This window comes from Tetrao urogallus, assembly GCF_951394365.1.
Source record: "Tetrao urogallus genome assembly, chromosome: 5".
Taxonomy (NCBI): domain Eukaryota; kingdom Metazoa; phylum Chordata; class Aves; order Galliformes; family Phasianidae; genus Tetrao; species Tetrao urogallus.
In genome coordinates, this window is record NC_136818.1 from 44,038,728 (window position 1) to 44,103,011 (window position 64,284).

General features: G+C 44.0%; 2 protein-coding genes across 2 annotated transcripts; both read left to right on the plus strand.

Moving 5' to 3' along the window:
- Nucleotides 1–9,582: 9,582 nt before the first annotated feature.
- LOC306946794 (dual specificity protein phosphatase 13B-like) lies at nucleotides 9,583–34,897 on the plus strand (the record flags this gene model as incomplete). The annotated part of the gene is given in 6 exon segments (XM_079535896.1): nucleotides 9,583–9,689; nucleotides 20,327–20,339; nucleotides 20,343–20,355; nucleotides 31,586–31,793; nucleotides 32,930–33,150; nucleotides 34,671–34,897. Coding segments are annotated over 6 exon segments (789 nt in total).
- Nucleotides 34,898–52,160: 17,263 nt separating this feature from the next.
- On the plus strand, nucleotides 52,161–59,713 carry LOC306946593 (dual specificity protein phosphatase 13B-like; the record flags this gene model as incomplete). Its single annotated transcript, XM_079535667.1, has 3 exons — nucleotides 52,161–52,354; nucleotides 53,039–53,259; nucleotides 59,499–59,713. The coding sequence occupies exons 1-3, from the start codon at nucleotides 52,167–52,169 to the stop codon at nucleotides 59,711–59,713; spliced, it is 624 nt and encodes a 207-aa protein (XP_079391793.1). The 5' UTR covers nucleotides 52,161–52,166.
- Nucleotides 59,714–64,284: the final 4,571 nt, after the last annotated feature.

Sequence of the window (64,284 nt, forward strand, 5' to 3'; positions counted from 1 at the left end):
GAATATATGAAAAAAATAATAAGGTTACCAATGATGTAAAAGTATTAAAAAGCTTATTCAATATTTAAGACCCAGAGCAGTACAGAATGGATTGGTGCATAATTTATACTTGGTAGCTTTTGTACAGCCACTGTCTAAGAAACAGATACGGTTTCACAGCTCTTTCCTGTGAGAAAAAGCAATGTAATTAACCAGAATGCTTCAATCACATCAACCAAATCTCAGAAAGCACATAACAGTACAAAACATTTCTATTATTAAGCTCCTGTACACAGTAAATAGGCACTGAACCCAACACAGGCATTCAAGAGTTTTCAGCTCTTACACAGACACAAGCTTTACTTCACCTTTTCTTTTTAAAAATGTACCATGCCTATCATCAGAAGCAGCACCTATAATGACTGAGTGCAACTTCTTTCACTGCAAATCTAACAGCACCATGCACCACTTTCTTCTGTATCAGAAAAGACTCTGTCCATTAACACTTCTCAGTAGAGCAAAAGAAGTAGTTCAGCTGAAAAACGGCAGCACAATTCAACGTTGCCCTTTTAAAGGCCCAAGGGAGTGGTACTTCTTAAAATATTCCCTGTGGAAGTGATAGTATATAAACAGCACGTACATTACACACAGATTTTATTTCTCAGAAGGCCACGTACAGTCAATACATATATAACCTTTAACATCTTGAATTAAACAGTTGCCAGAACATCCACAAACCATTACTCGTCTCCACATCTACTATATTCTTCCTTCTCCATGTAAGAGTAGAGTTGATCATTTGTTACCTTAATACTATTGAAGATCTTGCTCAAAGCAGCTGTATCAATATAGCCATTATAAAACAAGTAACAATCTGTAATTAATGAATGGTTAATTGATCTTTTTATATACTTTAAAAAAAAAAAACTTACTCCACTAAAAAGAAAAAAAAGAGTTGCTCACTGGAATTTCCAGCTTTCTTTATTCAGAAGTACAGATAAAGTACACCCACACGTCAATCTGTGCTTTTATAAGACTGTGATCATTACACATGTTCCAAAAGCGGTGAATTTAGACTCACCATAAACACACTCAACTTACTGACCTGCCTTCTAATCAAAGCACTTTCTGAGGGCAAGTTCAGGAAACTCTCTTCACCCCAGCAAGAATTTTATTCCTTCGGTAAAAGAATCTCAACACTCAGTGTTTCTTCATATAGCATTTCAGAAATTTAAATAAATGAATGAAATAATTAATTAATAGAAATCAGCCCTTGCATGGCATGCAATAAACGTGACCTCACAACACTGAGTAAGCGTACCCCAAAGCACCAAAGGTCATTACTGACTGGGCAGTCCAGGGAGAAAGTCTGTATCAACCTATGATGCACCTGATAGCACCTGCTCCTGTTTTCAAATACTGCCTAAGAGAAAATATTTAGCCAGCTGGAAAAGACAGCGCTAAAACACTAAGTTAACCATCCCACACAACTCATAGCTAACTTCATTGGAACAGCAGCGATTAAAACCACCTTTGATGATATTTTCCTTAAACTCAGACACTGTACTCTCCTTTGAACTATGTACTCAATGCCACTTTCATGTTTTACACAGTAAAAAGCACATTTTCCTAATAATCTTAGCACCTGGAACACAGCACAGATCTCTATGCCAAAATGTTCATTTTCTAGGCTTAAGAAAAATGCTAGCTTAAAAGACAGAAACAGAAATATTCTATATACGTAGAATAATTTAAAACCTCATTTTTTTCCTATAACTTTTATGTGAATTCTTATATCCCACTATTAACTGGGAAATATTATGAAGCATACATACATGGAGTCTGCACTGAAGTCCAACACCAGCAGCCCAGGCTGTGTAACCAACCAATGTAACAGAAGAGTCACCCAGATGACTGTACGTACCTTTTGGAAGAAAGCAGCACCAAGAGCCTCCTACATTACTGGTTTTTATCTCCAAAAACAAACAAAGGAACACATGAATAACATTAAGCAAGCGCAGACTTAAGTGTCAGAGGGCAAAATATACTTTTCTCCTGACATCAGCAATGTCTGCAGTGAGCTGGTTGATTACTTTCCTGTTACTGTTGACTTTATATTTAGTCAGCACATAAGCAGCACATATCATGTGTTCTATTTCCCCTTTTCCTTCTCCAGTCTTTCAATTAACAGCATGAACACAACTGAATGCGAACTACTGCAGGAGGAACAGGTGCACATTCAGATACAGAAAATTCATCTATCTCAGAATTATTACCCGCAGTTCTAGCATGTTTTTCTGCACTAAATTACCTTTAGTCAACCACTAAGCCCATAACTTCTCCAGCACACAATGAGTCACTGTACTGAGGTACAAAGGTGGAAAGTTCCTGCTACAGTTGAGAGACAGTAGCAGTATCATTACACTAACATGAGGCAACAGACCTGATACGGAGATGCAGATCACATACACCAGCTTCACAGCAGAAGGGTTAAGGGAGAAGGTGGCAGTGCCCACAGCAGGCTCAGCAGGGTGCTGTGGGTTCACTGTGCAGAGCCACCATCACTGTGCTGCCCTGTGTGCTGGGCAGCCTGTGACCCCTTGCTGTCACACTTTTTGATTGTTATTTCCAGCTAGTTTCAATTCTTGCCATCCTTGAGAAGAATTCTAGGAAGGTGACTGAAGAACGATCAGTTCTCAAGGGATACAACCTATATTTCTTCGCAATAGTTTTCAAGCTGAAGTCTGAATGTAGGTAATTCCAGCTCAGCCCCCCTCACTGACTCAGCTGGCTGAGGAGCACCACATCTCACATTTTGGGAGAAAAGATTTCCATGCAACATCTGCTAGTGTGCAATGCAGGCATGACATGGACTCTGCTGCTGCACAGAAAAGCCACGCAAAGTAGCGAGTGCTGAGCCAGCTGTCCAGCTCAGTCAGCACTGCTGTGCTGGAAGAAGAATATGGAGAACCACTCCCTTGTCACACAACAGCAGTTTCATATTCTGTGGCTGCTGCTCATCCCTGGCTCTTTTTGAAAACCCTGAGCACTTTGAGGTTGAGAAATGGGATAGACTTCCTGAAGTGAGCCCACAGTAACTTCTCACGCAGAAATGCTCCCGTAAATCCTGCTTTCAGTTTTACTGAGTGATGTTGCTGTCAGAGTTGCTCCGTAAACATTTCTACTAAGCGACCTTATGGGCAGCATTACAACTGGTCTGAGAGAGGTCTCCGTGCAACTCACAAAAGTAAGATACAAAGTCCCACAAAGTAACACCTGTTCGGCTTACTGTAAGCCTCAGATCATCAAGGAAGATTTGCTTTTCAAGAATGGTTCGGTGAAAGCGCTGCATGGTGGAAAATAAAGAACTGACACAGTAAAAGCAAAGATTAGCTCCATATGCTTAAAGAGCCCTTCTGATGGAATGCCTCCGTGCAAAACTGACAGCAGCTATTACACACGATCCTGGAAGCTAAACTCATTTGTCTTGAGAACCACTAAGTGCGATTACACAGCTCAGCAGCTGAATAGAATACATACAGCTCCTCGAGTGCCGCACCTCATTAAACCAAATGGCTGTACTACACTCAAGCGAACACTGACAGCATCTCCACTCCTGATCTGCTAACCAGCTCACAAAACGTTTTTCTATCCTACCACAATCATTCATGGCACATACAAGCAACTTTCAAAGCAACTGATTGAGCACTCCCCCACTTCACTTATCTTAGAGTGTAACTCACAGTATTTCATGACAAGACCTCATACAAAACCTTGAACATTTCACATGCTAAATATCATATATCAAGGATTTTTTTTACCAATTTCAAAAAATCCCACATCCAGCTCCTCAGAGAACAACAACTCAGATTTGCTGCTTTCCCCTTTTTAATCTCTTTTTCTTTTCTTCTCACACCTCATTTTTGTGTAAAAACTGTGGAATACAGAAACAATCCTGCTATCCGCATTAACATCAGAAGAGTATTTGTAGTGGAGCCATGTTTGCTCTTACTCTCGACAACCACTGACAAACTGATCTCCCTACTCCAATGAATATTGGAGTCCTCCTCACTTTAAACGCATTAAGACACGCAAGAAATCAGAAGCTTTGGGAAGCTGTGAGTATCACGTATAAGGCAGCACAGCTCACAGCCTCACAGCCCTCAGCCGTCTGTGGGTGCATCACCGAGCTGCATGCGAGGAGCAGTGGTGGTTCAGAGCCTGACGGATGGCAGCTCCCAGGCCACGCTGGGCTTCTAACTGCGCTTCTGGGGAACACGCAGCAAAAAGACCACCATGTAAAACATGACGATTTCACATTTTTGCTTGTTCCAAGCCTACAGATCATTTCCTTCATGTGTAAGCACTGCTCTCGCGTCCCAAACTCACTGGATTTTCAAAGATGAGCAGCCCCAGCAGTACCTGAGCAGAGACAGCCACCCAACGCACTCCCCGGGATGGATGACAGTAGCACAACCGCAACTTTCTCAGCTCACGGCCTTAACCCCTCCAAAATCCTCCCGGCGCTGCCGCCCGCCACTCCGCGAGGGGCTCTACCGGCACAACACCTTCCCGAGCCCCGCGTCCTCGGAGCCCCGTACCGCAGGCCCCCGCCGGGAGCAGCCCGCCCGCCGCGCAGCCTTTCCGCCGCCGCGCAGCCCGCGAGCGCTGCCCGCCGCCTTCCACGGCCGCACGGCAGCCCGGTACCGGGGACGCGCCCCCGCGGCCGGACGGGCTCCGGCACCCACGGACGACGCGAGTCCCGAGGCAGGCGATGCGAAGACCGCCGCGGAGCCTCCTCCTCCCACGGCCCCACCACCACTGCCGCGCTCCGCCTCACCTCAGCGGCGCCGAGCGGCCGTGCCGCAGCACCCAGCACCGGGGCGGCAGCGCCTCCTGTCCGCCCTGCCTCCCTTCGGCGGCGGCGGCCCCCGCAGCCACCCCATCCCCGGCAGGAAGCGGCGCGCCAGGGCGGCGGAAGGGGCGGGGCGGCGCGGCGGGCTGCGCGTTCGCGTTCTGCGGTGTGATGCTGCCGGGTGGCGGTTCTGAGTGGCCGTTCAGAAGCCCGGCGAGGTGCGGGATCAGCCACCGTGGGCGGTTGGTGGTGTGTTTCCTAGGGGACGCCCCACAGCCCATCGGAGAACAGCCGCAGAGAAGCAGGGGTTGTTGCTCATCGAGATGGCAGCAGAGCCTGTCCGAACTGTGGTGGGGGTACAGCATGCTCTATGGAAATACAGCGTCGTTTGTTTTTCCCAGTACTGGCTATCTGGCCATCATTTGGAGTACCTTGGTACGACCTGGATGGGGGAAAGCTGGGAGTTTCTCACGCTGAACAGAATTGTCTCTAATTTTATTAAACTTATGGACACAGCGTTAACCATACATCACTTAAAAAAAACTGCAGTAAAACAAAAAACCCACCGACAACAAAAAAGTGCATTGCCAGGACAATACCCCTGTCCCTCATTCAAAGGCATGCATGTAGAAAAAAAAAACAGCAGGGCCCTTACAAAGCTCTGTTTCCATATCACACCATTACAAAACATTCCTCTCTTCAGTTGCGCCATTATTCTTTTTGATGGCTGTAGAAAAAAAAATACAAATCTGAATGCCAGCAGCAGGCTGATAGCACTCAGTCATCTGTCCAAGGTGATCCCCAGCACAGAGGCGGGCAGGACAAGTGGCTGATGGAACCTCCAGGCAACTCCGGTGCTCCACAGCCTATAAATAATACAAATGGAGGGGACTGGAGGGGGCAGACAAATTAGACCCAAGTGACTGCAGAAATACATTTATTTTGTCTATCAGCTGACATTTAGCTTTCAGCCTTTTGCAGCATCATCATGCAGTCTGAAGAACGTTCAGAAATTTCTGTATTGATGTAATTATAGTGAGGTCCCATAGAAGTCTCCTGAATTGTTGCTCCCTTTGAAATAAAAAACACCGGCGCCAGTGTTACTCCATTAAGTTAATGAGCTAAGCCTTTCGGAGAATTTAGTCTTGTTCTCTTTTTTCAGAGGAAAAAGGGATCTTTTGCAATCCTGATGCACATGCAACTACAGTGAAACAAAGGAAATTTTGCATTTCAAAATGCTTCACAGCTACATCAAGTTGACGAGTCAATGGGCAGCCTGGTGCAGCTAGACAGGACAGTACGCTCAGTTGTAACAGAATGTATCTATTCCACATAGATGAAACTGGACAGGCAGAATAGAAACCACCCTGCTCATTATTCATGCGCCAATGCTGGTTTGAAGGTGCTTATCTGAGCAGTCTGTTCCATCCAGCTTTTATATTTTACACCATACAAAGCATAGCTTCCCAAAGAAGTCCTGGAGTTAGAGGTGACTTCCCACTTTCTTTGCCAAGATCTGGTTGCTTCTGCAGGCAGAGCAGGAATTAAGGGCTGTTTCAGTCCTCACAATGGTCCCCTTTTTCCCTTCACCTGCATCAGATGAAAAACTGAAAAGTCCAAACATGCCAGTGACAAACTGTACTGCATAAAGATCTGAGAAATAAGCAAAAATGCAGCAGACCTGAAGATAACCTGTTAATAAGCAATTTTGCTTACTCCGTACCCAGCTCATTTGCAATAAGAAATGAAAAAATTAGAAGCCTAAAGCTTCTTATCCCAGTTCCCTACACTGTTGATTACAAGACCAGCATGAACGTACAGCCATGCAACTCCCTGAATTCAGACTCCAGGTTTTAAAGTTGGAAAATGATCTCTGTGTGTACATATATATTATGTACACAGGACCCAAAGATATCAGCAACAGATGTTCATGCAGTAAGTCCCTGGTCAAGAGTGCTGTGTCAGCCATAAAAGTTGAAGAGAGAGATGTATGCAGGCTGGCCCTGCCTTGCAGGGATTACCCTGTGCTTGGCTGCTGGCCTGGTCTGCATCAGCCCTGTGGCATCCGCAGCAAAGGAGAGAGCCCTGCCCCATCTATCTGAAGTAGTCACTGCCAGTGCCATTTTTCTTCCACTGAGTTTCAATGCCTAACTGATAGTTCCAAAATGACCAAATATCTGTTGAGCCACTGTACTTCAAAACTGGTAACTACTTTTCTTTGCTAGCACTCGATGCTTTTTAAAGAGTGAATTATCTAGATACGTGCTTTATTTAGCAGAAATTTCCAATAAACCTCATTCTATCACTGTGAGTTATGTCACCCCATGCTATGTTGATCTCAGTTTGACAGGCAGCGCCAATGCCTATATGTCAGTCTGAGAATTTATGACAAACGATGTGCTATTGAAATTTTTAGAACTACTGCAGATTGCCAAGAAAAAAATCTTTAGAATATTTAATTATACTGGGTTCATCTTCAGATTGAAAATTATTTATTCAGTTTACACAGTTACATTGATCCAATATTCAGGATGATATTTAATCACGAAAAGAAAGGAAAATTTTATTGAAATATCCCAACCAGTTCCAATTGCAATTTATTATGAGGAAAGGAAAAAGATGTATGAATGTAATGCTGTTTTTCTTTTCAAACAGTCTTTGTCATTAAATAATAGTGTTCACTTTCAATCATTTGAAATAATCAGTCTCCAATAAATGTCAAGACCATATGCAAGAAATGGAGGCCTCAAATGTAGAGAGAATGAACTGCTTATGAAAATTCTCCTCCAGCAAAGAATACAGAAAAGAATAAGGAAGGACCTTTAACTAGAAGTGCTACTTGATCTACACCACTTTTTTTTTTTTCTTTTTGGAGATCTCTTCTCTCTACAGACCAAATCTTGCCATATCGTGTTTGTGATCTCAGTATGTGTGTTGAAACACATCAAATCAGTTATGTGAACTTTCAAGCATCTGTTTTCTCTTTAACTTTCTTATTCACACCATGGAAGAAAAATGAACTGAATTGCTAAGTACTAATCAACTTATTTTTTAAAGCAGAAGATGAACTTTTCAGAGCAAAAGCCAAGAAAGTGAACACTATGTGCTAAAGCAGACAAAATTTGCCATGGATTACAGGCACATTAGTGTTGTAGAACACCAGAAAATCCTGTCTCACTTAGAATTGAACTAAATGTACCACAACTCAATTAGTTGAATTCTTCTTCAACAATTAACCATCCCAAAACACAAATCCTGAAAGCAGGCACAGGAGGGAGAGTAGCTGATCCTTTGAAAGTGGAGGTGGGTGTACCTATACAACCAGGTTTGTTTATGCTAGCCGAGCTTCTGTGCTGGTGCATTTTCACCGTAAATCTTTTTCTTCTTTTAAATGGGTGAAAAGATTCTGATCCCAGTTTTCATGGGAGAGACAAAGTTGTCATAGTTGGCATTAAGTCGGGTTGACAGCAACAGTTAAAATAGAAAAGTATCCATGAGCACCCTGGTTTTGACCAGAACACGGTTTCCTGGCAGTGCCGTGCTGTGTGCTCATACAGCCCTCCTTGGCTGCTGCCAAGATTCATGGTTGCCACCTCTTACATTATTAGCCAGGGAATGTTTGATCCTGATCACTGCACCAAGCACTACCTACAAAGTAATCACAAAGGCATAGTCCACCAATTAAAAGTATGCCTTCTTCAGGTGCTGCTAATCATGCATTAACTTCAGCTGGAACAGAAGTTATTTTTAACATCACACATAATTGTAAATGTTTGGCTTAGAGTTGTCTGCTGTCCTAACAGGCAGGAGGATGTCTGAATTCTTTGTACCTTGGAAAGCCCCTGCTGCAGATAAAGCTAACTTCTCTTTTATTGAGAGTCTTCATGCTTGTTGCTTTTTACATCCACACTGAGTAGCTTTAAAAGGGCCACAAAGGAAGTAAAGCTGTGGAAAACCAAGGCTACCTAGGCAAAAGTTTACACCTGGAAGGAAAATCCCACCAAAACTTCTTCAACAGTGGAAGAGAGCAAATGTATTGTAGTAAGACACTGGAGGAAGCAGTAACTGCAGTAGAATAGACGTGTAACATACAGCTAGGTTCATGTTCTTTTACTTGATGGAAGAAAAAAACAAACAGTAGATTCAAGAAATAAACTTCTCTTGGTTATTGATGATAGGCAAGACCTCATAATCTATTTTAGTCTCCTGGTGATTGTATAGGTAGAACCTGATGGTGCAGTCCTTGCCCTTTAGCAGTTATACTTTTAAGTACCTCTGACTTACTGTTAGATACTTGCCCTGCATCTTGCATCAGACAAGTTCCCATTTTTCCTTTATCAGGACTTTTATGGCTGTATAATGAACAGTCAGGCCTCACTGGCTGCCACTGCTGCATTAGGGACATCACTAAGGGCCATCATGACATCCTATGGGCTGGAGGCTGAAGATCTAGGGAGACGAACTGCAGGGAGCAGACTGAAACCAGCAAGGCACAATTAGGTCCAGCATGACAGCCAGCCCTAGGGAGGAGGCTCGAGGATGTTACAGTATGGGGGCAGTGGCGGGAGCTGCTGTCAGCACCTGCTCCAGCCCATCTCCCAGCCGCCTTGTGACTGCTGTGGCTGCTGGCAGCACTCCAGTGCCCAGCATGCTGCCTCTAGCTGCTGGGAGCAGGTCATTTCCCCAGCTCTCATATGTCTGGGGAGGAAGCATTGGGTCCCTCGGGCTCTCCAGGGCCTGGGACATGCATGGAGGACGTCCCCTCACTTAAGGAGCTGGAGCAGCTCCTGAACACTGGGCGGCCTTCTTGTAACCACGTTGATGAAGTGTGGCCTAATCTCTTCTTGGGAGACCTGTAAGTACAGTTGCACAGAATGATTGAGCTTTAATGCCATTGCTTTACATTATGCTTCTCCAGCATATTAGTGCCCCTTATTGATGTGGCAGTAGGCAGCTCATAGTTTTGCTGATTGATGTCATTTACAGTGCAGACTGCAGTTTCTGAGATCATTTTATGACTGATTTGATACTTGGTTCTCGTTTATTCCTTGGAAACTGTGCACTGGTTTATGTTGAGTAAGAGATGCAATCGCTGTGCTGTTCCTGCTCTGTATCTCCGTACCAATCTTAATTTGTTTATGTTGGTCTTCCTCTTAGAGTAACAGCTCACAACAGATTTGTTTTGTGGAAGATGGGTGTTACCCACGTTTTAAATGCTGCCCACGGCACAGTGTACAGCCACGGAGGCCAGGACTTCTATGGAGCTACCATTGATTATTATGGTGTGCCAGCACATGACCTCCCCAGCTTTGACATAAGCCAGTTCTTTTTCTCGGCGGCAGAATTTATCCACAAAGCCCTGAACACACCAGGAGGTATAGAATGATCATTGTTCACATTTGTATGTGTGTTGGCAGCCTTTCATAACCAGTCAGGCGCACAAGCTCACTGGTGCACAGGTCAGTACGTAGCCTACTGCCAGTACCTGCATGGTAAAGGTAAAGGGGAAGCTGTGCTGTGCAGGTGGATAGCTGCAGCTTGGCTCCAAAACAGCAAGAAAGAGTGAAAAGTTGATGTGAGAGAAGGATGAACAGTGGCTGAGAGAGACAGAGTAGAGAGGAAAGGAGTTAGAAAGAAGAGAGAAATATCAGGAGGGAAAGACCTGTTCACAGAGAAGAATAAAACATGTATCTGATATGGAAGCAGTCTTATCTGGTCTAGTCTTTTGACACCCTCTCGTGGCAACTGTATTTGTCATAATAAATGAATAGGAAGATGACAATCCTGATTTCTTCAGCCACCACCCATGTGAAGAGGCCCATACACTGTGAACGATCTTCCTGTGAGAACAAGGCCTGCAGGGCTGTGCTCCCAGGGAGGAGATTCACCTTTACCCAGGGGAATTTACAGTGTGTTGCAGAGGAGACTGAGCGTCTTGGCACTGGTGCTATAAAACACTAATATGCATGTATTACATAAAAGACCGTTCCTTAGCATGAGTAAACTGGCACTGATGGAGCTCTTTCTCACAAAGAGAAATACAGCCACGACAAATCGACTTATTACTTAATGATGCTAGGCCAGTCATCTTTCTTGGTGGCTGATGTGTCAGTGCCATCCTTTCAGGCCAGGATGCAGCATTCTTCTTCACCTAAGTGAGCCTTTCTGAAAGCACTGGGTCTGGTTTTCCTCTTGCTCACAGTAGAGCAACATCATTGCTTTGGTTTTTAACTAACCAGTGTTTCTGAAATCAGATTGTAACCTCATAACACTGCTCATACAAGTGAATAGAACAATTGCAAATTAGACTTAACAGTTAGCAGTTCATCTCTTTTTGGACTAGGTGATCTTAGTGGTCTTACCCAACCTTAATGATTCTATGATTTTATGATTCCATTCTATCATTCATATCTATTGGAAGGGTAAAAAATAAATTGTTTGCTGTGTAATCGTGACCAAACTGGAGAATAAAGGACAGAGTTGCCTTCTCTTTTAGTTTAAAACTTCATCCACCATACTGTTCCTCTTTTATGGTTATAATTTGCCTTTCTTCTTTTTTTTTTAAACTAGCTAAAATTTTGGTACATTGCGCAGTTGGAGTAAGCAGGTCAGCATCTCTAGTCCTAGCATATCTCATGATAAATCACCACCTGCCATTGATTGAAGCCATCAAAACAGTGAAGGAGCATCGATGGATTTCACCCAATCGTGGCTTTCTGAAACACCTGCGAAATTTGGACATTCAGCTACGGCAGAAGAAGGGCTGCTGAAAGGGCAAAACCTTTACATATGCTTTTCTGAGTTTCAGCTTTGAGAACCACTGTGCACACACTACTTCCTAGGATCAGTACATATTAAAAAAAATGAAGAAAGCTATGCATCAAAGTAAAACAACAAACAAAACCCAACAGAACTGTCAGTGGGTACATTCTGGCAGCTGACTTCCTCCAAGACGAGCGCTGCCAGAATCAGCCCCTAAGCACTACCTGCTACAGAGCTGTTGTGCACAGTGTGATCATACAAGAGGGCTCCACTGGAGCTGTGAAGATGGACTGAAGTTGTTCTTGATCTGTGCTAATGCCAGAGGCAAGTTCAATAATTGCATCTAGCAGTACTGTATGTTTGAGTCCCCTTTTCTCAGGAGTGTAACAACACCATCTTCTTCAGTTTGGTTACAGTTTTCATGAGAAAAGCTTGTTGCGTTGCAGGCCTGGTGATGTGATAAGGACAATTTCTTAGGCCCTTGTGCTCTGCTGCATACACCTTTGTCTTTTATGGATCTCTTAAATATTATGCTGCCACAGAGAGCTGTGACATATCAGTGGAATAAACTTCTGCGCAGCTCTCTATGTGGTCTCAGGGTCAGCAAACCCACAAGTTTTTCTTATGTAAATATGTTGACAGCAAGGCACTATATATGATGTTGTATATTGAGGATATTGAAAAAGAAGACAGATTTTTAAGATACTTTGTAAGCGTAAACTCATTAGTTCTGTGTTAGTGGCTTTGAATCATCTCTGTTTTAATCAGGTAGGAAACCTAGGCATTCATCATTACCAGGGAGCTACAGGCATACGTTTTCCTGTGTTTGCAAGCTCTTGCTCACAATAAATGTAGATTGCTCTAAGGGCCTTTGGGATGTCAAATCCATGAAAGAGCTGGTAAGGAGTAATTTCGGCTTTAAGCTAATAAAGTACTTACTTTGCAGCATCCCTCTGCTCCTTTACCCCTCAATCTGCAAGCAGGCTGCTGAGCCCCACGCTCAGTGACTGCACCCGTGCCCCAGCAACTTGAACCTGAGCAAAGACATTGCCCCCCATTGCCTGTACTCAGTTCTTTACAGCTTCCCAAGTTTAAGCTGAAACATAAGATGGTCTGACCTATTCCTTCTCAAAGGATTAGTCCAGAACTTGGAAGGAAAAAAGCATCAAAGACTCAGGAAGTCCAAGTGTTACTTTCCATCCACCTCTGAATAAGGGTGCTGACTCCTTACTACAGTGTCTTGTCTACATTCCAAATTTCAAAACTTCGATTAAAAATAAGCCTAAAGCCCAGACAGTCAAATCCCCTCCTGCCTAAACACTCTTCATTTGATTCAAATTCTTGTATTACTGCTTTCTAAATTCAGCAGGGAACCGAGTTAGCTTAAGTCAATAGCTACGCTTAATTGATACAAGTTAGTTTTAAGCTGTTTTGAGGCTGTCACTTTTCCTATCACCAGTTAATTAGTTACTTAAGCAACTTGATTTTTAATACAGGAACAGCATTTGCAATTCATGCTACCATTCTACCTGAAAATTACCTTGTTACCTTGTGGTGAACCGTGAAGCAATAATCAAATCTGTTTTTGCCCTTTGCTACTAGTTTGATTTATTGATTAGCTGCCCTTATGAACTTTCTCTACCAGATTGAGTAAATACATTTTCGCATGCTTGTTTGCATTTGAAGCATCAGGTCTCATTATTTCCCTTCTGCTGGAGGAGGCTTGCAAAGATTGTTAGAAGGCATAAGTAATGGTGACTTGTGGATTGTAATTCTTCCTTCCCAGACCCCTATTATCCTGAATTCTTGAAGAGGCTCTTGAAGAGATATGGATGCTGATTCTGCCTAGTGGTTATGGGAATGCAGATATCCTCTCTATTTCAATGCTTTGCAACATAAGCATGAAGATCCTTTCAGAAGTTTATTCAACTGTCTGTTCATATTTTCCTAAGTCTTGCCAAGGAGTTCCACTGGCAAGAGAAAGAGAAGACTTTGTAATGTAAAAAATGATCAAATAGAAAATTGCATTTAAACCCCACCAGTGCTAACATAATCTTTATACCTCACAAAGCAGCAGAGCAGTGGAGGAGGAGCTGGGTTTGCTTTGAAGTTCTCCATTAGAGATAGGATTTACATGAGTTAACATTTCAATAAATTTATACTTCATTCATTCACATTACAGTAGATTTCAGTCTGGAAGCCTTTTGAAGACATGGCACTGAAAAGTCTGAAATTCATGTGAGTGAAATAAAGCATCTTAATGGCTTTAGGCTGGGCAAAATTAGACACGTATGAGAAAGATTGATGGAACCTCCCATCAGGATAATGCTTTGTGTGCCCCTGAACATCTGTCCCACAAAGCCACAGCTGTGAAAGCTGCTCCCGTTGTAGATTAGTACCTGCTCTCTTACGTGCTGTTCATCCTATGAGGGCATTGTTTCACAAGGAGCAGAGTAGTGTTGAGTGGAGCCAAGCCAGTATGGCATCCATGCCACTAATGATATGGCAGTGATTTTGTACAGCAGGACTGGCATACCCCAGTGGATGGAATAAATTGCTTAGGAACTCTTTTTCAAGGGCGCTGGCAAGTCACAGAAGTGTTTTAAATCTGCGAAGGTAGTGTTGCCTATATTTCCTGCCTGCCTGCATTGCTCCTTTATATTCTGTGCACCGTTGGCTCCCGCTCCACGCAGGGAAAAGGATTCCCATCAACATATGCAAAAGTAGTAAAATTAGTCCTGTAACCTCTTGAAACAGAAAACACTATCTGCTGTGGCTTGATAGGAAGAAAAGAGACCTTCTCCCTGGTCCCTTACTCTGTCCATAGTTCAGGCTGTGATGGGATGTGACATTAGTACTTCTCCCTTTTCTACTGTCAGCAGAAAAAAATTGCATTTTGAATTTTGGTTTGGAGAGTTATGCTGAGGATTGCAAACAAATGAAAAATACTGCCTCAACAGCAGCACTTTGTTTGGAATATGCACATGTCAACAGGGGATGTACGATGAGGAAAACTGAAGGTGCTGAAAGGTGCTCCTCATTGAGGGAGGGCCCCAGTCTGGAAGATGTTTAGATTCCTGAATGCAAGCTCAGTGCCTGCTGAACTAACCTGAGCATGCAGGCTCACCCATAGGGATCTCCTTACCCAAGACCCTACAGGTACTGTCCGTGTTTCATCCTCTTGAGACAAACAGGCACACAGGCCTTCCTGCCTAGGCTGGCCTTTCCTCAATATGGTCATATATATATATATATATAGTATTTTTCTAAAGAATGAACCTGACAAAATCCACAGCAAGGTTACCCAGGATGCTGCAGGAGGTAGAAGTTTACAAACATTAGAGGACTAATGGGAAAAACTGTGGAGCAGAAATTTGCTCAGGGTTACGAAATACACAGAAACTCCAATGAGACCTGGAAGTTCATGAGCTGGAGGCTGGGAGAGCATTAGAAAGTGGTGTATCTCACACTTGTGCAGTCTCATTTTCTGTCTGCATCAGCTTACAGCCACAGGCAGACACAAGGACAGTGAATTCAATGGGTCTGTGTGGAGGCCCACGACAGCTGCTGCTCTCATGGCCTTTATTTTGAACTCGCCTCTAACAGGAGCCGTCCCATTTCCCAATAGTTTATTATTAGAACTGGATCACATGAGACACTGGAGACTGTGTCTCCACTGCACTGACCAACATTTCTTCTGTGGGGAGAACTCTGTGCTGGCAAGCACAGCAATACTGCTTCTGTGGGAAGTTGTGGGGGAGGTTATTTTTTGGTAAAACTTTGACTTAAAGCAGAACTTTTATTTCTGTGGGTGCTCCCGTTCACAAGGGAGGCAGCACTCAGCCCGCTGGGGGACCTGTCAAAGTGCGTGTCACTTTTAGGGACAGCCACCTGTTGGGGACCATCAAGTGAAGAGAATGCTCCAGCAACAGCACCCCATGTGTGGCTACCGATGGGCCACTGCCTGGGGATGGTCAGACAGCCAGCCAGGAATGCAGCGAGTCCAGTGTTCGTGCAGTCCAAAAACTGCAAGGTGGAATCAAAGCATGTGGGTGAAGAGCAGCCTGAGCTCTACACAGGCTGTATGTAAGTGCTATTTGAGGCTGAAGGGCTAGGAAATGCAGCTCTCATTAACACATGCTGTCCAACTATTTAGTTAGCGCTGTTAAGCTTAGTTGCCTTAAAATAGCCTAAGCATAGAAGAAAGCAAAGGGACTGCTCATTAAAGGAAAAACAAAACACATTACAATGAATTAAAAAGAGAATAAAATTCTCTTTAATAATTTCCATAAATTAAAAATTATAGATTAAAAAAAGATTTCCTAAATGCTGCAATGTGTAACACATAGACCTCAAGGACTAAAAATTTTAAAAAATAAAATAATGAATGGTGGGAAGAAATGTATAGATAACAACAGTGTGTACATGTAGTAAGTAAGAGATGAACTTTCAGCTAACAGGAGTAAAAACACAGAGGTTTGCTAATGCAACAGTTCATCTACAACAGGAAAGTTACAAAGAATCAAAGCCTACAATCAGCAAAACTGCTATTTGTTCATACTATCAATGGAGTTTTCTTTATTCTGCCAGTTTCTTTATTCTAACATCAATAAGATCAACAACATTTAAGATTAACAACATTTCAGAGTTAGGTTTCATGGCATCTTCTGGAAGTGTGGAAGAGAGAGGATTTGGAATTAGGGCACAACCCAGTGCTAAGCAAAGTCAACAAGCAGGGATTGTTTCTGTACTGCCATCACTGTGCCACAGCTCATGCCAAAAAACCCAAAAGCAGTACCACAATCTGTCACTGCTCGTTTCTGTGGAACCAGCTATGTGCAGTTTCTCAGGAGCTGGATTAAATATCAGTCTAGAATTAAAGCTGTATTCCTTAAGACATCAGATATATGATAGTCAGCCTCTTTAAATGAGTTAAATATAATTCATCGTACACCGTGCACTATAACACATTATGTACTCTTCACTATAAGAAATAAATAAATAATAAAGTAGGAATGGCTGACTTTGCACGGTGTCTTTTATCCTGGAGGACTTTGAAGTGGTTAATAAATTGATTATTAAGTATGTATCTGTCTGTTAGCCATTGCTGGCACACCGGGCCAAGTCCCTTCAGGTTGAAAGGTGAAATATTTTTAAAAATGATACGCAATAAATAACTCTGGGCCCAAGATGTAAAACATCCTGCAGAAATTCAGCTTCACAACTGAATTTTAAGCAGGCAGCTTTATCAGCTGGAGCTTAATCAGATTAGCAAGACTAATACTACGCCAGCACACAGAGTTGCACCCTGAGGCAAAATGGTTGCTAAAACCTGAGCAACAATCACACCTCAAGACCAGCTGTAGGACAACCTGAGCTACCCTGTGGACTGAATTTTTGCAAGGTGTTTGGGCTGCTGACTGTAGTCAAATGGAGCCTGTATACCTGTAAATTTACAAGAAGTTCCAGACAGGAAAGTGTACATTTTCTGCAGAAATCACAACCTTTTACCTTTCTTTCATTACTTTACTGTTTCTTACACGAGTCTCAAAATGTAGATGCTGGGGTCTGCAAACAGTAACATTATGAGGTAATAAGAAACACTGAGTTGCCTTCTGTCATGAGCCTTCATACACGATTCTCCGCAGCTTTGTAGTCCATAACAAGGAAGGCCAGAGGAGGCTTGGTGTCACCGACTGCTACACATTGCACGGGGAAGCAAAGGGGACTAAATGTTCTGTGGCTAGGAAAGTCATTGTTATGGAATACCTGCAGAGGACTTTCACCTTGGTATGCATTTCTGTACAACCTCAGAGTACATTCACAAGGCCTAATGGTTAGTTCCTCCCCTGGTTAACCATTGCTCCAACACAGCAATTTCATTAAGTGATCACAGATTACTTCGGAAGCATTAACTAAACTTCACTGAACCACTTGGATAAGTCTGACTACCTACTTACAGATATTGTCTCCATGGCAGGAGAGAGCACAGCAGTGTCCTGAAAGATAGGAAGTAATGCACGTAACTATAACTGTGCCCAAATCAATGGCAAAGATGACACATGGGCTACTGTAATCACCAGAGGGTGTCTTCTGAAATGAGAGAAAAAAGCAACTATAAATGGGAATGATGCTGTATTTTAGTGAATGGGAAGAAAGGCACTGAGATTTCAGTTGAAAAACGCAGATTTAAATATATAAATATATATATATATATATATATATATATATGTATTTTTTTTTTCTAAAGGTTGTGGGTTTTTTGTTTGCTTTTTTAATTGGTATGTAAGAATGCACAGCATATATAATGCTACTTTCTGGTTTGAAAAGGAGCCAAAAGCTGCAAACAGCCATAATAGACATGCCAGTTGGCCATTTACAAAGCCTAGTGCCATATGTTTCCCCTCTTTTTCTGGACTCACATCTCTTATATCAAAAAGTGGTTCTTGTTTTATGAAAGGGATGAATGTAATATCCTGAAGGATACTTTATCTCAGCTACCATAAATTGGATCTTGGAAAGATGAGATGCAAGTGAGGCAGAAGTGCCAACTAATGCAATTGGCACTATACAGTGCAGCCAGGAGCAGCACAACATACATTCATTCCTATTCTGCAGGAAAATCTTGCTTCCTTGTATTCTTGGAAAAAGCAGATCTGCTCCCCTTGGGCTGGCTTAACTTCTGTCATTATGCTCAAGGCAATGCTATTCAAAGAGTTTTCCATTACTGAGCAATTCATCAAGCTGAGGGTTCCCGAAACAGCTGCAAGATTTAGATATTGAACAGAGATACAGTATACGCCTATGTAAATTCTTATGAAATATAAGATCAAAGTGATGGGAGGTAATGTTGGACAATCTAAATATGAGATAAAGATCAAAGGAATGTGACATAAAGCTCTGCTATCAAACCTGTTTCCCATCTTTTAGGGGACAGTGGGGTTTTGCAGTTACTCCTTACTAATTTGGTTAAATGAAAGAAAAACTGTGCTCAAATACGTTCCCATTTCATTGGCCACTCCATTCATGAAAAATCATAAGACTTGACTTCAGGAGAAAGTTGCTCAATGTTTAAATAGCACTGGGCTTAAAAAGATGGAAATGTGCTTTGCTACATTGGGATCAGCAAAGAAAAAGAGAAACAAATGTGGAATTCCAACATGTACAAGAAGTTACACAGACTGGGGGACAGAAGTTAGACACACTGGGGAAGAGAGGTTTGCCACTCTGCAGACAACTGATGTTCAGCTCCCAGAGGCCTCCCAGAGGCACCTACGTGCCACCATGTTCTCTACCCAGCTCTATCCTAGCCTCACAGACTTTAGACTTACAGAAGCACGTTGCCATAAATAAAATAAAGCTTTCTTTTCATGCTCAGGATCTCCCATCACCACCTACATTCTCTTAACACAAATAGTGCTGTGTCTTCAGTGCCAGTAAACAAATAAAGAATTATTTAATTTTACAGGGATATTTCATAAACAACCCACTCTTTCAGCCCTACTCTGCTTGCCCAGAGCATCTGTCTACTGTCAATGTTTTGCAAAGGAATGGGAACTGCAAAGATAAAATGCTAATCAGATTTCTGAAATGAATACCCAAATTGGCAAGGTGGCAACTCCAGCATCTCAGCAGAGCTATGCAGCATTTGTTCTGAGCTCATTTGCAGCATGTGTGCATTTCTGTGCAAGTTGGGAACATCTGTGGTGGGGGCAAATCAAATCTTGAAGAAACTCCCACAAAAAAAGCAAGGGTGTAACCCAGGGCTGAATTAGCCCTCCTATTTCCAAACAGTCGACTGGGGACTGTATGGCCTAGGAGGTGTGTGTAACTGGCAGGTGCTCAAGTGTCAAAATAGAAGCAGAATCACTGGCAGCATACATCCTGTGCTCCGCGGGCAAGACGCAAACAAGAAAAGCAGTTGAGTTGCTTGGTGCAAAAAGCAGCTTCCAGGATCACTCCAGCCACGGTGCCGTTGTGATCAATCCGCATTGGCAAGTATCAGTTTTCCATATGTGTTTCGCTTAATGCTGGCTGCCTGTGGAGAGCAGCTCGGGCAGGCTGATGCATGCTTGTTATCGCTGGCGTAAATATCTCTGCCTCGTGATATTATGGCACAAAGCAGCTGGACTATTTGAAAATCATTTAAAAAGCACTATAAAATTAGGGCTCCAATGCTCCTATTTTATGACTTTCATGAGCAGCCATTGCCTAGAGAGAAATTATCCTCTTTATTTTCAAGGCTAAAGGTTCTTTTAACATTCATCAAAATCGAAGTGCACCCTTGATAACACATTGAACTGTTACTTATCTAGTACAGCCTCTTTACCTTCTGCATAATATCACATTTGAGATCTCAGTTCTTCGTATACAACTCATTTCACTGTGTCTGCTGTTGTTTTCACCAAATGAATTTGCATAGTTTCAGGAGAGGCTGGCTTATGCCCCAAAACATATTTTTTGCATAATTCTTAATTTATATATTTTTAATTTCTAGAACAATAGCTCTGAATGTTTTTGTTACTGATCCTTCTATAAAAAATGGTCAATTACCTCCTCTGGCAATGACTTTTCACAGACCAATTAAGCACTCTATGGGAAAGGTTTTCAAGGGCATAAATAGTGCTTCGATGCATAGCCTGATATATTCCCTCTTTCTGCCTTCGAAAAATATTTCCCCCACATAAAAAAAGTCCTTGATAATTTTTTGTTCATCTATTGTTTCCACAGACAGCTTCTTTGCTAAACTCAGGAAAATGGTGAGTGAAGCAAAGTAAATCCAAAGAGTAAGGATGGAAATCCATTATTTTTAGAAAAAGAAAGGAGCACAACCGTACTGGCCATACATAAAGCTCAGATTTGAAGGTTTCTGCAGGAGACATCACATGAAATTCTTGGCCACAAAGGCCGTGAGTGGCCCTGCATACACTCTGTCTTGCAGCTCAGGAAAACCACTGCTTTCCTCCAAGTTGCTTAACCTCTCGTAGGTTTGTGTAAAAGCCCAGTCACTTCATTAGCCAGGCATCAAATACAGACTGAAGATAAATATTTAGAAAGACATAACCTTAGCTCTCTTCTCAGAATTCCCTTTTCAGCCAGGATTTTATCTTTATTTCCTCTGGGGGTAGCAGGCTGCATCTCTGTGCCAAAAGATGGCTTGCTTTCAGATCTCTGCAAACAGGGAAGGCTGCTGCTATTAGGGCATGCTGAGAAAGTGTGTAGCCACGCAGAGGAGCTGTGAAGTCAAGGCACAGTATCCTGTGATGAGGAACTGTCACCGGCCAGACAGCAGCCTGGGTGTGTGCAAAGAGAGACGTGCCACTGCGCCAACACCTCTACTAGCAGAGTCAGATGGAATATTTAACTGGCCATCAACCAGTTTTCTGTTCACCAACTGGATGCTTAAGCTAACAAAGGGATGAGATGGAGTTATGTGGTAATCACAGTCATTTAGGACCTTAGGATGACACAGCAAACTGGAGTCATGAATAGCAGACCCTCATACAGTCTGCTGTCACTATGGATGTAGAAAGTGGGGCAGACATTTAGTAAGCTATAATAAGAAGGCATGTCATCTCTGCAGCTAACTTTTGAGTTCCAACAGTCAGCAAGCCACTAGTAACCTTCCTCCATCTGATGGTGCCACAAAAAGGGAAAAGGATCCAGGTGAGCATTTCAGGCCAGATTTGACCTTTCGGGTGAATCATGATGTAGCACTCCAGGCATCACGGTTCTTACCTGTGGCAATGATCAAGCAATGGACAGGGGAGGAACAGCAATCCAGCACCACAATCATGTCTGTCTTGGTTCTGCAAGAGCTTCTGACCTTCTGAGCTCATTTGTGTGAGTGCTTTTTCCCTCTCAGGTGTATAGCCCTTACTCAGCAGAAATCTTTGCAAAATCCTTTAACCCAGGGCTTTCAAATTCCTTGACAGCCCCGAATTTGCCTTTGTTTTAGGGATGAACTATCTGTACTGAATTGTTTCTCAACGTTATCTTCACTCAAAAAAAGAGAAAGAGAGAAAGAGAGAGAGAAAGAGGAAGGAAGGAAGGAAGGAAGGAAGGAAGGAAGGAAGGAAGGAAGGAAGGAAGGAAGGAAGGAAGGAAGGAAGGAAGGAAGGAAGGAAGGAAGGAAGGAAGGAAGGAAGGAAGGAAGGAAGGAAGGAAGGAAGGAAGGAAGGAAGGAAGGAAGGAAGGAAGGAAGGAAGGAAGGAAGGAAGGAAGGAAGGAAGGAAGGAAGGAAGGAAGGAAGGAAGGAAGGAAGGAAGGAAGGAAGGAAGGAAGGAAGGAAGGAAGGAAGGAAGGAAGGAAGGAAGGGAGGGAAGGAAGGGAGGGAAGGAAGGGAGGGAAGGAAGGGAGGGAAGGAAGGGAGGGAAGGAAGGGAGGGAGGGAGGGAGGGAGGAAGGGAGGGAAGGAAGGGAGGGAGGGAGGAAGGGAGGAAGGGAGGGAGAGAGGGAGGGAGGAAGGGAGGGAGGAAGGGAGGGAGGAAGGGAGGGAGGAAGGGAGGGAGGGAGGAAGGGAGGGAGGGAGGGAGGGAGGGAGGGAAGAAGGGAGGGAGGAAGGAAGGGAGGGAGGAAGGAAGGAAGGAGGGAAGGAAGGAAGGAGGGAAGGAAGGAGGGAAGGAAGGAGGGAAGGAAGGAGGGAAGGAAGGAAGGAAGGAAGGAAGGAAGGAAGGAAGGAAGGAAGGAAGGAAGGAAGGAAGGAAGGAAGGAAGGAAGGAAGGAAGGAAGGAAGGAAGGAAGGAAGGAAGGAAGGAAGGAAGGAAGGAAGGAAGGAAGGAAGGAAGGAAGGAAGGAAGGAAGGAAGGAAGGAAGGAAGGAAGGAAGGAAGGAAGGAAGGAAGGAAGGAAGGAAGGAAGGAAGGAAGGAAGGAAGGAAGGAAGGAAGGAAGGAAGGAAGGAAGGAAGGAAGGAAGGAAGGAAGGAAGGAAGGAAGGAAGGAAGGAAGGAAGGAAGGAAGGAAGGAAGGAAGGAAGGAAGGAAGGAAGGAAGGAAGGAAGGAAGGAAGGAAGGAAGGAAGGAAGGAAGGAAGGAAGGAAGGAAGGAAGGAAGGAAGGAAGGAAGGAAGGAAGGAAGGAAGGAAAAGACAAAAAAAAGACAAAAAAAAAACCCAAAATGCAAATTAGCATTTAACATAAAGTCTTCAATCCTAAAAGGTCAGAGAGGGTTTTCTTTTCAAGCACAGAGATACCCATAGAATGTTGTTTCCCCAAATACATACTTGCCTACTAAAACTTCAACATGTAAAGGGTTTGTACTTGCTCACCTCAATTCCGGAACAGGATTTAGCATATCCTTGAGATGCTTTGGCAAAAATGGTCAGTTGGTGAAAGTACAGCAAAAGGACCTGGGATGCAGGGTGTTCTGGATGAGGCAGCTTCAAAGGCATCTCACAATCTATTAAACTTACTCACTTTCAGGAAGGTTTAATCCACTTCCAAATAGCAGGGGGTACCCAGTACCCCTGGGTGGGCAGCTGAAAGGCAATAGAAATCCTTGTAAGCTGACAGTGTGCTTATGGTGTCACCAGCAGTTCCAGTTGCCATCACTTGTTTTTCTCACAAGATGAAGGTTATTCTGCTGCTAACCACAGAACCAACCTGAGACCAAAGTCTTTTTGACTAAGAGAATAATATGAAGAACACTACCTTAAAAAGCCAAGCAGGACCAGAATCCCAAGAGTAGAATGCACTGGGGTCTGTCTGAGCATCATCTCGTGAGAAAGTGGTGTTGCTGTCCAGCTAATAGGCATCTGCATCATCAGTTGTTTTTCCTCATCATCACATCAGATGAAAGTTCTATGTCAACCATGTGGCTGATGGGTCGGTTTCTCCTGGAGAAGAGAGAGGTGTCTGAGCTGACCACTGTTGCTAGTCCACTGTGATGCCCAGCAGCCCATGTTGCAGCCAGGATGCACAGGCATCCAGCGACTGCCCCTCTTCCAGCAGCAAGGTGAGGGTGCTTGCACTGCTTGGATTCTTCTACTAGCACGAGTGGAGGAACTGGGCAAGGAAAGATAAATTAGTCTGGGAAGAGAAAATAAAAGACAGAACAAATCAGCCTGATTTTCACTCGGGCTGATAGCATTATGTGCTGGACACCAATGGAGCCTGGTTTGTTACAAAAAATTTTGGCACTCAAGCAAACCCAGGCCGAATTGCATTGTGCATAGGAAGAATAAGGACAGTTACAAGCTTTTCCTACACAGAAAATCTGCATAGGAAAGGATACAGTGTAGATTAGTTGATGAATCTGCCCTGGTCAATAGCAATTTAATTCATCGAGTACCCTTCACATTTTTCTCCCATCCAGCCACAGCAATTTCTTCTCCATCACTATGACTTCTAACAGCCAGCCACAAGTGCACTATTTTTAAAACACGCAAGGTTGCTTTCTTCTGCCATCTTCTGGCTAAATGGAAAAACTACGGTGTTTCATTGCTGGCCCCACTGCTGAGTTGCTCTGAAGCAAGGGCTGTCAGTAAAGGTAGCACGCAAATCAGAGCAGTCTTGTGTACTGAAAGCCTGCCCAACTCTTCCAGCTGATGGAATAGCAGTGCTCCGTTGGTTATCCCAGAACAAAATGTCTGCTTTGTAGTTCCATGACACAAGATATCCTTATTTCCTTTTCTGATAGGCACGTAAAGATTTTCCTTCTACAATTACATATTTCTAGTCTCCCAATGGAAACATCACATATCATGTCAAAACATGATACATGATTTTTTTTAATTTTAAAACCAATCACTTTCAAGTTCTTGCTAAAAATGGGTATGAGCTTAATTTAATTTTCTTGTTCTTTTTGAGGTTTTGGAGGTTTTTGTTGGGTTGTTTTCTTTCTTTTTTTTTTTTTTTCTTTTCCTGCAATCACAGAGATTCTTTATGAATGGCTTAGTCTCGATCCTCACTCTTCTGCAATAGCTCTTCCCACATAGTTTTACTAAAAATATGACAGTAATGTATGATAAATAAAAAAGGAAGAAAAAGAAGTCCAAAACAACAACAACAACAAAAACAACAGTATTTTAGCTTGAAATAAATGATTTAGAGATAGTAAGAAAAACTATACACAGAATTCCAGCCTGCCAAGAGACCATAAGAAAAGCTGCTAAAGGCACCTGCAAAAATGACTGCTTGAGATGCCAGGCCCTGCAAAAAAAGAATGGTAATGCTATTTATGGTGCATGAATGGCTCCCAGTGCCTGAGAATCTCACAATCCTTAATATATTCCTGCTCATTGAGAGTTTCTCAGGCAGAGGAGAGCCTTCCCAGGGTTGTGCTGGAGGCACAGTTAGCAGGAGGCTTCCTTTGGGAAAATGGACTGAAATGTGCAGCCTATCTCCCATGTATCTGTTCCAAACAGCCTCTAGCAGGCACAGCCCCCAGCAAAGGCTCTTAGCTCAGCCCTGGGCATCCATCGGGCTGTGCTTTGCTGGGAGCTCAGCCTCCCTCCCACCCTACCAGCTCAGGCATCAGCCTGCAGCCCATGTAAAACCTCAGCAAGCTTCACAAAAACAACGGTATAAAGCCGAATGAGTGAGAGGTGGAAAAAGCTCTCCTCAGAAGTTCTAGTGCACAGTTGCCCTTGTTCATGTCCTGCCCGATGATGTGAGGCTCTGGGGTATCAACACCGTACCTTGGGCATGGGGCAGGCCTGTGGTGCATCAATTGATCAAAAACCAGCCATTTAAAACCTGAAGAAAAATTGCTCTACTTCATACCAACAAAGCTGAGAGCATCCTTTGAGAGCTCTACGATTTCCCTGAAAAAAAAATTAAGTGCCAAAATAGATCTTCCACTGTGGAGTATGAATTCTTTCTGCTCTTGATTCTACTGCAAAGAAACTGCAAAGATTTTGTACAGCTTTGTCAACTTTATCAAAAGGTGTCTTTTTCATATGTACTCTTTCAAGCAAGGGAGAGCACTTCACTGCTTACAGGAACTGTGCAAGGAGAGACAGGCAGCTGCAGATACCTCTGCCAAACGACCGAGAAACATGAAAAATCATTGACACGTGCCTTCAGATATTCTGAAATCTTGAGAGCTTGACAGCACCATCAATTCTGTATTGACAGCAGCAGTCAAACAAAAGTCATTTGAGAAGTAAACTGAGGAGAAAAAAAACAATCCTTAATCCACTGTTATACAAATCCATATGCCTGCAGAGGAGCTGGTGCTTAGAAGCCTGTTTTAATAGCAGTAAATTAACATCTTTGTTTGTCTTTCCCAAGGCTTGCAACGCTTTTTTCTCCCCCTCTCAGAATCCGGCCTGTTTGACAACACATGTGTCACATGGTCACATATCAAGCCCATAACTGACACCTATTGACAGCTGACGATACCAACAGCATCTCAGTGTGGAGTTGGCAGTGCCACTGAGCCCTTACCCATGTCAAGGTCACTGCTTCTGCTCTGGCTGGAGCTCTGCCCTCGGGCACATGCTGCCCCAGGAAGCTTCTGCCTGAGCACGTCACAAGCTGCAGCCGCTCTGCCCCGCTCCTTACATAAGATGGGAGTGAAGTTTCTACTATTAGAAACAGTTAGTGGCATGGCAAGCTGGGAGCTGCTGATCACAGCACGCAGCACAGGAATGGCTGCTAGCAATGGGATTACAACTACAGCTATTTTAATTCTGGTAGCAGCATCAGGCAGGTCAAGATGTGCCAAAAGAAACAGTAGTTTGGAGGTCGTTTCTGTTTTTTGTTTTTAATCCTTATCAGTGGTGCCCTGGACAGCAGTGTTCCAGAAGAGAGCCAGGGGGGAGAGCATCATCCCCGGCTTGACAGACATCCACAGCCAAGTTGGAAATTTCGGTAGGAGCCTGTGGAGGGCAGCGCTGTCTTGCTGGGGATAGTGCACAGAATAGCTCAAAGATGCCAGCTGCTAAGGTAATATTTTATTTATTACTTTTTTTCTCCTTTGAATCTGGAATCTGCAGATGCCAGAGCTGCCATCCGGCAAGCAGGGAGGACGCCCCATTTCTGCACCTGTCAGACCCATTTGCATACCCTTAGGATATGGGCAGGTGCCATTGCCCAGGCCATGCAGCTCTCACAAGGGAGGCTGGGGAAGGCAGGATGGAGCTGAGGTCAGCACCGAGCTTCTCCCCCATGGAATGATATGGCCTTGGAAACACATGTGGATTGGTTGTTCCTCTGCCCACCTCCAGCACCTCACAAGCAGAAACTGATCCCCTGCAGCCCACTACAGAGAAGCTGCTGTGCTCCACTAGAAAGGTTGGCCATGAACAGAGGTATTGGGCAAGGCAGAACAGTGGAGGAGTGCCAAGGCTTGGGCTTTCCCTAGCCAGCCAAGCAGCACTGCAGTGTGGGGCAAGGGGTCCTGCAGCTGGCAGAGCCATGGCTACACTGAGGGCTGCACACGCAAGAGCCCTCCATCTGGCATCTTTCCCAAATCATAAATTCTCTTTTTTTTTAAAAAAAAAAAAAGACTCCCGTAAAATAAGACAAAAAATATCAGGCAGCATAATCTTAATTGTACATTCTGCTTTTCTCTTCACTCCAAAATAATGGAAATGGCATAAATACAGTGCTGCACTGAGCACGTACCTGTGCAGGGGCCAAGGGACTGCCTCTGCTTTTTGTGAGGCAGGGGCACAGCCTCTGGCAAGGCAGAGCAGGGTTTAAGCAGTGTGCAGAAGCAATGAACTTCTGCTGTTCCCTGCTGCTTGAGCGTGGGCAAAATAAAAGACCATAATATATGATGCAGTCAGCCAAGAAAGCAATATTGCTCTGCCATGTGCACGCTCTATACCGAGACACATCCAGGATCTCATTTCAAAATTCCCATAGGTGCCTCATTTAAACCATCAGCCATAACCTGCTTCTCATTTTCAATACCACTTGGTATTAGAGCTGCAGTGAACTGCTGGTGAGAGATTCTAATTCCTGCAAACAAGCCCCTGTAGGCTTGCAAGGAAAACAGAGAGTTCCCCTCTCAGTTGCCTGCTAGGTTCCCATCTGGCTGTTTTAACTCCGCTATTGCTTTTAAATGTGTCTGTTTCTGCACACGAGGCTTTCAATTCTACCTCAAGAGACTCCAGGGTTCTCTTAGCATCAGACTTTGGCCAAAATGTAGAGACACAGATTGGATCTTCTTAACAGAAAGGAAGATCGGGTTTCACATTACAGTATCTGAAAGATTAATTTCACTTACACGATCATTTTCCTGTGAACTACACTTCTTTCCATCTGGATTTTTCCATCAGGGGGACAAAGAGCCATAGTGTGAAGCACTACCTGTGAGAAAAGAGCAAGTAGGGGAAAAGATGACTGCAGAGTAGCTCAATCAGAAAAAAGAGATGGAAAAACAGGATAGACAGCAGTTTAAAATGCTTCAGCAGGCCTATTTTTGTTTGTTTTTCATGTGAATTATATTCTGATGTCATGCTTTGGTATTGCGAACCACTTAATTTGCTGGGTTTTGTTTCAGTGAGTTCAGGACATTTGGCTGCAGGAGTTTTCAGAGTCATGTTACTGTTACCCAGTGTTTGCCTTATCATGGCAACCATAGGTCCACCCCAAAACAGCAGTCCTGCTGTTCCTGAGGCCACAAACACCTCCTATCACCGAAAGACACCTGCCACTCCCCAGGCTGTCACCACAGCCACCAGCAGAGCCTTGCCAACTGGAAACATGCAGGGGATGTTGTGGTGGTAGGACAGGACCTGGGGCCCAGCTGCTGCCCTGTGATGGGCTCCTCTTGGGAATCAGGATAGTTCAGCTTCTGTAGCTCGGTTCTGGCCTTAGGAGGCATGATAATACTACAGCAAAATGGCAGCAGGCCTTCCCCATGCTGCAAGAGTGAAAATGAAAGATGCTTGGTTAGTTAGTGCGTGTGTTTAATTATACAAAATGTGTTTTCCTCAACCAGAAACATACCATTTCATCTTGTTTTTATATTTTGAAGGATTTTATGCAATGATAAACTCAAATTCCAAAACAGAAGTATTTTTTTAATAGAAAAAAAGGAAATGGCATTTTTCTTCCTTTTGAGATACTAAAATGAACTATATCAAATCCTCAACATCAGAGGATTTCCTTTTTCTTTTTTTTTCTTTTTTCCTCAGAAGTTTGTTTTCTTAGGCTGAAATCTGCAAGTCCAACACAAATCTATTAAATGCTTTGGACAGTTCAAGTCAAGCTTGACTTTGAAGCTGTGCATATTTTTTCCTTTGCCAGAAAAAAAATCTGCATTAGAAAATGGCAATTTTTTTCCCTAGCGTCTGAAGAAAAAACAAACAACAGAAAAATCCCTTGCTGACTGAAGTACTCAAGATCAGGATAACATTAGCTGAGATACAAACCTCTGCAAGAAGCACAGCTGAGGTGTAGAGAGCCCAGCAAGACCTGTCAGGATGCACGCCGGTGCTCTGGACGCTTGGTGACTGATGGTTAACTTCAGAAGGGTTTCAAAGTGTTTGCCTCCTTGCCTTCTCCCCATGAAGCAAGGAGGTTAATCCGCCTGGATTGCCTCCAGAAGCTTTATCCAGTCTCAAGTGTCTCTAGTATATAGGGGGGGAAAAAAAAAAAGAAAGATAGAAACAAAGAATATAATGAGATGGCTTTAGGTACTTCCAGGCTGCAGCTCCAAAAGAGACCTCTGCAGAAGGTGTTAGTGACCTTGTGAGAGATTTTTCACAGAGGATCCTGCCTTCCTGCTATCTGTTTCCACCTAGAGGAGCTTCTCTGAGCCACACGTATGGGGAAACAGAGAAATGTGATTTGTGGCAGCACTTTTGCTAACTTTGCAGTATCTGAGAATAGAAGGGGGCAGGGAGGAAACCCTGAGCTAAATCCCTGGTCCTCAATTAAAAAATTCATACTACTTTTCTCATTAGTCCAATCACCTGGTATAGTTATTTCCAAGTTTCTCCTGAAGGGCCCATGGAGTAATTCAGTTTCAAGGCCAGCACAGCAGGGAGAGAGTGGCGTGGCTGGGAGGAGCCATGCTGCGCGCTGACATGAGGAGCTTGCTTCTCTGGAATTAGTCATGGGAAGCGAATCTTGCTAATGTGTTACAGGGGAAGAGGTTTGCTGTATGAAAGGGAGCTCTGTTGCAAAGCACCTTGCTGGCTGCAGTGGCTGGAGTCCCCTGCTGAGTCCCACCATTACCAAAAGGTCTCAGCTCTAGCAGGCCAAGAGAACTACTGCAAAATCAGGCCCAAAACAAGAAGCTTGGCAATGTCATCTCTTTTTCTCTCTCCATTACCTTAACAAGCTGACATACTACAACAGAAGTTAAAAGCAATGAGGGCTACAACTGAAAGCATAGGAACCATCTGCTTACCTGCACAGCTTCAGCTTTTCAACACCTGCAGTAACTGAGACTCATCCACCCTCCTTGAAAATTAATCCATGGCATTCTGAGTCCCCTGATGTAGAACCTCTGTTATCTTTCTCTTTGTGGGGAGGAGGAGAAAGAGGGGAGCAGCGGAAGCAATTCACAGGAATATATGTGGTGTGATCAATACTATGCCTTGCATCACTGTACTAATCTTCCTATAAGCATGCTTGCTTGTGTCCCACATCAGCCTACACTGTTTAAAATAAGGCACCCACCTTAGGACAAAGTTGTTGGTAGCGCTTTAGGAGCAACATCCATCTGGCTGATGCTGTGGTGGGGCAAGGGACAGACTAGATGAATTCTAAAGGTCTACCAGGGGCTTCCTAGAATTGCTGAGAAAATAAACCAAAACTCTAGATTGAGGTATTCAGGTATTACAGTGCAAGCTGATATCACATAATCTTTTGCAGAACAAGCACAGGACACCTATCTCACAATTTGAAGAAGTTTTCAGGTGGCTCCCACACTATGGCTTTAACATCAACAAACAAACAAACAAACCTCATCAATGTTCTCTGGAGGTGAGAACAGCAATTCCAAATAAAGAGATCCTGGCAGGAGGAATGCTCCCGAAGTCTCAGAGGAGGGCTTCCTTGAATGTCTTTGAACTCTTGACAGCATTCTGCCTCTATCTGGACTGATCCTCCTGAGTCTGAAACAGCAGTGTTGCAAAAATGGCCCATGTATTCAACTGCAGGATCTGTAAGAGAGCAAAGCAGTCCTAGATGGGATTTTTAACATGGCTACAAAACCAGGACTTTCAGCTTTATAATTTTCCTAAATTCAGATGCTCCTTTTTCTTTACATTGCAGGTAAGTGCTCTCTCCTTCAGATGAGAGAAATGGCTTCACTCTGGAGGCAAAATAGCTATCATATTATTTATACAAAGTGGAACAGCTCCCAGAAGAGAGGCTGAGGCAGACAAGACACAAGCATACCAGTATAGATGACGAATATTCACCTGAGATATAGGAAAAAATGGTTCACATTTGCTGTTTCTATTTATATGCATATATGCTTGTACACTTGTGTACATCTGTGTAAATGCATCCTTATAAATGAAAGAACAATTACATATACATGCACTTTGTTTATGTATGCACATACACTATGAGAATATATGTCCTATAGACATCCTAAGATTCCCACCTTGGCCCTAGAAGCCTTGTGAGCCAGTCCAATGGCTCGTTCTTTCAAAAACTTGCAGTTCCAGCTAACAAGAAGTGAGTGTGCGCAAACACTTCTGTACCTCTGCAGCATAAAATACTGGAGCTCTCCCATTTTACACTCATCAGCACTGCAGTAACAGCAACAATACCTGCAGCTATGAGGGTCAGTCAGCACTGTACTGGAGTGGCACAGGACATTTTTTTTTCCCACAGCCTTACTTGACAAGAAATTAAATCATATCGTCTTATGCTGCTGCTCTCTCAGGGGATGAATTACATGCCTGTAGAGTTGTACCACAGGGTCAGTCCTGCTCTCTGGATGCCTTCAGCAACACCTGCAGGCCCTACTTCACACACCAGTTATAATAATGTAATGCTGCTTGGAGGGTAATGAGAAGGAATGCTTTGTGGGGAATATTATTTCTGCATGAAATAATTCCTCTTAATTCATTTCAGAAAAGCTGTCTCTGATACAACCTGAGTGTGTGCAAGAGAGGAGCAAGATGCTTCACACCAGAGACAACTCCTTTCCAAGCAGCAGCGCAGGCGTCCCAGCATCCTACGAAACACCAGCACTAGCAGACCTCCAGAGACTGATTTGGTTCAGAGGAGGGTCTGATAACCATGTGGACCAAGTCTGGCCAAATATTTACCTGGGAGATGCGTAAGAACATATGGTCCTATTATTAAGATTATATTGGAATCTGGGAGGAGGAGGAAGGGAATTGGTCCACTGGGGACCAGTTATTGGGTGTGCAGGAATGTTTTTACAACACAAGCTTCCAAAACTGATAACACGAGGTGTTTAAATGCCATGGAAAGTATGATGGACAAAAGGGTAATTTATAGTCTGCTTGAGGTTTTTTTTTCCCATATTCCACGAGCCACAGCGGATTTTGGCGAAGCAAGAATTATCTGTATTCTTGCCAAAAGTCTTTAAAGAACTCATCCTAAACTAGTGTCAACTGTGAGAAGCACTATCTGCCCTGGAAACTGCTGACAGGCAGCAGACGAGATCACAGTAGCACAGTAGTCCTCAGAGTCAAACATAGAGCTGGCAGGGTCAGGAGCCTGGTGGAGGGGGACCCAAACGAGTTATGCAGCACAGGTTTTGGCATTCCAAATCCAAACTTGCTTTCAAAGATAGTAAGATTGAAAATATAGAATAACAATTTTCATGCAGGTGCTTCATAATTTTGACCGCTTTTATTTGGTGTTGTTTCCTTCTCTTTGGATTACTGCAGGTTATGCAGATGAGGCTGGCAGAGCAGTACTTCATTACTATGATTCTACAATTTTCTTCCAACTCTTCCTCCTCCTCCTTATGAATTCATCTGTAAAAGATCATTGTTTTGTGGAATAGCTTCTGTCGTAGCTTATGGCTAGGAGGAGAACTCAGCTGCTAAGCATGATTGACCAGGAATGAGGTGCTGCATCTGGGTGCATTCTTGCCCTTGCCACTCATGTACACTGTGAGTGAGAGGTTAGCTGCAGAACTTGTTACACAAGTATTTGAAGGAAGATCTTGACCAGTCTGTGCAGCAAGCTATGTTCCTGGGGGTAAACTGCTGGGAGACGCATTCACCTAACAGCATTTCACAGGCAAGCTTGTGCTCTGGTTTCTTCCCATACCACCACGTTGCATTTTTCGTTTGCATAGGTCGGAGGACAATGTGCCACACTGTAAGCAAGCTGCAATCCCTGCATCCTTCTCTAGAGGGAGCAGGCTCTAACGTTAAATGGTGATGTTTTAGCAGAACGTTAGGCATGATGCCAGTGTACCTTCGTGTCTTCCAACAGGTGGGCTGCTAGGAGTATAACTACTATTCAAAGCCTCAACATAACTCATATCCTTAATGCAGCGGATGGGCCATATAGCATCAACACAGGAGCCAAATATTACAAAGATCTGCAAATAGAGTACTTCGGAATAGAAGCATTTGATGATCCTTCCTTTGATTTAAGTATCTTCTTCTACGATGCTGCCAATTTCATAGGCAAAGCCTTAAACACTTCAGGAGGTAAGAGGGAGGCACCGAGAAGCTCTGGGAAGAAGTTTCAACATGAGCCAAACGGCTTCTCAATGCACTAGCAGCGAAGCTCGGGCTGAGCATAGCATTTGAGGACATGGGCATGGAGGAGGGCAGAGAGGCTGGGAGGCTGCTCCAGGCATGGCAGGGACCAGGCTGTGACTGGGCCTTAGTGCAGGGGGCAACACCAGGAGTGGAGAATGAGGGCAAGACTATAGCACTGCAGGGCTTTTACCCTGCAGGAATTGCCTCCTGGCACAGTCTGAGGGCCTGCCCTTGCATCTCAGACAGACTCCAGCCTGGGGATGCATGGTCTGAGTGGCATGACAGCTCTGCTCTCCCACTCCCTGCTGGCACTTGCAAGTGCTGGCTGAAACGCTTCATGTGCCTAAATGCTTCACAACTGGAACCTGGGCTGAGTGTCCATTAAAGCTAGAGAAGCAGCACAAGTTAATGAACTAAGTCAAAAGCTATGAGTCTGACCCGCAGCCTGCTGAATTTTTGTCAGCAGAGTTTGGATTATATCCTAGTTATCATAATTTCCATTTGTTCCAGAGTTTGCTCTGACTCCGACTGGCTGCAAGATCTTACTGCTTTGACTCGAAGTGCTTTATTAAATCCCTAGTTATAGCTCACACTGGGCTGCTGAGACACAGTAAATTATGAGACCGTTTTTACAGTCAGACTGTCCTACAGAGTTTATGGAACTTGTCAATGATCACAGTCAGGGCTGGGCCAAAGTTTTCTGCCAAAACCGTTTCTTTTTTCCACAGAAAATTACACTAATGAGTTTTGTCACAGAAAGCTTCTCCTTCAACAGAACATTTCAGCTATTTTAATCTGGAAACAAATACCTGAGAACTGACAAGGCTTGGGTCAGAACAGAGAATCCCGCCTAGGTTTTTCTGCCCCACTGTCCTGCATGGTGAGAGTTTTCCTATAGCATAATGGCCAGCAGATCCCCAGAGATCTGGGCTTCATCAGCTGCAAAAGCATCCTGGAGCTACACAGCAGTCTTCATTTAAGTTGGAAACAATTTTTTGAAAAATATTCTAGTTTTTGAAATTTAGTCTCCTACCTCAAACCAACCAACCCAATTTCCACAGCACTCTTTCCACGTTACATGAAAAAAAAAAACTCCACCATGCAATAGCTTCTGTCAGGGAAGGGCATTCATAATGTTAAATTTACAAAATTCAGTGCTTAGGTTCCTTCTCTTTAGAGCTAATAGAGCTTCAAGATAAGTTATGTTAACTGCATTTTCAGATAAGCTATGTTAACTGCACTTTCTTTGATAACTATTGAGAGGCCCAAGCTAGATGCGTGTGCTCAGTATGAAGCACCACCTTGCCTGAGATCTACAGCACAATCTCAGGCTGTTCAAGAATAAATGAGTATGCGCCAATCATCCTGGCTGTTCTGCCAGCTTGTTAGTATTTGTCCTCCCTGCATTCCTTTCACTTCAGAAATGCCTTAGCCTGCTCACCTTGCTGCATCTCTTCCTTTTGCAGGTAAAGTTTTTGTTCACTGTGCCATGGGGGTGAGCCGCTCTGCAACATTAGTGCTTGCCTTTTTGATGATCCATGAAAACATGACGCTTGTGGACGCTCTGAAAACGGTGGGTTCTCACAGAGACATCTGCCCAAACACAGGGTTTCTCAGCCAGCTGCGAGAACTGGACATTAAATTAAGCGAAGAGAGGAAAAGAACCAGAGAACCTGCTAGCAAAGCATTGTAAAACAGTATCACTAAAAGAGAGAGGACAAAACATGACTTGAATTTCCTGGATCTCTTTGAAATGAATTGCATTTGCAAACTAAGGATATAAGTTTAAGATGCTCTAGATTGTATGTTGTTACTAAAAATACATTTTACCTTCCCGTTTTGCAAAGCCACCTTAGCTTACACTTACTGTTGGCTGTATATTATATCCTTCCCTCTCCACCTTAAAACATTGCTCTCTGTTGGTTAAAAAAAAAAAAAAAAAAAAAAAAAAAAAGGATATCAGATTCCACTTCAGAAATAGCTGCATTTCAGCAACGAGTGAAGCTCATATCACTTTATGAAGTGTTAGGCCATTTGAGGTGAAAGATGCTGTATTATTTATGCTACAATAATGCTTAGAAGTTTTCTTACGAATCAGCTGGCCCCCTTCCCCTTAGCTCTCTGTATCCAAAATGGTTTGTATTTTGAAACCCGAATCTGACTCTGGTTAGTTCTTGCTTTTACAATTGGTGGAGCCTGTGAGCTGGGGGGTAAAGGGGCTGCTTAGAGACAGAGCAGCTGGGATACAGCACAAGCCACTCACAGAAACAGCTCCAAGTCTACATCGATTTCCTGTTGCTTGTTCATCAGATTGGTTTGATTTTTTTTCCTGACGAAAATATCCTTCTTCAAGAGGGCACTTACATATTGTTCCCCTTCTTTAAGAAAATTCATCCAGGACATGCTGTGTAACGTGCTTTTGAAAAGGAAGGTGGGTTCCCAGCTGAGGCTCCCAATAGCCACATGGGCAGTGGGAGTGGGAGCACGAAGGCATTTGACAACAAAGCTCAATGGATCCCAAGTCTCTCTGGCAGTTCAACATTACAAAACTCATGATTTTCTTTCTCAAAAATAAGGCCATTAGCATTGCAACATCATGTTCTGGGGCATTTGCTTTTATGAGAAGACTCAAGTGAAAACTGAAGGGAGACAGGAATGGCAAGGGAAGTGCTGACAGACATCAGACTTTCATCTCTGTCTCTGGGCCACCAGAGCAGCACTCAATAGCTACTGTCATCTGATGGATCAGTGCTGCCTGGAAACTATGAGAGCCACATCTGGATCTCGGCTCCCAGCGGACAAACACTCGCAGCACAAAGCCAGCTTGGGGATGGCAGCTGTTTGCATTCCTGCTACCACACTCTGGAATGCAGAGGCATGGATGCTGCCCACTGTGGTGAACCAGCTGCTCAAAAGCAGCAAAGCAACAAGGAAAAACACGCCTTGCCATTCCCAATGCTGTTTGTAAGGCAGATTCCTGTCTCCATGAAGGGCAAGGGCTACTCAGCACCTTTTATAATTGTCTTTGGCCATATCTACATCTGCTATGTAGACTGGGAGCAAGAGCTTGGAGCAAGGAGCTTGGTGCTGAGGCCTTGTCTCACAGTATGAGTACAGGGGGCTTTAGTTCCCTGCGTAAAGAAACCTGCCCATGGGCTTCAGGGCTGCCGTGCAAGGCAGCACAAGCACAGCACGTGGTCATCTTAAAAGCCCATTTTAGACCCAAATCAAAGGCAATATACACATCCTCATTACCAATTAGCTTAGAATTAAAAAAAAAAAAGGAATAAAAAGCTTCAATTTGCAGGACGAGCAGTAAAATAAAGTAAAATGAAATAAAGTAAAATAACATAAAAATGGAAGCAGTTCAGGATGCCCCAGGAACAAGAGCCTCCTCTGCCCAGCTCCCGTCCGCACGCACGCCCCAGCGGCGCAGCACATCACGGCCGTGCCCGCGCTGCCCCCCGCAGCCACCAGGTGGCGGCCTCGGCGTGGCGTAGCGTGGCTCGCCAGCGGGCGGTACGCGGCCGCCCCCGTCTGCAGGCAGGCGGGCACCGAGCCCCGGCCCCTGCCCGTCCGCTTTGTTCCGGTGGGGGTGGTTTTCACCGGTGGGTGAAAACCCGGGGCCGATGTAGTGGCCGTGCTGCAGGCGCCCTGCCCTGCGTGGGAGGCCCGGGCGCGACCCACGCGCAGGAAAGCCTCGCGGTCGCGCTGCCCTGCCTGCCCTGCGCTGCCAACACGCAGCATTCGGCTCTGCCCGCTCATTGCCTCCCTCCGGCTGATGCCTGTGGGTCCAAAGAGGGTGGGGGATGATGGTTTATAATTAACACAATTAAAAATAGACTTTGAATAAACCAAAGGCAGAGAGGCTGCTTGTGACTGTTACGGTAGGAGGAAAGCTAAGGGCACTGCTCACACAAAGGTAAGCTGAGGCACAGCTGCGCAGGAGCTTCGACCACCAGGCAAGTACCTTGAGCTTGTTTGCCAGCTTGCCAGCCTGCCACACACCCAGCAGCACGCCTCGGGCCTCGGTCCCACCAGCAGCGAGCAGGGACAGGAGTGGGGTGAGACTGGGTCACTGCTGCTGGCCTTACACCCTGGGGTTTGTGACATGCTGGGAGGCTGTCCTGCTGGAGGCCCAGCATGAGAAACCAACACCAAGTGAGATGCTTAAATGCAGGGCTTTTTATTTTTTTAAACACCGGTCCAGCTTGTATTTAAATTTCTTGAAGATCTATCTAATAGCCATGAAGCACTGTGGATGGATTTCCTAATGCTGTGCAGCTGATATCTACAAGAGTCTTCCTTGGGAAAGGGGTAACTGGCCAACTGGCTGCCCTGGAGAAAATGTGGAACAGGCTATGAAGAAAGTGCTGTGCTATTCAGAAACAAAACATGAGGGGAAAAAAAAAGAAAGATTAATAAGTTTTTTGGGAGGGGAGGGAAGAGGGGACTTTTTTCTTATTATTTTTTATATACTCTTTATCATTTGGGGCTTCTATGAATTATTTGTAACTAGGATAGAATTTTCAGGCAGAAATGTTTTTTTTTTTTAATATCAACAGCCTTCCTCAGAACACTTTTATTGAGGAAATATGTCTGTATGGCTATGGCAGCCATCAGGATTCCTGGAGTGAAAGAGTACAGAAGAGAAGACTGGGTTAAATTAATTCCTGCTAAATACCTACCAGCAGACTTGCTGTCTATATGGGGAGCTGCAGACAGAATTGTACCAGGGTAGAAAGGATACTGTGTCTATTTATAACTCTGCCTTCAACACCATAGGAATTCAAAGGAAAACTCCAACTCAGCACACAGTCTTCTCATCATCTGCTTCTGTCAAGATTAAATCGGGGCTGAGATCATTCTCTTCCTCTGCAAATCTCTGCAAGGAAGGATCTCTTCCTTTCTGCCTGCAAAGGACTGATGTGGTACAAATCACATCAAAGCTCATGTGCTCAGGGAGCCCTCACCCAGCTGAATGCTACCTCCTCCTTTGCAGTAGCCAGAGCAGGTCACAGGACCCCACAGCAGGTTAGCAGTGAGGAACAAAGGTATTTTACCTGCTTCACAGCCCTGCACCCCACTCTGTCCTTGACCTTTCTTTGCACAGCCCCTCTGGGGCAAACGGGAGTAGCAGAGCTCCCAAGTGCTCCCAGTGCCTGCTGACAGGGATGGGGAAAGGAACAGGGCCTTGGCATAGGGTCATCACACTCACTGATCCTGTCACTGAGACAAGACCATTACCCATGGGGGCATGAGCCTGTCCTGCCACTGCAGAGCCACCCATCCTGGGAAGGATTGAGCTCCGTTAGATGTGTGGGGCACCTATCCCTCAGGAGAGATTATCCCTGATGATAGGAGCACAAATGAAAGCAGCCTTGAAAAAGGCATTTGCAAAAACCTGACCACCTCTCTAAAAATAAGGCAGGCTCCTGGAGTTTTTCAGCTCCACTCTTTTTTAGCATCATGGTGTCTCAGATCTTTCCTTCTCATCTTCCACCTTCCAGTTTTCTCTTTAATAAGAACTGCTCTTTCGTTCTTCTCAAAGAGCTATCTACTCCGTTCTCTCGCTGTTCCTCTTTTGTAATTCTGTTATCAAGCTGTCTGCTAGGTGGGGAGCAGAAGGTGCAGGACGTGGTGCTGCCTTTGAGGTACAGGTAATTATGATGTGCATCTGTTATTGTGGTTGCTGCCTCAACAGGTGGAAAACATGCTGTTCCCTGATAGATTGCAGCACTCTGTGCTCCTACCTCGTCTTTTCTCTAAAGCCAGTCATGTGGTGTTCCTAAAATAATAAACACAGACTTACTGCTGCCACAAAAACCCCTGGTAAATATATTTTTATGGGAATGAAATATTAAAGGATTTTAACAGTTATTCACTGAAAGCAAAATATGAGCAGTAAGGTTGGGTAAAGATTCAAAGACTGGTTTGCTTCCTCTCCCTGGGGCACATCAAGGCTCTACTGCTTACAGTTTAGAGATGGATAGTGGGGAATTACTTAACCCAGAATGATGGAAACAATTCAGACTATAATAATATAGCACGAGAGTTTCTCACATTACATCTATTCCCCATACTGCTGGCTATATTCTGGCTTCAGATTCACGTGCACAACTCTCATTGGATTCTGGAGGAACTGTATTTGAAGCCAAAATGCATTTCATTGTCTTTCTTAAATCTCTCTATGGTATAGTTGCTAAATCCTGAGCTCAAGGACTGGGGACAAAGCTTGTCTAAATGTTTCCCAGTGTCATTCTCTGAAAGATTCCCATCTGCTCTGCTTCATTTTGAATTTCATCTTCCTACTTTCCTAAAAACACAAAGCAGAAACGCACATTTCCTCTGCTCTGGTGAGCAGGAATCACCAAATTTCCCAGCAGGTTCTCTCACAACATACAATGGATCCAAGTGTGTCTAAAAAAGCTACAAACCCTTTGTGTAGCAGTTAGGGAGGAGATCAGAAATGTGGGCCAAGTTTCAGAGTGTTATGAACACCTCCCAGCCCCCAAAGGGACTCCATATCCTGTTTCCTCTCTCCCAAAAATTTCACCTGGCTTTGGGTTTCATTAAGAGAAATATACATTTCTCAAGCCCAGGCTCGAAGTCTTTGGTTCATGCTTCCTGCTGACACTGCAGAGACTGCAAGAGCCACAAAAGCTGAGTCTGACCTGGGGGCTTCAAATTTACTACAATAGCAGAGCAAATTAAATAGAGAGCACATTAAGTGGGTTGGGAGATTGCTGTTGACCAACAAATCTTCATTAAGTTCCCGCACCAAGCTGTGCTACGATTCTGATGAAACTGATTATTGCATCTCCATCATTTCAACTATTTCTTCACCAGGTTTAAAACAAATTCAAACTTATTTTAGGTCTAATTAGAGATAAAATGTAATATTAAGCCACCTTGCCCCATGCACTCTTCCAGTTTAGAGATGTTGGTACGTCATTCAAGCAGGCCAAATTCCTCTTTTTTCACCATCAGATATTTACTGCCTTGGTTTTTTCTAGGCCTTTTATTTAACATCAGTGCTTCATGGTGACTCTGTCCACTGTGATATGGTGACTTTCTGAGTTACTGGCTTGCATTACCGAAGGCGAGGTCTGAGATAGCTCCTGGCACTGCTCTCCAAACCTTCCAGCTGAGCTCCCTTTGAGATGTACCAGCACAAACCCCAAAGAGAACACTCGACTCACATCTCCCACAGCAAAACCCATACCTGGATAACAGCAGCTTTGACAGGATTAAAGCAAAGTCCTTTTCTGGCCTTCAGGGCTAAAGGGAAGCTACCATAGCAGGGGCATCGGATACCTTTCCGGCAGGCCACTACCAAAAAGACAGCTCCATGGTTAAAACTCAGGTGCCAAGCTATTCTGCTATATGGATTCTAAAAACATACCACCCAATTTAGGCTAAGCATAGAGAGGTTTGATGGAAAAGTGCAGCAGAAAGCAAGGGAAATTAAACAGCGGTGCTGAGAGTTATATAGTCTCAGCGTATGGAATATTCATCACAGGCTATCCTTGCCCTAAGGTAAGATGAGAAACAATTACTCAATATTTGCCTTCTAAAGGTAAGGGAAGAAACAGAAAGGCACATGCAGACACACCAGAAATGTTAGCCTTCGGTATCACTCATTGCCAGCTGACATTTGTGGTGACCATTCATGTTGGCCACAGAAATTGCTCGTACCCCATACTTCTGTTGTCCACAGAGTCAGAAAACACTTGACAAATGCAGATGGGACTCAACCTATCTGTAACAAAGAGAAAGCCTCAAACATTTGGGTCTGTGCAGCAGTGCCACAGCACATAGGCTGTTACTAGTTGCCAGCACCTGGGCACTTGCAAGACAATATATCCTTCCCAAAGGTGCCTGCTGTGTCCCAAGCAAGGCTGAAGAGTGCAGCCACAGCAACTGCCTTCTGATGGGATCCAAATTGTTTTTTGCTAATGGTTAAATGGTTTTCAGCTCTAGAGGAAAGTCAGATCTTTTTGCAGCAGGTGATCTGTGACATTTAGGGGTCACATTTTTTAACTGTTATTTACTTTAGAAATATGGTATGAGTTAACCTAAAGGAGAAATTATTAGAAATACCTGTGATCCCAAGAGCTAACACAACTGCTGGGAAATTGTAGACCTCAAATCATCTGTGCTACAGGATATGATTAGATCCTATTATTTTTTCTTTCTGTAGAAAGGTAGTGAGGTTTTACAATGAGAAGAAAGCAATCTGCATAGCTGACTTGGGATTTCACCTCCTCTCGTTGCATCTCTTACACTGCATGCACATCACCCCACAAGCCTCAGCTCTGTTCATTCTCAGTCTGACCTCTGTGCTAACTTGATTTATTGTTTCAAGTTCTCCGATAGTATATTACGTTATACCCCAAAGGGTCTGATTAGAACTGGCCAGTACTTTAATGATTTACAAGGGGCATCTGGGACCGTGTGGATAGCATACGTGTTGTGTCACTGCTATCGGAGGAGCCTTTATTGATCCATACCAGTGTGCTCCAAGACAAGACTGTGTCAAATTCCAATAAGCTTCAGTTCACAAACCTGATTTGACAGGTGGCCAAGCTTGCACTGGGACTGACTGTAGTTCTCATGGTGGGAATAAAACAAAACAGCTGGACTGCTTCTAGCTCTTGCATTATGAGAGGATTTCCATTCCTTTCTCTTCTATTTCTATCTTACAGTGCTTAAGGAGGTGTTTATCCTTCCTAGTTCTCCAGCCAAAAAACCTGGGCAACAGGAGCTTGCTATCAGCTCTGTGGTCTGTCCTTCTGCCAGAAGACACTGGTGAGAAATACAGGCTTCTGGAACTAGCCTTCTGAGCCTCTCTGAGTCCTGCCATGGCTATCATGCTGCTAGAAAGCTTCAAATCAGAGAGACTGGGGTGAGAGAAAGAAAGATGAAGAAGCAATTACTGCAATTGCTTTTAAGCTGTAACACCACTGCATTTAATAAGGACTCATGCTGGTTTATAGGGTATTGTTGAAGAAGATCTTTCCAAATACTTTAAAGATAGGTAGCAAGAATAGCGTGTGGTGTTACAAGGTTTCTCTGTCCTTGGTTTAATTTTGCATGTTCCAGAAGCTATTTTGAGTGCCAAAACCAAAATCTGCTGAAACCTTCCTGGAAAACCTCATTCTCTAGCATAAGTTTTGGAAGGAAATCCCACTCAAGGCCAAACTTGACCATGACTTTCACCTCAGTATAAGTTGCCTTTGATTCAACATAGGTGAGCAGAGATTTTGACTCAAATTAAACCTGTGAATGACTCTTTCCCCAGATTCAGCTATCACTACAAGTGCTCATCACTATTCTGCCCCTGGCCTTTCTCCCAGTTCAGGCATGTGGAGAGATGTAGGAAATCCCAACTTTACCACCTCAACCTGTGTGGTGGGAACACCAGTGTCTTCCTCACTGGCTCACTGTGGTAACTATTAAATGCATCACAGTGCTCAAGAAACACCAGGGAACCGTGAGATCTTACCTCCTGTTGTTTCCCATCTTCCTTCCTACCACGTTGTTAGGCTCTCCTGCTATGCGTCAACTGTCTCCTGCAAGTGGGTAGCACCAACTTCTTCATGGAGATGGTAGAGACCACAGGACAAGAACAAAGAGCAGTGAAGCTGTCAATGCCCCCAAAAAGAAAAGACCCAAAAAAGCAATATATTGTTTTTAAGATACAAGAACATACCAGAGCTAGTCACAGGGGAGAAGGGCTTTGCATTGTGCCATCCTTTTGGTTAAATCCTTGGGGCAGAAACCATTCATTTGTAATGGAATTCTTTGAATTCTGAAGCCTGATGTTTCCAATGGTGGGCTGGAAGACACTGCTGCATTAGTTATTGTCACAGTAGCCTCATTCACCTTCAGATGTAGCCTGCTAAACTTCGGTGGGGACACAGGACACTGGCACACAGTCCTTCAGGACTGCATTGCAACTGGAGCCTGTGCAAGGCTCTGCACAAGAAGTGCTTGGCCTCTGAGTAGCTGTTGCCGGAGCAAGAAATGCACATTACTTCTGTCCCAGACAATTTTGGATACCAGAGATGACCAAAGAAAATTAGTTCAGACTACATTAAGAGCATGCAACAGGAAGTGAATCCACAGATGCATAAAACCATGGATGAGGGACTGAAAACTACACTCAAATGATCTTTTCTCCTTCTTTCATGAAATCAGACACAGTGTGCCCAGCAACCAACCCTTCTGTGGCCTCCCCCTCCTGATTTCAGCTAGCAGTGCAATATCCTGACCAACAACCCTCACAAATCCCTTAAGGGCAGCTGCAGGCCTGTATGGCAGCGATGGTTTCACCCCAAACAGCCACAGGAATTCACCCTGCAGTGTGCAGCATGGCCAGGCTCTGCTTCCCACACAGCCCCAGCACTGAGGCTGAAAGGCAGCACAACAAGCACGAGCCTCTAATACACTTTCAGGGGAACAGATTCAGAAGATTTCAGGCAATCTATGAGCAAAACTAAGCTTGTATTTCTCTGCAGGGTCATGTTGTACTAACACCATGAAGTAACAAGAGCACCATGTGCTCTCTGCAGATACCGGCTGCAAATATCGATAGAGCATTGCTTAAAGTCATGAAAAAGCAAGCAAAATTTTTGCTGTTTGGGGAGAGTGATGGGTTTGAACACAAGGGTCAGTCAGACAACCTGGCTGGTTATTAGCCGATCCAAGAAGAAAACAAGATGAGGTACTTTACTCCTCATCCCAACCTGCATCACCTTGCTAGTCTTTGTTTCAGAAATGTTTAATCCTTCAGATTTTTTGGTAGCCTCATGGTGCTTCCAGGAAAACAACAACAGAAAAAAAAAAACTCATTAGCATCACCAACAAAAAAAACCCCAAAACATTTACCCATTCTAAGTATAACTGTTTTCATTATAGACAAGTCATTGCTGGATGCAATAGAGATACTGCAATTTCACAGCCTTTCTGCACAGAAAAGCCAGTCTTACACAGGAAGAACTGAATTTTAGACAAGCTTATCTTTAGGTGGGTGCTTAAGAATAGCAGGAGCTTCTCATACATTTACCGCCCAGCTTTTTAGCACTGCCATACTGTAGAGTGGGATTTTTGTTTTTGAAATGAGATGTAAGAAATACCAGTATTGAATGGATGAGTTATAGATAGACATTACCAACTGACAGCTCAAGTTCATTGCAGAAAACACTAGCAATAGTACTGGAGCCAGGAGCAACAGCCCAGCAGGGAGCTGAAGAGCCCCTCAGATAAGCCCATGCTGGTGCTGTGACCAGCAGTGCATCGAGTGCATTGAGGCAGTGCATTTTGGACCTGCCTTTTGCTGCTGTCTTTGAGTCAAATGCAACTTGTCCAATTGTCTATGAGATCAGCTTGAGTTAATGGATGTAAGGATGCATTTGGCACTGAGAGCATCAGGAGTACCAAGGGGTTCCACAGGGCCCATTTTGCAGCTCGACTTCTGTGCTCACAGCCAAAATCCCCACATCTTTGTTGGGACTCAGCCTACAGGGGAACTGGCTTTCCTTTGCTTGCTTGCCAATAGCTAAGCTCAGGTCCTTAGAGGTCTGCAGAGCTCTTGCTCCAGCTGACGACTTCATGAACACCTAGAGCAGGGAGGAACATAGCTCCCTGCACAGCTTTAAATGTTTGTGTTTCCCTGCACGTGTTGGTGACATCATTGCCACCTGAGGGCCTGAACCCTGGTCTTGGCAGGTAAAAGCCCTTTGGGTCACCTTACACTGGAGCTCTTGCTCTTGATGCATATTTATGTAACGATTGCTAGATGGCTGTAATTAAATGACTGTAAAAGCACCATCTAAAATGCACTAGTAATAAATCCTTAATAGTTGATGCTATAACAAGCAGTTACAAAAAATATATCGTAACATGTAGATTGTTAACACAGTTTCTGGGCTTGTTTAATGTGCAGCTCTAAATAGTTAAAATGCACATTATTAAAATGGCACATGAAATTTGTAACTAGTAAATAAAGGGTCCGACTCAACAACAAAATCCAGGCTTCGGTAGTGAAGAAGACAGGGAAAATTGATTTTTGTGTGCACATCTTCTGCCAGGTCCTCCATGGTAATTCTTTAAAGTGAAGTAGGCCCAAAAAAAGTCACAACAAATACAGAAGAATTTTCTTAAGCTATTTTTCCTAAAATTACTAAGCAGCAGAGAATAAAGCCCATCCCAGAGGGATGGTTTGCACAAGAAAAGCTTGCATTTCCAGGTGTGTCCTTGTCTCATAGGCTCCGCTTATTTTCCTCTAGCATCTATCTTAACTCAGCACCTTTGCAATAGATATTTCTTGCATGTTTACCCCAGAGCAATACAGTTCTGGAACCATATGGAGTCCATACTGGGGCTACCTTACAAGATAGCTCAAACTTGTTGGTATCAGTGGGAGTGATCCAAGCTTTGTTTATCCATATCTTTCTCACTAAACATGGGGTGGATGAGATCCTTTGTTCTGTGCACAAACCAGTCCACCACTACCAGTTTCTATGAAGCATAGTCCACAAGCCTACCCTTGTCTCTGTTCTGACTCAGAAGCATGGTTAAAATCCCAATTACACTACAAGAATGCAACTGCGTCCAGAAAGTCCTTGGCTTTCTATTCAGTGAGCAAGAGGTGAGTCAGGGAAAATCTATTTAGCTGCCCATATTTTTCGTTTCTCTTATACCCAGTCAAAGCTACAGTGTGGGCAATATATCAAGACAATTTCCTGTGGCTAGTGAATAAAGAAAATGCACACACGAGATGCAGAAAAATTAGCCAAATCAATAGGTGAGAAGATTTTTACATAGTGAGTGCAAATACTACTGCCTGTGAAAGGGTGACTGCTTCTGTCTAATTACACAACTGGTAAATACAAGCGTACTAATCAGCTGATGACAAGAAAATATTTTATACTGCAGTCACAGAAGAGAATGAGGCCACCCTGTCCCAAGTACTCAGCACTGCTGTGCATCCTGAGACCGCCAAGAGCAGCAGGTCTGAGCCCTGCTGGTTGGCCCACAGACTTGCTACTTAAAAATGAGACAGACATTTTTGAGGCTTCTGAGGCCTGGCTACCCATAACATCAGTGGAAGTTGTGGTAAAATCAACACATAATTTCTTCCTTACATTTCAGTAGTGCTTTGTATCAGAAATAACACTGCTGATTTCCCTGGATGTCACACAGAAAAAAGTTCTACTTGGAAAAAGGAGAGGTGTCGCAATTCCTCTCTAGTCAGGACTAGGGCTTTGGTATGGGTGCATTACTGAGAGGAGGAACAAGTGGATGTTTTCATCTTTCTTGTGGTCAACTTAGCTAGTCTGCTCCTTGACACAGGCTCTGCATGGTCCACTGAGAGCAAGGCATCCAAATGGATCTGCTAAGTCACACCAAGGCAAGTGGTAGCCTACCCCTCGATGTATAGCTGGGTGAAAGTTGTCAGCCTGGAAGCCTCTACTAAATTTGGAAGTGCTGTTCAAATTACATCCTCCAGCTGCTGGAGAGATTTTCTTACAAACAGTTGGCAATGCAAATACCCTGAGCTTCTCTGGAAACTGCCTCTATCACAGCTTTCAAGTCCAGCCAGCTCTACCTCAGTCATTGCTGTATTTGATTCATACCATCTATATCCCATAGTGCTCCCAGCAATTGATAAATTATGACTCCAGTGAGACTAGGGGGTTAAATACCAAGGAAGAAAGAATGATGACAGTAATACTTGTCATTTGTGCAGAGATGCAGCAACATAAAACCCCTTCTCTAACATATGTTATCTTGGAGGAATCTTTCCAAGGGATAGGCTTTCTGAGAAACATTTATGGCTTTTGAATACACGATAGGCATGAACTTGACGTGACCCGCTTTGGCCAAGCCCTGGGCTTCTGTCTGGTCTTTCACCATCACAAATCACTCTATCTGAAGTGCAGACAGTGATATCTTTGAAGATGACAAGGTTACAGCACATACCAGTTTGAGAAAAAACAGGATGTAAAGCACTTTGTTCTCAGGATTAAAAAAGTAAAAATATTTCTACTAAAGCTAGGGGAGAACAGGCTACGTTTTACCCATACACAAAATCCAGTACAATGACTAGGATGATCAAAATACTGCATGCACCACTGAAACATGAGTATTGACATTCTCATATAGTACTAAGATCCCTCCTTTATCCTGGCATTGGAAAAATGGAAGGAAAAACAAAAGATATGAGCGCTTTCTACCAGTGCACCAGCTAAATATCTTAGACATGAGAGTTGTTTTTCCCTCTCGACTTTCCATAGCATCATGCTGCAGAGTTTCATGTTGCCCCAGCTCAGCCTTCACATCATGCTTTCATCTTGATCTTGTACCAATGTACTGCCAAATGGTCAAACTGCACTGGCATTTGAGTTTGTTCTTATTAAATACTGTAGTACTGGAAAACCAGATGAAGGTGACACATTTCCAAGGACTGAGACACCTGTTGAGGGATCAGTCTCTAAAGGCCTCCTCCTCAGGAAGGCACTGAATGCCACCAACGGATTAATAGAGAAGGCTGCAGTAAATTAGTTCATCAAAAACCAACAAAAACAGCCAGAATACATGCAGCCAAAGGAGGCATCCACTGAGGGGAAGAGAGGAAGCCTAAAGAGGCAGCAGAGATACTCTCTCTGACTTTAAGAGGACCACTTTCATCTTCTTCCTGGGATGTACATCACCACACAGCATAACGAACTTCTGACCTGACTTTTCTCTTGATCCTACTGTGGCAAAGGCGCTAGTGGTTTTCAGATAAGGGCTTACGGATATGGGCATGGCAAGGTGACATGCATGGCTCTCACCTAGGTCACTAGATCATCCAAATGACCTTTACTTTGTGATAGGCCTCTGATTGCAATTCTCCTCTTATTCATAATTAAGGAAATTCTATTATACATTTCAGCGAAAATTACAGTTGTAGTACAAACCAATTCAAAATTAATCTAAATATAATGGTAAAATTTCTCCTCTGTAATTGAATAATTACTGCAATACAACACTAGTAGGGCAAAGATCAGGAACATTTCATGGGATTATTATTCAGAAACAGGCATTTTAAAACTGTATTGCTCATCCATGCAACACTTCACAGAAACAAATCCTCTGCAAATAAAGAATATAGAGAAATTGAGCTGAGAATCATTAAAAACATTTTTAAAATGAAGAACCACATTATTACATATAATCATTTTCCTTTCATACTCATTTGTTTTAATCTATTCATGCTCCCTAGAAAACATCACACAATTTTATTCATATCATTGTTTTCTTTAAATATGTGCATTTCAGTAAATTACAGTTGCATGTATAAAATTAGTGAGTTAAAATGTTGGTCTGATGCTAGAACTGAGCAGTCATTTATAAAAAAAAAAAAAATTGCCTTGTTTTACTGTCTGTAAATTTTCTCTGGAAAGCTATGTTTTTTTTTTTTTTTCCAGTGCATTCATTATTCAGCATATTAACTGAATAGTTCTACAGAGACTTCTCCGCTTTTGAATCATTCACAGCCTGTTAGTTCCAATTATTTCACATTTGAAATTTGAACTCTAGTCCTCAGCTTTTATTGGACATAAAGTTTACATGAACTGATTCTGTTCTCCAGTTGAACAAATGTGACCAGATTGCAAAACAAATAAGTTTCACACACAACTTCTGCTGTTCATGTCAGTATATCAACAAGAGTAAATTTCTTAGCTAGAATACAAGATTAATGTGAGCACAAGCTGAAAGTCAACCTAGCACAATTCCAAAGCAGCGGGCCCACCTTACAAAGGAAACCATTATTGCACTGCTCTCAGAATCCATGCAGTAAGTGAAGCACACACTGCCTCCTTTGCCAAGTCTACACAGTTGTATTTGCTTCTAGAAAGACTACTTTTTTTTAACATCTCCAGCAGAGCAGTTTTCCTAAGGTTTGCTGTACTTCAGAGCTGTCCCCCCAGGCTGTTACAAGGATGGGGTTATGGATCTGGAAAGCACGGTGCTTGTTAGGGCTGTGCTAACACCATGACACTGCTGGGACTCTGGGGCAATGCCCTGTCATTCTCTACTTGTGGGAGGCTTAGGAAAGTGGGGCTGACTGCAGCCTCCAGTCCTTTGTGGCCAGGTAACATAAAAATCAAGGTATTTATACAGTGGAGAGGGCAAGGGGAATGGATAACAGGCAACAGTAAATAAGAAACAAAAAATGAAACAGTTGAAAGCAACTTTATAAGGAGTGAGAAGTGCCCTAGAGTGGTCATTAACCACACTGCAAGGAAAGAGATATATCAAAAAAAGGAGGAACATTTGCTGCAGATATTATGAGGTGGGAAGAATTGGAGGAGGCTGTTATTCTTGAAAGCATTTAATGAACTGGCAGATGGCCCTGTGGTCAGGACACAGGAAATACAAGTCCCATTCTGGCTGCAGACCTCCTGTGCAGGAGCAGAAGAGTCACACAGGTGTCTGAGATGACCAGCAGCAGGCCAGGGCACAGCTGGCAAAGAAGCATAAGGGTGCCCAGTGCCAGAGCAGCTATCAGAATTGATGGGGAATGTCCATTCCAGCATGGGAATGCCTTCATGCTTTGCCTTGCATAAAGCCATCTGAAATGGGCAAGAACATCTGCTTTTGTTTTCACAGTAAAAGCTGACAGTGGAGGACATACACACATTTTAGGAGGGGAGCACATTCTGGAGTGGAGTTCTTTGTAACACAAACAATACAAGACCATCCTGGAAACACTGTTATTTAGTGAAAACTTACTGTATTTAAGAAGACAAGTCAGACTGTGATGGTGGCAGGAGAAAGTGTACTGAAATAACAGGGTGCCCCCTTGACAATGGGATAGCAAGGCAAATGAACCCAAGTGCACAGTGGATGGGTGGCTTCTGGTCAGCATTTGGTGGACAACAGCTGTCAACTGTGGTCACTGCTTCCCTCTTTTGCCTCTGGGAACAGGAATTTGATTATCCCATTTCTCCTTCAGCAAAACAGCTCCCAAAGCAAGTTAGCCTTCACCCTCTCTCTGACTTTCATAGAATCATTGTGTTGGAAGGGACTCCAGGGATCATGAAGTTTCAATCCCCCTGCAACAGGCAGAGCCACCAACCTCCAGATCTGGTACCAGACCAGGCTGCCCAGGGCCCTATCCAACCTGGCCTTGCACAATCTAGGGATGGAGCATCCACAGCCTCTCTGGGCAGCCTGTTCCAGCACCTCACCACTCTCTCTGTAAAGAACTTCCCCCTGATGTCCATTGTCTTTGTGTGTGTAAAGGCAGATATCATCAAATAACATCACACAAAAAAGCTGTACTTAGGACTGGTGAATGAGCCTTAATGGGAAACTAGGAAAATATTTCACCACAGCTAACACTGTTAGGAAAGAAGTTCCTAATAATGGATGTGCTTAAACATGAATGCAGCCTATTTATGTATGATAGAACTGTTCAGTAGAAAGATGGAAGATCTCAGGTTTGCTGTCCTGGAATGTTTTCCCCAAACCAGCTGTCTAATCATTTACACAAAGTGGCAGAACATGACTTTGACTCACTGACTACAACTTCATCCAAGTCTAGATACTCCTGGTCTAAAGCTACCTGAGCTGACAGACTTTGTAGAAGATCTGTAATATGGACGCTTGACTAATTTTTAGAACATAAAAATGCTCTTTGTAAGACAATTTCTTAAAAGAGAAAAATACAGAAACTGTAGAAATACAGTTTCTATTCTCTTCAAAAATCATCCCAAGGAGTTAAAATCTGCAGCAAACACAAGGAACTGCTATTTCAAAGGAAGAGTACCACATGGAAATAGAACAATTCCAGAGACAGATTGATTTCTAAAAAATAAGAAAAAGAAACAAAATCTAAGTTTCTCCATGTAAATAAAGTATTAAAGTAGATCTTTCAAGATTAGAAATGGGTGAGTTATTGGAGAGGGCAGAAAACAGTGGAATGAAAATGAAACAACCTATAAAAAAAACATATATGAATGCCTATATGAATAGCAGCAAGAATTACTATAACTTACTCATGCAGACTTTTTCTACCAAGAGCATTTGTCATCAAGAAAGCAAGTGCGGCTCACAATTACCATTGGAAATAACCAAAATACTCATTACAGAGTTTCCTGCACTGAAGCAGACAATTGAGAGTTAGCTAGTGAGCAAGATCTTGCATGACCAATTCCATTCAATTCAGTTCAGCTGGTTAAGCAAATTATAAAAGACAAATCAGATAAAGTATATATAAGCAATTTCTAGTTGCATGGTTGAAGGAAAAGCACAGCGTATCAAATTGGTAACTTTTTCTTTTCCTGCTGAGTAGCTACTCTTACACAAAATATTTTCCATGGCATTCCCTCTTTCTATGAAAGGCAGGGGAACTCTCATGCTGCCATATCAACGACTGGGCTGTACTGCTGTGGTAACAGCAGCATCTAGAATTCCAAATAGGAAGTGGGAAAGTTTATATGACTATGAAAAAAAAACAACAAAAAAAACACCTTAAAAAATATAATCATGAGGTTTTAATGAACTGTTTGACTAAAAAATAAAAAAGGTTGAGTAGTTAGGCCAAAATAAGCCCACTGAGGTCCTGAGCGTTGCAGTTTGCAAAAGCTTTAGCTTCCAATTTGCCATAATGACATAAAATTTTGTTTTAGAAGAATATGCTGCAAAGGCATTGTCTGAACCCCAACATGGGGGTATGTGAGCCACTGAACTGTTATTGTTTAGATTGCAACAACATTTGCAAAGTCCAGTTGTGGCCTCTGCTATGATAAATCTAGCAACATGGAAAAAAGAAGCAATTTCCAAACCCAAAGAGCCCATCGTTGCAACCCAGGGCAAATTGGGTGAAGGGTAAGTGGAGAGGAAGAGAGCACTACCTCAGAAATGTCTGGCTGGTGGTAACTGTTTGCCTTCCACCTTTCAGGATGGCCTGGGACTCGCTGTGTGGCAGGGACCTGCTGCGTCCCACAATAAGAAGAGCCTCAAGCATCGCACGGGGAAGGCAGAGGGGGGACACCCCATCCCTGGAGGAGCTGCAGCGCCTGCTGTGGACACGTGCACGCCCCATGGGGCATGTGGATGAAGTCTGGCCAAACCTTTATGTGGGAGACCTGTAAGAGAGGGAAGGGCTGAAGGTGCTGATGAAACTCTTAGCCCCCACCTCATCCCTGCCTAAATCATCCTATCTTTTTAAAGAGAGAGCTAGGTATTAATTTGGAGACCCTTTGGAATAAGTCTTATTTTTGAGTGAGGCTGAACCTTGCTTAGGATACCACAGCACATGGGAAAAGCAACTTGAGCATTCCTTTCCAGGAGAATACTACCCTTCCTAATTTCTCCCCCTGCATTAGCACAGGAGACCCATGGTGCGACAGCCTGGTGGGGTCACAGCATCACTACTACAGCGCTCACACCAGAGCAATGTCAGACACGACACCCTGGTACTTGCTTCCCATTTCAGATGACATCAGTCCCAGAACTGATGGATGCTCAGCAGAGGTGACTTGGTGAGAAAACAAATCAGAAAACTTTCAGCTTGTACACAAATAAACCTTACCCCCAACCTTCTCAGTTGAGAAGAATCTAAGCAGATGTTTCATGGAAAGTGTAGGAAATCTAAGAGCCAGTTTCTTAAAAGTCCAATTCTGTCCTGAAATATTTTTGTAAACACTTTATATCTAATCATTTTGTCAGGAAAAAAGCCTTTATAACTTTCTAATAAACTGCACCAGCAGCCGCGTGTTTTATGCTGCACCACAATGCAGCAGGAGAATGAAAAACCCTTTTCTTCCTCCAGGTATGTTGCTCGTGACAAAGCACAGCTGAGCCAAATGGGCATTTCCCATGTTGTGAATGCTGCTGCTGGGCGCTTCCACCTCAACACTGGGCCCAAGTTCTACAGAGACCTTCCTGTGGATTACTATGGAGTAGAAGCAGAGGACAACCCGAACTTTGATCTCAGCATTTACTTCTACCCAGTTGCTCGATACATAAGAGCTGCACTGAATACCCCAAGAGGTAACCAGATCATCTATGCATATGACTTACTTTCAGCATGCTTCTTAGTGCTGCTTGTTAACTTGCTCAACTTGGTCAAGCAGTACTCGGCATAAACTAACCACCTGCAGGTGGGGTTAAGAACCCCAAAACGAGCAAATACAAACCAAGCAGTCATCCCTGCCTCCCAAACTCCCACAGCAAGTCTTGCGAAGTTGATGACGCCAGTTGTAAAGAGAAAATATGTAGCTTGTTACTGAAATCACTACCCCATACGGGGAAGAATAGAAATAAAGTCACACTGCTCTGGAAGTTTATTTCTAGTCCTCTAGTACTGCTCTCATACTCTTCTTTTAGAGATTCCTGCTCAGAAACAAATTAGTTACTGCCAGGATTCCTTCCAAGTTTTACAGGGACTTGGGGTAGGAAGTCCAGGCTGTGCTTTGAAGCAGAGCAGTTCATCAGACCAGAGCACAGGAATCTCAGAACTCAGTCACTCAGTCACCCTGAGCTGCTCCAGAGCAGCAGCTGCCACTGCCTCTGTGCTGTCCTACAGGGCATACTGCTCACCAGCCCGGTAACAGCTCCTGCTACAGCCTTGCCCTGGCCCATGCAAGTCCTCTAAGGCTAGAGGGCAGGCTGTCATATGGGTGGATTTTGCTTTGAATTTTTTGCTTGTTTCAAAAACTGCAATTGGTGTAAGCTTCCAACAGCTTATGTGTAATGCCTTTGTATTTGCACATGAAGGAAGAAAATGCTAAAATACAGTTGAACAGATGTTTTTTTTCACTGAAGATAAAACCGGGAAGAGTGCACTGAATGAGCTTTCAGAGGGGTTTTTCCTGTGTCTCATGCTATTCAACATCTCTCTCAGCAAAAGACAACAGAATAGCAGACATTTACTACCTACGTGTGGATGTCCCGAGCTCTGGGAGGAGATGCATACATGATGATCTTGCCAAATTACTGATTTGTTTTAAAATAATAGCTGGAATCATGTAAAAATACTGTAATGTTAATGATCTGCAGAATTCCTATGATCACAAACGAGGGAAGAACTTGCTAGGAAGCAAATTGGTAGAAGCGCACCTAAGCAACAGCACCAGTCAGGAGATTAACACCACACCGTTGCTAGGAAGTAAATTGGAGATAGGAAGATAACTGGAAAAATCCTTTGACTTGCTCAACACTGTCCAGGTACAATGCCAGAGGCCTGAAGCTGGTGGGAATCCTGAACGTAAAGGACAAAGGACTCTTCACAATAGTCACCTCTGTACCACAAAAATGCAGCTGCCCACTGAAAAGTGATTTATTAAGAGAGCACTTAGTTATGGCACACAGCAGGCTATTCTGCTGAAATACCAATGAGTGCCCTAAAATATTAACTACACAGCTTGGTGAGTGAGTAGATCTGATCAACGCACTTAGAGACCTACAATGTACAAACTGGGAAAGGAAGACATGGTTACAGAACCCAGTGCACTTCTGTGCTAGACACAGGAGTTTACTGCTGCTTGGAGGCCATAATCCATCCCAATAGAAAGCATTTGCCTTTGTGAAATTGAGGGCTGCATTTAGATTTCAAAACCACTAATGTACTTGGGAAACTTGGATCTGCACCCATGCCTATTACAGCATATACTATTTACAAGTGAAGTCATTATTGGTGGTGCTCCAGGGAAAAGTAAGATCCAAAATCTCTTCATTTGTGTGCAAAATGAAATAAAAAAAAATTCCAAATGGACTGACAAAAGACAGAAAACAACAGATGAATCATGGTGGCCACAAAAGCAAACAAAAGCAGTGTTCTGCATACCCAAATACTAGAAGTTATCAGAACAAGATAGTGCTCAAGGCAAACACAATGAACTCATCATCTCTTGAGTGACTATTTATCCCTACTCCCGCATTTTTAGATACTGCTTTACTGAACTCCATATGGAAGCAGGGTTCTGGGAATGGAGACAAGGTGAAATTCAATCATATACAGTCCAGCTGTTGCTGACATTCATCATTTCAAGGAAAGTGCAACAGTTTGGAAAATATATAAACAAGATGTTCTAAAAGCATAATTTCCCGAGGTACAGAAATTTAGCAGCTAAATATCCATGACCTGCGAAGGGATGAGACAGGGAGAGGATTGTTATTCACATCATTTAGAAGAAGGAAAAAAACCTGCATTTATTGTAAGCAGCGATGCTGAACACAAAATTACGCCAGGTGAAAAGAGGCCTGTTCATATTAAATTCAGGATGTAATGAGGTACTTCTGTTTGATTGAGAAGTCATTTAAGACTACTATCTATTTGTTCTAGATTTCTATTTTAACTAAACAGGTCTTTGGAGATACCAGTATCCATCTTGCCCCTTTGCACAGGCATCTGGGCAGTTAGCATTTTTTGGGAGTGCAGCTAAGCCTGAGCATAAATCAGCAGTTTGACAAAGTCGAGCAAAAGGGGAAGGAAATGCGAATTAAGTGCAGAGATGAAGGCATGCCATGACAGCTATCACACAAGCGCTGTACAGAGAGAAAGATTCCCAAGCATAATTCCCAAGCTTATCATTTTGTTGCCCTCCAAACATGTTTAAAATGGGCAGGTTAAAGCCATCCATTAACTTACTATAACGGTAAACTCTCTCCAAGGCATTTCCCTTCTTCCACATCACTGGAGCTAACTAAGAGCCGAACTCCTTCACCTTCTTTATTGCTGTTGTTGTTTGTTGGCTGGGAAAAAAGCTGGACTGAGCAGAAAAGGGTCCTCTCTTGACTCTGCCACAGGGGTACCACAGGAATCACTTCATGCTGGCACTGCCCCCCAGCAGGTGCCCCTACCTGTTCCACCAGGCCTGGGCAGAAGAGGCACACTGCCACTTACCGCTCCCCTCAGACTTCTTCCTGTTCACAGCCACGAGAAAATGGATGCTTGATGAATCAAGAACTAGGCAATTGGCTGTGCTCCTAGCTACAGCATGGTGGCACAACGTAGAAAGAGATGAGGGAACTGTGGTGGAGCAGGAAGAGCTGCTGCAAGTAGGCAGCATGGTTCTGCTGGGCCCAGTGGGTGAGGGCAGCTGGGGCACACACCTGGGGTGATGGAGCTGGAGCCTGGTCTGGAGCCAAATCATATCCATCCTGCAAGGAAGCAAGGGCTAGTTCAGGACATTTAGCTCAGTTAATGATGAGTAGCACAAGAACAATAAGATATTATGCGTTTTAATGGCTAATTTGCTCAACTACACTGAATTTCCCAACTTGAATTTGGCCAACAAAGTTGAATTTGCAAACTTTATCCCTGCTGCAAACCCTTTGATGTCAGCAGAGTTACAGCAGGCATGAGCTGGATACAATATCCATAATCCGTTGTTAAAAACCAAGTGTTATTGTTCTGCACAAATCCCAGCCAGATGACAGCCATTGTCTGCCTCTGCAAAGAGTAGCTTGAGACGCGCGGTGCCACGTTTCAAATAAGGATTGCAAGATTTAAGAATCCTGGAAGCTAAGTGCCCCCTCTTCTCCTCAGTTAATCCCATTATTCCTAAGGGATCCTGTTACACGCTCGCTGAGACAAGGTTGCAACACAGCCCTCTCATGTGGGATTGGTCCAACTTCTCTTAGCACTCCATGTGCAAAACAAAGGCCGGGGAGGCAAAGCTGGAGGACCTCAGCTTGTGGCATAGATTCTGTGGGGCAGAAGATCTGGTTATAACCTCCCTGCCCACCCCACGACAGGGACAGGCATCACAATGGCCATTGTGAAGGCTGCTCACAGTTGCTCCCAGCAGTGCTTTCCAGGCCCTGCTCCAGCAGCCACCCAGGAGCCCAGCCTGGTGCTGCGACGGTGCAGGCAGCTGCTCCTGCAGGAGGCTCACACAGTGCTCCGGTGTGAGATGGCTGCAGTCAGATGTGCCTCGGGCATCGCTCAGGCACAGTGTATTATGGTGGTTCGGAGTGCCTCTTAACCCACGTACAGACAGGGACAGGGTCTGAGCCTGTAAACAGAACTGAATAGCAACACGGCTTTTGTTTCCTGACTCAACGTTAACATTCAATTTGTTCATTACAAATAATCACATACTAAATTCAAATCTGCTTTCATTAGAGCAATTTTACATTAATTAAATCATTTCACACGACCGATTTATCTGCAACAAACAGTCATTTTATTCTCAGTGTACCAGCATTTCTCATAACCTCCCTGTGTGTTGAAGCAAAGACTAACAATGTGAAATACATATTGCACATGTAAAACAGACATAATACCTGCACCCCCATGGGAACCAGTGTACTGGAGAGCCATGGAGACTGGGCATGAGGTCAACTGTTACAGCCTGTTTGGACTCTCGATGAGACATCTTTTAAAACAAGCTGCTCAGCTAGGGCACATTTGAAGTGCAGACAACCTAGACAAGCAGGGAAGAAAATTTATATATGCTCTTACTCCCCACTTCCTCGTCTCACACACGGTTAGGATTTAAACCAGCAGAGAGCAAAGCCAGCTGTACAAGCTGGTCCCTGGAATTTGTTCTGCTCTCTGTGTCCTCAGCAAAAACACAGTGGACAATGTTCAGTGGCAGCACCTCTACCTGTGCTCAGCTTAGTTTTCAGATCCAGACTGTAGATGGGGCCGAGGTCTTCCCAAGACAGAATACTCCTTATGGGTGAAAAAAAGAGACCCAAGAAACACTTTGCAGAAAGGAGGCTCAGAACAGCAAGCCTTATCCAGTGTTTACAATTGAGTTTCAAACTACTTAGTGCACCAAACTCAAATTCATCATCAAGGCCATCTCCATGATTTTGTGTGCTTCAGTGTACCCTGCTTCCAGGTGTGATTCAAACCATAAATATTTATTTTTCTTTCACTCGTAGAGTTCTGGTAGCTTACAAATTGTCAAACAACAAAAAGAAGGTGTTTCCGATTCCAAGAAAATTTTTCAGAACATTCTGTTCTTTGGTTTTCATTGCTTTGGTTGCACAGTAGGACAAGTGTCTGGGTTTTCCCAGTCACTGCCACTGCTTTCCAGCCAGGCCTGCAAACTACTTAAGCACGGATTTTCCCAAAAGCCTGTTGGACTTAGCCCTATTTCCAATATTTCCCAAAGAGAAGCTGTGTTTGGGACTCTTTTATATCTTCTGAAATTCTCAGACCTGAGTTATTTTGGTCTGAAGTGCTTCTTCTGAAGAAGATAACATAGAATACATGTCCCACATGATAGCTGGCAAGGCTAGAGACAGTGCAGCACATTGAAAATAACATCTAGAGAAAAATATAGATTAGCATCAGCTTTCAGTAAGAGGTGCAAAGCATTTCCCCTCATTCCCACAAAAGTAGACTTCCAAGAGTGCCCATTTGGTTACTGAAAGTGAGAGAGACGTAATTTATCTTGAACAACAATGTTAGGTTGTTATAAAGAATATGAATAAATTCTGAGAACCTCTATCTGAATGGGAAAATGCAAACAAAAAATCACTCAATCTTCTAATTCTGCAGAATTTTACGTTACGTTAGAAGATTTCATCATTCCTCAAAAGGTTTCAATGCCCAGTCCACCTCTGCTGTCACTATTTTCACTGCTTGTTTAGAAACTATATTTGTCTCTTTATTTCTGCTGAAGACACGTCTATATTTAGGGATTGAGCTCAGATTTCTCATGCCAGGATAACGAAGGGTGGACAGTGTCACACACACTGCAGAATCAACACCTCTCTGAACCTGCTGGCCAGAGCAGGTTTTTACAACACATGCTCACACTCTCTGAGCATGTGGCTCTGTGATCATCATTAGTCAGAACCAGAGCAGTTGCTAAATAAGTACTCTGCCACAAACAAAACAGGATTTAAGATGAAAAGCTGTGCACAAAGTACCCAGAATTAAAACCAGGGGAGATGGGGGCAATCAGTTTGAGGTTTCCAGCTGGATCTAATGTCATCAACAAGGATGTTTTTGTCTCACCTGAAGCTTAGTATGTCAGCCAGCTAGTATGTCACTCCCAAAACAAGGAGTGGTCAAGCAGGGACACCAGGCTAGGCTCAGGGGCCAGGGACACACCTTACAGAGGAAAGAGGGGGAACTCACATAGCCTCACTGCTCACACTGTTGACTCAAGTCCCACTGAAGCAGGCTGCAAAGCTCTGGGCGCTTTTCTCTGCCATCTCCACATGCCACCAGGCTGAGGGCTAAGCCCAAAACTCGCAGTGCAATCATGAACGCTATGATACATTTATGCATTGTCCCCAGCCATTAAGAGCTCCACTCTCCACAGGCAAAGTACTGGTCCACTGTGCGATGGGCATCAGTCGATCTGCAACTCTTGTCCTCGCCTTCCTAATGATCTGCGAGGACATGTCTCTTGCCGACGCGATTCAGGCCGTGCGCTCCCACAGAGGGATCTGCCCCAACTCTGGCTTCCTGGAGCAGCTGCGAGAGCTGGACCTGAGGCTGAGGAAGGAGAAGCGCGCAGGAGCTGGGATCTGCTAGCACTGGGCTGGCCAGCAGCAGCACAACCAGCCGCCAGGCTCAAACTGAGGCCAGCGCGTAGACACTGCAGGCACACTGTTGCAGCTGCACTGAAAAACTCTGCTGGGGAGAGCCGATTGGAGTTTGCAATGTATTTTTTGGATAAGCCCACTAATTGAAAGAAACTGAAATAAAGAAGGATTCAGACCGGCAATTTCACCCACCTGGGCCTGCTTTTTTAACAACCTGCTGTGCAGGGTACAGGCAGCAGTTGGGTTTTCAAGCAGAATTAAAAGGCAGCACAGCCAACTTGAGGAGAGACTTTTTACTTGCTTGTAATTGCATTTATACAGCAGGAGGAAAAATGGTTAAACTGGTTAAAAAAAAAAAAAAAAAAAAAAAAAAGAAAGAAAGAAAGAAAGAAAAGAAACCATGAGGTTTTCAAGCAGTCTTTAACCTTTCACATGCAGCTGGCACGGGGCAGGACTCAGGGTTTGGTGAGCTGACATGGTGACATGGGCCAGGCTGGGGGCTCCCCAAAAACACAGGGCTTGGGCTGGGACTATCACAGCTCCTCCCAGCTTCAAACTTATGGGGCGAGGGATCCCCACACTCCTCAGGAGCCAGCAGGAAGGTGCCAACTGAACACTACACAGCAAGGCACTGCTATCAGCCACAGGACTGCACAGCTGCGAAGGGACATGGCAGGGGGCACACGTGGGCACTCTGCCAGGTGGGAACGTCCCACTCCTGGTCGTCCCACAGCTCACATTGCATTGCCACGATTCCCTGCTGCGATAGAAAGCCAGAACCTAGTGTCATCGTGTCAGAGCAAAAATGAGCAATGTCTCTAACAAACTCGAAGTAACAGCTCCGCATTTCGATTACTCTTTTACGCCCAATTGGTCACATTTAATCTTGTGAAGAACTCGAAGCAGATATTTGCTTCAGTGCAATTACAGCCACATACAGAACATTGGCAAATGCAAACAATATAGAATTTCCACTTGACGGCAGATTAATTTGGTGTGATGTTTTCCCTTGAGAGGTCTTAAAGGCTTGCAGTTCTGGAAGTAACATGCAGTTCATATTTATAGCACTAGGGATGGTGAATGGAGAGAGACACATATACTCATTTTGAACTGAAGTTTCTTTTGCCTCCATACATAAAAAAAAGTAACTGAGCACAGCACACTTCAAATGCATTTCTCTCATAATGCAATATGGAAACATGATTTCCCTGCAGAGTCTACAGAGAAATTCAGGTGGTGTTTCCGCTTCCATAAATACAGTAAGTAAAAAGCAAGCAATGCTAGAGGCTAATTTTCCTCCCAGGGAGCAGAGATGGCTCGTCCCTCAGAATGGGTCCCATCCTTTGAGACTGGAGTAAGTGGCCAGAAGGGAGGTCACAGCTAATGATGGAAAAATCAGTGAAGTTATGACTTTCACAGGCCTCCCACTGGCTGCTGCAGACAGAGGTTGGGTTTCAGTGCGCCTGGTGGCTGGCTGCTCCTGGCACCTGGGTCTGCTCCGCCAAGCTCTGCTGGGGGACCCTTGGTTACCACAGCCCGTGCTGAAGCTGTTTTGTGAGCTGTCTTTTTAGTTGCCTTGCTAACCACTGCCTTCAGCTCTCTGTAACACTGGCAACGCTGAGCCAAATGGCACAACATGAAAGTACAAGGGGTGTGTGAAACACAGCAGTCCCAAATCTCTGTGCATTGAGCCCATCAGGACAGGTCATAATTCCCAGTGAGCTGCATGTCTGGAAACATCTGTGGTTGCAGTGTGGAATTTAAAATGAACAGCTCCTCAGAGAGACTGAACCTAAATTTACCTCAGCTGAGGCCTGGTAGCCATTATGGGGCTGCTTCAGCTGGGTGGAGAGTGCCTCAGATGCCCTGCCATGCACGGCATGCAGCTGGAGGCAGGGCACTGGCAAGGCAGGAGAACCAAGTGAGCATCACTGTCACAGGTGTGCAGAGAAAGCCTGCTCCTCTGGGAGGGGAAAGAAAAAAAAGAACAGGAGGCAGGAGGTTAAAACACTGAACCAAAGACAATAACAGGCTTACAGCCCCAGGGAAAAGTTTTCCCTTTCTGCAAGAGCCTGGACCAGTGACAGCACTGCTGTGAAGCCCAGAGGGTGGTAAGCATGTCCCCATCTTCTAGGGGTTTCTCTCTTCCCGAGCAGATGAGAACATCTGAGCACTCCATCACCTCTCCTCATATACACAGCTCCATCAAGGGCTGCAGCAGCGCCAAGGTGCCAGGTTCAGCAGCCAGTGTCAGCTCAACAACCATCATCAGCTGCACACTGAAGTATATTATTGCCCCTGTGCTCTAGTTAAGCAGAAGTCTCTTAAATTTATAGCTGGAACCAAGACAAAGAAAACACAAACAATATTGGGTGTGGTTATAGATAAACCATGTGCTGCAACTTCCAGTTCCAGAGTTGCTGATTCATTGCAAGCATCTAGTCTGAGCTAGCAGCCAGGAGCCTGGAGGGCAACTGCCAGGTTTACTGCCAAGGAGCCAGCAGGGAGAAATCCCTCTTCCACTCTGCAGGTGTACATCCTCCTCAATGCCAGCTAGAACCACACTTGTCCAGAGCACTACCTAAATGTCCCCTGCCCCAAACTGCGTCATTAGATACTGCAGGTGGAAGAAGTGGTCAGATCAGCAGACTGGACATATCAACGGGCAGAGTGATATTTGTGCCATCATTTCTTCCATGCCTACTCCTCAGCCAGTGCAGAGCAAGTGCTGAGGGCTATTTACAAACCCCTCCACTCCATGTGTCAATGAGCAGCCCCCAGCTCTGCAGTGGGGCTGGTGCCTGCCCACCAGGCAGCCCATGAAGAACAATGGTGGTCCTAGCCCCCTGTAACAGATAACCTGGAGTTTGCCTGAGCTCCAGCAGGTTGTTTGGGGAAAAGCACAGCAGGACTGCTTTCCAGCCTCCAGAATTGGCACGAAAGCATGAGAACAGTTTTCTCAGTTAAGATATCTTGCCTTCTGCAGCTTTTCCTCCCAGACTTTCAGCAATGATAAATACAGAGAGTATTGCTGCGGGCATGTCTGCACTGCATTATTTATCCTTCGGATTTGCACTTAGGGTTTTATTTGTAAAAGGAAAGTGGGACCATAAATCTGCTCTGCAAAGAGCCAGAAGAAGAGAGGATAGAAATTTTCAACAAGTTGTGGGGAAGGAGATGCTGCCAAGGACAGGTTTCTCATGGAAAGACGTGCCAGCTAGGATATTGTCCAGGTACAGTCAGTGGTGACAGCTCAGAGTGTCAGCCTTTTCCTTGCAGGTGCAAGGAAATTCATGTTTCATACACCACTTCGTTCCTCGTGAATCAGTGGCTACCATTTCTGCTTTAACTCTGGCACTGCACACCTAGACTAGGAGACTTTCTGCTGCCTGCTGCTGGGATGAGATCTGCCTGGCTTCTAACTGCCCCTCCAGAACTGCAAAACACTGTCAAGCCCACTTGCCAGATGCTATCTTCCTCCTATTTTCCATTTCATGTTTCCTGATCACAAGATTGAGCTACATCTTGCTGTGGAGAGAGGCTTCAAAATAGCTCATGCTTAGCAAATGTGCTTCATTGTCTGACATCCAAGGGGTATATGTAACTCCTGAAGCCAAATCAAGCAGTAATCTATGTCCTGCAAGGCTTTCAATAGTTAAGCTTTCTTGAGGCTACAATTATTTTGCTTAGAAACTAGACCCTTGATCTGTTGCAGGAGGCTGCAGTTCTAATAAAGTCAAACAATTTGCGCTTTGCAATGTACTATTTGCGGTACAAGCATCACTGAGTTATACTGCTCCCCTCGCTGCTGCCTCCTGGAATCTCATCTGTTTATACACCATGAGCACTTTCAGGAAGCGCTCCTAAAAATACCCATAGATGTTAGCAGAGGATATGGGTCTGGTTCTCCTCCTCCTGCTTCTGCCTCCAGAACATCCTTCCGTCACCCTCATGCACAACAATCCTGCCTATTCAATCCTACCTTATTCCTGTGTTAGCCTCTTAACAGCCCTTTTCCTTGTTTCTTCACCAGTAGCCATTCTGCATACTGCCACTGAGCACCTTGTTGTAGCCACGTGGTGTCCCACCTTTCTCATTTTCTCACTACATTTGATCACTACATTAAATTCTCAAATTCTTGGGTACACCTGTATGACTGCCCAATCTTCAGACAATGAGACTCTGCCAAGTCAGGGCAAAAATAGCATCAGAAGAATAACATCTTTTTATTACTGTCTAAAGCAGCATTTGAAAACTGCAAAAACTGCAAAACATGATGCAGTACTCCCCATAAACCAACTTTTAAAACCACTCTCAGAGAAGTTACCCTGGAGACGAAGCATCTCCCAGCGGAAATACCCTTGCAAATAAAAACATTTCCATAGTAGTAGAAAATACAATGTAGAAAATCTGCACAGCAAAATTCTACACCATTGAAAAAAAAAAATCAGTTACTAAGCTTCAGGTAACATACAAAAGCAGATCTGGGATTCAACCCACATTTCTAAGCAGCTGATTCTGCGCTTCCTAAGATGTGGGCAAAGCCTCCCCTCACACAAA